Genomic DNA, 52177 nt, shown 5'->3' on the forward strand with positions numbered 1-52177 from the left:
GAAAAATCTTCACAATCGCTTAATACTAAATATATTTTTCGTTGTACGGCACCATCGCAAATTATTGCCTGTCTCATTTTGTCCCAACATGACACTCCCGCACTTCCGATCGCTCATTTAATGGCAAACTTAAAGACACGTATGGGTAAAACCGGCAAGACGTGTCGGACACGCCCAAAATAGGGTCCGTAGACATTACGAAAAAAATAAGTAATATTTTTCTATGAATTCGTATTTTATAAGGATCTCCAAGTTAGGTAATATTTATACCTTAGCTTCTATTTACTCTCACTACTAATTCCGCCAAACTAAGCCGTATAGTTTTCCTTGAAAGTTTGATAAAACTTACTAACATTCTGAATTTTTCAATTTTTTTCAAATTTTAGAGGGCCCCCTCGAGGGACGCTTCGATTTAAGGTCGTTTTGTCACGGTCAGCTAGGCACTACAGTGCCAGTAGATGACGTTAGAGTGCAAATTCCACGTATTTTATTTTTTTAGGAATGAAATCGTGGATATTTTTATAATAATGTACATACCGCCAATAGCGTGAAATTTGTGATATATCGTACCAAGTTTCAGATGTATTTTAATTTAGAAAATACTTTCACTTGATCGCTGCAGTTTCGACTGAATATTTTCGCACACATGCTTGTAATTGTTGTAAACAGAAGTCTTTGTTAATTTCGCTCTCATGATCAAAGAGCAGATTGGCCTAGTTGCATAAGGCTAGAGTTTACCCTACCCTCAGCTTAGGAAGTTCGGGTTCAAACCCGTTGTAAGATTTAATTTTTTTGTTTTTTTTTTATTGTTCTCAGTTAATGATGTTAATATTTTTTGAAATGTGTAGCTAAAAATTTATAAGACCTAATTTAGGCACAAACATTTTTTTAAAATTTAGGTAAATCTGAATATGCACAGCACAACTACAGTAAGTACTATGAGACTTATAATTCCTCACATCCACTCAAGGGTTGCTTGGTAGAGATCCCTTCGAGGGATAAGTTCGCCTTTACAAAGTCAAGGAAACCGAATCACGTACCAGAGTGGAACCCAAGTGGAACCTTTTCATATTCAATTGCGCTGTGATTTCTTTGGCAAGTGTATGGGATGTCAACATGACATTAGTAGCACATAGGTTCCACCCTGGTACGTGACTCAGTTTCCTTGACCGTAACTCAACGATTGTTTATTTATTTTTTATTTACAATACACTTTACATACTATGAGAAATTAGTCATAATCATTATCCCTATACATACCTACATACACAGGCCTCCTCTCACAATGAGGGCTTGGGCGTTATTTTCAACGCAGGCCCAGTGTGAATTGAAATATAGCACACACCATTAATTATATAGCAGGTGTGTGTACGTTTCTTCACGATATTTTCCTTCAACGAAAAAACACGTGAAAATATGAAATTAGACTTGTTTATTTTATTTCAAATTTAATTGGTTGGGTAGTAATCGAAGGCTCTATTGAACAACAAATAAAAAAGTCCATCACTAAGTCAGTTTTTATTTATTTATTACATCAGTCAATTAAATTAGCCCACATACAACCACTGCTGAGTGCCTCTTGCATTTTCACGCACTTTTCCAGTCTTGTGCCAGTCTCGTACACAGCTTACCAGCGACAATGTATGTTATGACAGTGTTTTTCACTCTGTAATTAAATATTTTATTATGAAAATAAAACATATTTTGAAGAAGCATATTTGTCAAATGAACTTTTCTCTGAACTCCAAAATTACCGAGATATGAGGCTCAAAAGTTAGTCCGCTACCAAGGGCTGGGGACTTGGAAAAAAAAACAGTAAAAAAATCTGTCCTAAACACCTACGGTCATGGAAACTGAGACTTTAGGCCTCCCCATATTTTCCCGTGTTGCCAATACTCGCCACGTTTGATAAGCGGGTTGGCGAGCGTAGTAAGTATATGATGTGGGGTTGCTTGGAAAACGCTGCTATCTTCTGATATTATCCCTCAGCCGATTCCTACGGTACCCACGGGGGTGGTGGAAGTTGTATGTTGTACTCAGCCTCTACTGTACTTACTTTTTAATTTCCTTATAATGCGTCTTTTTCGAGACCAGAGTATTGATGCTTTATGTATTTTTTGCAAAGTTCGTGGCTTCATAGTTTCCAATGTGAATTATAATCAGTTCAATACTTGAAAATATAACTGCATTCACATTATAGATTATAGATAATGATAATCCCGCCAGTTTCGAGGACAAATTACGATAATTTAATTTAGGAAAAATTACTCCATTAGTTTACAAATGTCATGACAACCTATGACAACAAACGAACAAAAAATTATGACTTGACGAATTTGACATTTGACTTGATGTTTTTTTATTTTATTTTATGGAAAAAGCCACAAGCCATGCAGCCTTATCTGATTTTATCACTACTAATTTATAATCCGTTAATGCAATTTTCCGTACTTATTTGTTACTACGTTAATGTTATGTGATTTTCTTCTAATTTCTGTCGGAAACCCAAAGAATTGGCAATACATTTGTTCGTTGCACTTCAGTCTTTTGACTGACGGACTTTGTACCTATGGCCAGCAAAAATATTAAAAAAAAGTTAAGCGAGCTTCAAAATGGTAATTATGTGATTCTGATCAGACAAATCAAACGAAATCTGGCAACGTCGCTTAGCATCGAATTGTCAGCGAGTTGACAACGTAGCTGAAACACACACTACTAACCAAGCGTTGGCGTACGATACTGTCGCCGTCCACTCACATATTGACAAAAATAACTAAAATAATCATCTAGATTAAGCTATTAATCAAAAGCTTTCTTTAGGTAAATAAAAAATGCCTCAAATAAAGAACAAAATAAAAGTCAACAGATGTGATTTTAATTTCAAATTATTCTTTCAAGCGCACATGATTGTGTTAATACATTAGTATGGAAATCGTTCCACCTTAATGAAAATTTGCACGTTAAGTTGAATATTTTGCAAACAAATCACTGAATCGTAAAATCGCTTTAGCAACCCCCTAATGATTTTGAAAGACCTATCCAACGATACCCCACACTACAAGTTTGGATGAGAAAAAAAACACCCCCACTTTACGTCTATGGGAGATACACTAAAATAAATATTTTGAAATTTTTATTGTACCATTTTGTCGGCATAGTTTACATACATATTCGTGCAAAATTACAGCTTTCTAGCATTGATAGTCCCTGAGCAAAGCCGGAACCCTAAAAAGTAAAAACGTACTTATAATCAATCTGATAACGTGCAAGTTCGGTGCTACTAATCTCTTAGAAGTCTCGACCAAGACCACCAAACCTTTACAACCTTTGATTTGCTGTTGTTACTAGTGCTGATGAACGTTTGAAACAATTAATTGTTATTTTGCTATCGGCTCGACGGCACCGATAGGCGCGGACGTGCGGAGCTGCCGTAAACCTTCATTTAAATATGCTAATGCGGCATTGTACCATCACTATGTAACCTAGCCGTTGATTAGCGGCGGGATTAGCTCCGGGGCGATGGCGGGCAATTTGCGGGCGGTAATCCCGGCACGTGCCGGGGCCCCGGCGGCCCTGTTGAGCGGGTAGTCCGCCAGCCAACCACCCGGTTACAATACAATACAATAGTTATTTGTTATGCAAGGCTGGAAAGTAACTGTTTGGCACGAGTGCTTATATTGAAAGCCGAGCAAGCGAAGGATTCTAGGATTGAACCACGAGCGAAGCGAGAGGTTCAAAAGAAGAATCCTGAGCGTAGTCGAGGGTTTCAAAGGCACGAGATGCTAAACAACTTTACAGCCGAGTGAAACACACAATTTTTCACCTCACGACAGCGAGAAAAATGTAGATGGAAGAAAATAAATTGAACACTCTTATAAATCAGTTTCAGGTTATGCTAGCTAGCTTATGTCAATGGCTTCTTCTAAATCACAGAATTCTAATCCCATGGAAATATAAAATACATCCACGTTCTTGTCTCCATAAAAAGAAGGAATTTCGAAGTCCAAGTATAAGTTCAGCTTTCTTAAAAAGTAGGTAAGTAGGTAGGTATTACCTATTACTCGTATAAAACTAGATGCAGATAGGGAATATTACTGCAATGTTTTGCCGAATGAATGAATGGATGCAGCACTAGCACGATTTTGAGTGGAATATTTTGCTGTGCAATCAGTGATTTAATGTGAAGATAAAAAAAGGACTTTTGATGTGCGTTTAAATACTATCCTTTCTTTTCTACTGTAGCTATCCAACTAGCTGTCCTTTGTTTTCGTTGTTCGTTAACAAACTTTTACCTATGTATGTTTTTAAGTTTTTTTTTAATTTTATTTGCATATGCCGTTAAAAAAGCTAGCGTGTGTCGGATCAAACGCTCCGGGCTCGTGCTTGTACGATGACGAAGTGAGTACCTGAATTAATTACGTTAATGTTTACGGGTAGATAACTTATAATATACACTGTGATATAAAATTAATTGAGAATATTTATTCCGTCCAGTGGATGGTCAAGCAAGTTTGACCGAACCAAAGAGTATTAGTAACAATATAGAAAGACCGAACATATTTGTTACATTTTTCAGAAAAATGTGTGTGCAGAAATTCCGGGCAAATTTCGGGGCAGATCACTAGTGTATAATATTTATACATATAAATATATTGTCTGATACAATGTAAATTGAAGTGGAAGTAAATGTACTGAACACTGCAGCACTGTGGCGTCTTGGTTAGTTTTAAGCAGTGTCTTGGGCTATAGATATTAAAGGTGAGTTGTCAACTGACGTTAAACCTTAGGGCGGTAGAGGTATCCATAATAGAGTCTGCGACAACTCCTGAATTTGCCAATAAACTAGATAATATTATGAAAATATTTAGGACAGTTTAGCGGAGAAAAAAATGATTCGGTTGAAAATTGAAATTATGGGTATTTAAAAAAAACGCAATGTTTTAACTATCGCGGTCATTACTAATTTTATGATTTAAATCCGGGTTTTGTTCCGCGTACCTTGATTAAATCATAAAAAAAGATAATAAAACACATTTCCAATATGCAATTATTACAAAAATAACTTGGTTAAATAGCTCGCCCCTCGCCGTTCCCGGCGTAAAAGCGCAGTACAAAAAAGGAGCAGTACAAGTCAAGGTCAGGAGACCCACTTGCTCGTTTGCCATCAAGTGGAATAAAAAAAAAAGTACACCGTCTTCATACAAACGGCCGGAACGCGAGTAATACCTACGCGCCACGAATTCTCAGCATACCTCGGCAACCATCAGTCGCGAGGGCTCCGCGGCTACGCACGGACTCACGCGCATTTTTATTACGTACCTTAATATGTCACAACGATACAAACAGTATTGTTCGGTGTACGGATGTTTAAATTCATCTAATATAATATAATAAAAACGTATCTAATGAAGTTATTTATCAGAATGCGATTTTTTTATGCTTTTAAATTCAACAATAAAGCTTTTCGCACATCCCAGAAGAGGCGCAAATACTTCTCCGTTGCTTATTTGTAGATAACAAATATACGTAGTGATGAAGCCAAATAAAACCGTTTAAAACATAATTTGTTTTGTGGTTTATTAAAATAACTTAAAATGCATTTTTGTTAAACATTACTTAGTCCATTCCTTCCATAATTTCCTAAACGCCTAATCCTTTCCCTACTTTAAATTTCATGTGACATTATCAAATCAAGTAGGTACCTTGATACTTATGTGTACATATTAATGCCCTTGACTATATGTATAGATATTTTTGGCTTGGGCTTTGTTTTTATGTATCTGAGAGTTTCGTGTATAGATATTTATGGGCTCCTATTTGCCTACATATATTTGACTGACATTGTACATTTATTTATGGCCATGTATTACATATTTTATCACATATTTTTTTGGCCGGATTACCGTACAGATATTTCTGGCTTATCAACTGTACAGGTATTTTTGACCTTGGGAACGTATATATATTTATGCCCTTGACTGTACATATAACTGATGAGTGACAGTTAGTAAAGTAGGCAACCCTATCGCGCGTTTGTGTACCGAGCCGGCGTAGGTAATTATATCGAGGACGCTGCCGAGACGGGACTCCTACTCTCTACTGCTCCTTTTTAGGGTTCCGGAGCCAAAATGGCAAAAACGGAACATATAGATTCGCCATGTCTGTCTGTCTGTCTGTCCGTCCGTCCGCGGCTTTGCTCAGGGACTATCAATGCTAGAAAGCTGTCATTTTGCACGAATATATATTTTTTTTTTAGGTTACCTCCGATAGACAATACAATACAAAGACTCTTTATAGTACACCAGACATAAAGACAGACAGACGTAAAGTGGGGGTGATTTTCTTTTTCTCATCCAACCCTATAGTGTGGGGTATCATTGGATAGGTCTTTTAAAGCCATTAGGGGCTTGCTAAGACGATTTTTCGATTTATTGATTTTTTTTGCGAAATATTTAACTTTAAAGTGCAAATTTTCATTAAAATCGAGCGACCCTCCCCCTCTAAAATATCAACCGGTGGGTGGAAAAATTTGGAAATATTCAGGATGGTAGTAAGTATATCAAACTTTTAAGGAAAACTATAACGACTAAGTTTGCTTGACAATTATTAGTAGTTTAAGAGTAAATAGCAGCCTAAGGTATAAAATATACGTAAACTTGAAAGATTCCGTATAAAATACGAAATCCTTAGAAAAATATAACATTTTTTTCGTAATGGCTACGGAACCCTATTTCGAGCGTGTCCGATACGCTTTTGCCCGGTTTTTTTAGTAAATACATCATTATTATCTCTTTCTTGTACGTTTTTCTCTATGAGATAACAATAGAGCTATTTGTATATAAGTGACTCTGTTGTATTTGAAGGTAGCTCAAAAATGGTTTTCTGTTCGACACGACATGCATTGCGTAGCTTTGATTTATGGAATAAGTAAAAAGTATGCATACTCCGTAGTTGAGCGGGCTCGGAGACGCGACGTCTCGGAGCAGGAATTTTTTAATTAATTCGGTCGAGACGCGCCGTTTTATCAGCCTGAAGTATTGTTTAGCTGCGGATTAGGCACAGAATAATATCACGCCAGGAGGGTGACGTCATTGCCATGTAAACCTCGTAAGTAACAAAAGTTGCAAAAAACGTTTTATATAGGTTCTATTCATTGATTGAATATAAATAAAATATACACACAGGCCGTTTTTTCATATATTCTCATTGACCTCAATATCAGTAGAAAATATTTACTCCTATAAAAAAACCGGCCATGAGCGTGTTGAATTTTTGCAAGTTGAATATTTTGCAAACAACGATACCCCACACTACAAGGTTGGATGAGAAAAAAAAACACCCCCACTTTACGTCTATGGGAGGTACTTATAAAAAATTTTTTTTTTGATTTTTTATTATACCATTTTTTCGGCATAGCTCACATATATTCGTGCAAAATTACAGCTTTCTCGCATTGGTAGTCCCTGAGCAAAGCCGCACAAACAGACAGAGAAACAGACATGGCGAAACTATAAGGGTTCCATTTTTGCCATTTTCGCTACGGAACCCTAAAAAACCGGCCAAGAGCGTGTCGGACACGCCCGAAATAGGGTTCCGTAGCCATTACAAAAAAATCAAGTAAGTACTTAATATTTTTCTAAGGATTTCGTATTTTGTACGGAATATTCCAAGTTTAGGTATATTTGGTACCTTAGGCTGCTATTTACTCTTACACTACTAATAATTTATCAAGAAAAGCTTAACCGTTATAGTTTTCCTTGTAAGTATGACATACTTACTACCATCCTGAATGTTTTCAAATTTTTCCACCCACCGGTTTAGATTTCGTTCGATTTTAATGAAAATTTGCACTTTTAAGTTGAATATTTTGCAAACAAATAATTGAATCGAAAAATCGTTTGAGCAACCCCGTAATGGTTTTAAAAGACCTATCCAACGATACCCCACACTACAAGATTGGATGAGAATTAAAAAAACACTCCCACTTTACGTCTATGGGAGGTAATTTTTTTTTTTGAATTTTTTAATACACCATTTTGTCGGCATAGTGTACATATATATTCGTGCAAAATTACAGCTTTCTAGCATTGATAGTCCCTGAGCAAAGCCGCGGACGGACAAACAGACAGACATGGCGAAACTATAAGGGTTCCGTTTTTGCCATTTTGAACATACAGAAACGTACCTATGCTAGCTCAATAATTACCTAGTCAATCAGACAAACAATATTCTGAAAAAAAAAACCTTTTAAACAAAGCCTGCATTTCGTATTGTACCCTCGGCCCGCAGCCTTTGCCGTAAGCTTCAACCATTCTTGTGATTATGTTTCACAAACTCTACGGGAAAACCACCCAAACACCCAATAACTGGAACTAGTTCGCACTTAACAACTCAGTCGGGGATAATAATATGTCCACCTGTGCCCCTTCTGCCTCTAGTCCATGTTTGTCTACTAAACCATATTAGGCTAGACGCCCGAGTGCAGGTCACTATCTGAATATGCCAATTTTAATTCTATGCCATTAGGAATAGAGGTGACAGTCGTGTGTATTCGGCATTTCCATGTCCAACAACCTTATTCAATACAAGCTGGAAGCCTTTTTAGTTTTACATTGAAATAAAATAGCGTAACAGGTACCTAACATCGGTAAAAGGAGAACAAAGTAGGCCTCTGAAGTCGACAAGTAAATTCATTACTTAGTGACAAAGTAAAATTGGCCGTGATGGAGTAGGCAGGAACAGCGCGACGCGTCTGCGCCGTCTACTCTCTCCCACTCGTCGGGTAACAGATTAGAAACATTCTTAGTTTGTTCTAGAGTTGCCAGCTCTACGGAGTTGTTGATTTAATTGTAATCTTACTTAATTTATGGGCTGCGTTGTGTGCTCAGTGGGGATTATAATACAAATAGTAATCACATAATTAATGTAGTTGTACATACGTAGTCTTTAACTATAGGTAAATAGTAGGTACTTGAATTTAAAAACGATTAATCTTCTAAAATCATGAATTCTCTATTTTTAAGAGACCTGGCATATGAATGCGTTCGATGACGAGGGGGATCCTCCTTCATCATCATCATTCCAGCCTATATACGTCCCACTGCAGGGCACAGGCCTCCTCTCATAATGAGAGGGCTTGGGCCTTAGTTCCTATACGGACCCAGCGGGGGTCTTCCTCCACTTCCTCGTAAATTGATACAATGTCAAATAGACCAGAACTCTCCGCTATAATGTGGGTCCCACAGATTTAGCAGTTGCCCATAGCAAAGGAGCAAGTAACTAAATTTGAAATCCATACTAATATATTAGATATAAATGCGAAAGTATGTGTGTTTGTATGTTTGTCCGTCTTTTACGTCGAAGCGGAGCGACGGATCGACCCGATTTTTGGCATAGAGATAGTTTATGGGCCAAGAAGTGATAAAGGCTACTTTTACCAGACTGCGAAGAAGGAGGGTTATGTGCTTGACGCGTAAGTATGTATGTATGTCTATTCCTATGTCCTCTCGTAACTACTCAACGGCTGAACCGATTTTGATAAATGATACGTCATTGGGTTCGTGTTGATGACGCGAGTGACACTGGTTGGGTGAAATTGTTGAAAAATCAAAATGGCGGATTTTTGGCGCCAAATTGTAAGTTTTCAAAAAATGATTTATTCGAGCCTATCGAGTGATGTATCAAATGATAACTAATAAGTAGCCCATTCTTAATATATATGGGTTATAAAAGTTTTTTCTAATCTACCATTTTCACAGAACTATTAAAAAAGTGTGAAATAAAACAATAAATTAAAAAATTAAAAAACCCGACTGCCGGTTGGTTTTTTTTTTGTTTTTTATCCCGGAAAAATGCACAGTTCCCGATTAAACAGCGCGCGATAACCCGCGGGCAAAAGGTAGTTTAGTGATATAAACCTCCACATAGAAACGCCGGGCTACATCATCATCATCATCAGCCGGAAGACGTCCACTGCTGAACAAAGGCCTCCCCCGTAGAACGCCACAATGAACGACAACTCGCCACTTGCATCCATCGATTTCCCGCAACTCTCACGATGTCGTCAGTCCACCTGGTGGGAGGCCTGCCAACGCTCCGTCTTCCGGTTCGTGGTCGCCACTCGAGGACTTCCCCCAACGGTTGTCGGGCTACATCAAACGCTAACATTTATCTCACTTTATCCTTGTTACGTAAGCCGAGCTAAAATCAAATCTCAACTCAATTTAAATTTCAATTAGATGGAATCGGATTGTGCGGCAAACAAAACGTGGTGTTTCTTTGCATAATACAATATCGATACAAGGGCGGTTAATCCCACTTCCAATATTGTGATGTTTGCCAGACGTAATGGGCTTTGAATGACGGCCCTCGACCTCTCGATGATCCTTACAATATTACTACTCGTAACTAATATTGTTATGATGAGGTAACAAACAAACTACTTAAATATAATAATATTATTATATGAAACATCCAAGACTCCAGAACAAACATTTATTTTGTACCTATAATTCATAGAAATGTCTGCCCCGACCGGATCGGACCAGGGGTCGTCAACGTCGGTCGGTCCGTCGGTGGTTGGTGGTTGGTGGTCGGTCGGTGGTTTGATGATACACAATAATCTTGTAGTAAAATTTAGAAAAAAAAGATTCCAAAAAACCAATCTTAATTTGATTGCTTCATAACGATATCTCTTGTCCGGGTGAGCGGTTAGTTCCAATGGAATGCCGAAAGTTTCTCGATGAGGGCTACGGTATAGATGTCGTCACTGCTTAAGTGGCTAAATAAGAAACAAACAAGCTGGGATATGTGGTGCATAGGGGAAATTTGTGTCTGTACCGTTGACCAACAGTGGTGTAGCGGTATAGCACGCGGTACGGAATACCGAGGACCTGGGTTCGATTCCCAGTGCTGGTCTTATTTTTCTGGTTTTTCTGTGCATCTATATTTCTGTTTGTATTTTCAAAATTTAGATAGTTAAGCCAGGATTGTTTCCGCAGGAGACTCTTCAATGGTTTATAGTAACTAATTTAAATTACCTACAGGTCTATAGTTTAAAATGACATAACTAAGTACAGTCACCAAACTAAGCTTGTCGCGCCGTTCGGGTTTTAGCTCGTGCGACGTTTCTTATTCAGTGTTCGTAACTCATGAATAAAAACCTGTTACTTGGACGTTCAATTGGTGCAGTACAGAGGAAACAATCCGGCGCCGCGCCCTGAACAATCACCCCTCCCGGGGCACAAACACGCAGGTGATAGCAGCCACTGATTACGAAAGGCGATTTGTATACGCAAATAACAGGGCTGCGGGACCGCAATTATGTGGGAACACACTCGCGGCCGGCGGGGACTAAACGTTTCCATTTGTCGCGGTTGGCACCTCGTATAAACACGCTTTGTCACAGGAGATTTTTTTGGCGGCCCGCTCATAATTTGTCACTTGATAGGACCATTTGTATGTCTTTGTAAGCTAAGCTGGTTCAAAGGGGGTGTATGATACGATACCTTTCGTCAGAGTATAATGAGATTTAAAGTTGAGAAATGGAGACGTGTATATGAGTACCATCAGCCAAATAAGTGGTCTATCAATTTTTAAACAAGTTCCTATCAAATGAATGAATATGTCGCTGAAGTCGAACTTTCAAGTTGACAGACACGTCTATTGGCATTATTGTTTTATGTATGCAAACGATTATCATGAGCATTATAAGGTGTTAGTCGTCGTACTTTGTTGAATACTTGCCGTATAAATTATTATTACGATGTTCTGAGTCGGCAATACTTCTTGAGACCCCACGTCAAATTTATATTTTCACAATTTCAACCGTACGTCAATCAAGTATAGTAATTTGACATTATCCCCAAGAGGCTTTCGTCAACACAGTTGGAGGGATATTAACTTCAATGGCACGTAACTTTCAATTTAGTTACACGTGGAGAGTATACAGTAGGAGCATGTAGCGCAGTCGAATATTTTCAGGTTCTGAATATTAAACTTAGGCGTCTCGCGCAGTGTCGGTTCTTGCAAGCTGGAGTATAACCCTTCTCAAAGCGGTTTAGTTTTTGCAAATAAAGCCCCTGTCTACCGTTAGCCGACGTTTCCTTTCGTTTTTTGGGTTTCTCAAACCTAAGTATTTTCTTTGAAAGAATATTACTTCAATATGTTGAAATGGGTTAGCATAATAATAAATATATATCGCTTTGCACGTAACTTTAACCCCTTGCGTTGTTAATATCTACCGCAATATCTAACAAATTGCTAACTAGCAACGTTTTGAGGATTTGGCTTGTCAGAATCCAATACGAAAAGCCTTGGATGCTTTGAGTCGAGCCTAATTTATGATGGGTAAAAATTTGGTCTGCAACGTGGCTGACAGTAGCTGTAGGTTTTAAAAGCTCTATGAGAGTAAAAGCACTACTTTTGCCTCCCGCGGCCGAGACGCCTCCGGCCGGGAGGCCGCAGGGACCCGTAGCCAATTGGCTCTACGTCTCACTCTTTATGAATCCGGCCACCGGTCCACCACTAAATTAAGGACCTAAAAATGCATGTTTGGCAAATTTGAATCCTATTAAACTTACGGTTTAAAGAGTGACTGAGGAGAACATAACGTATAGCAACGAGTGGCAACAAAAATGAGCCACTATGTACTTACTTCTTCATTTTCTTTTTTCAGTAAAACCACACTCATACTTTCGAAGTTCCACTCAAACTCTACACACTCATTTAATGATCTGTTGGTCTTGATGAAGTGTTTTCATAATTTCACGGAACCATTTTTCCGGCGCCCCAATTTGCGCGGTTGTTTTCATGTGGTTTCCGGTTTATATCCGGCGCGAGGCGGCGCGGTAAACCCGGGTTTACGGGCGGGCTGCGCGTGACCTCGCGGGAGGATGCTCCCGTTTCAAGAAGATACATATACTATTCACAAATCTGAAGGAAGTTTTATATTATGCTTTTGAATTAACCATATATTCGTTGTGACACAGAAGTAAGCTGCAAAGTTTGAATTCTAACACTTACTTATAAAAAATATCAATAAGTACGATGATACATATACAGGCAAAGAAGTGACCGCTTGTTTACGCAATAGGCCAAAACGTAAATACCCTTGTCTTTTTAGTCACGATAAATTATTTAGACAGGTGAAAATAAAACGCTATAGTGACTCAAAGGCTGGCATCTAAAAAACGTTTTGAAGCCTTCACGCGGTCGTAAATGCGAGAATGCCGGACGAGTGACCGGCATTCCAGATACAAAGGGTTGTCGCTCGAGTTGCTCGCGTCGTCAGACACGCGACTTGTAACGCTGCGTTTCCACCTTGTGCGAGAATGTGTCGCTAGGAATGTATTTGTCACAAACCAATAGAAACGCTTTATTAACCTATCCTCGCTCCGCACTGCTCTAGTGGAAACAGCTGAGCTAACTTAGGTGACCTTTTTATTCTGCCGCACGGGATTCTGTACCGTTGAAGGGGATGAGTTTAGAGTTAAGGTGCATAATTTTTTCACAATCACTGTCACCTGTAGCCTGTTGATAAATTGCAGTCCGATGATTATTTTTATAATAAAAATAATGATTGCACAGAAAAATTATTAAAAAAAAAGTATTCGTGAACACCCAACGGACAAACTTGAACTATTACGGAACGAAATGGCAGTATGGCCGTCGCGTCCGCTCGCTCTCCCGGGCGTTTGCGAAGAACTGAATGCCTGGTATAAAAAAATAGCCAAGTGCGTGTCGGGCCACGTTCAGTGTAGGGTTCGGTACTAATATGCTGTAAATATTAAATGTAGATCGACTATCACTCTTTTAACTTGTGCCTAAAGCCTACTAATATTTATGTGATAGTTTTCCTTTTAAATCAGTTAAATGTCTATACCTATAGTCGTTTACCTCACCTACATACTATTTATTATATTGGGCTTTTATCACTCCTGCTGGCTCGCGCTGGGGCACTTCAACTGGTAGAAAATTATTTTCATGGTTATTTGTAGTCGGTTTATTTTTTTTGTTATAATTTTTTTTTCACGCTTTTTAGTGTCAATTATCTAAGTTACAGTCGAGTTCATAAACTTGTTAGCAAACATTTGATCAAAAATATCTGAACACGACTCTATTGTTAACAGCGTAGAAGCTTGTTCAGATATTTTTGATCAAATTTTTGCTCACAAGTTTATGAACTCGACTGTACAATAGTTTGATGTGAATGAACAAAAAATTTACTTTTTACAAAAGATTGCCTTTTCCGATGCAGAGACGTTCGTCATTATTGAGGAGTCCTCCTGGTGCTTCAGCACCCGTCACACTTCACCAATGCTTGTGACGGACGAGCATCAATTGCTTAGCAACAGTAGTGTTGAAGTATAATTGAAATGCAATACGTGAAATATTTGTTATTCAGTAGCTCCGGTAGTCAACTTTTCAAGAGCAAATGGACAAGTTATTGCTAAATATATCCAAATCACCATAGGTGTCCCTACAATATTCGAAGAGTTCCCTCGATTTCAAAGGAAATATCACCAAATCCCGACAATGAATGATCCGACAAGTGAATCCTCGGATCCAGGATTTGGTGACTATATGGACCTAATTGGAGGTATTCCCATACCAATGAAAAATAGAATCAAATCGGTTCATAAATGTCGGAGGTCAGAGGTTTCAAACATAAAAAAATACAACCGAATCGATAACCTCTTCCTTTTTTTGAAGTCAGAAACAACCCTCATCAATCCAAAATCAAGGTAAATGAAATGACATTGTATTTACTGAAGAAGTGTAAAATAACAACAATAAAACATTAAGTAATATTAAGCCCGCGGGTCGCTGCTCTAGAAACTAAGAGCTGGTTCCCACTTGTCGGATGTCGGGCCCGGATTTTAATCGGATGTCCCAGTGGCAGAACATTTTATATGAAGCTATTCACACACAATACGATACAAATATTCTTTATTACACACCTGCTCAACACGGTTTTCTATAGAAATGAGAAATGACTGACATCCGATTCGAAACGCATCCGACATGCGACAAGAAGTGGTAACGGGGTTAATACGGAGACAGCGGACATGGCGACTCTATAAGGATTCCTCGCGGGACCACGGAGCCCTAAAAATTACGTTAATTGATTAAGTAATTTACATTATAATGTAAATGTGTTTCAAATTTAGTCCCGGGTGTGGTATCGATTATGATTAGTGGCATCGAATACCGTATTAAATAGCAAGATAATACATTATTATCATTACAAAGAGAGAGAGAGAGAAATATTTATTTACACATATTCGATACACATAAAAATACATTAGATGGAAAAAATAAAAATAACATCGAATAGTATAAAGTGGACCCCACTCAGCATAATGTTACGGCAAGCCGCAACGCTGTTTTTCAGTGGGACCCATTTAAAAACTAAAACATATAATAGTTATTTATGATACAAGTGCGGAAAGTAGGCAATTCCCAACGAGTGGCGGAGAACTTGAAACACGAGCGAAGCGAGTGTTTTGAGCCGGCACGAGTTGGGAATTTCCTACTTTTGACACGTATATCATACAACGTTTTACAATGCATTAAGCGAGGAAAAAATCGAGGCAGTGACTACATCATTTATTTGCCATACTCCTTTTACTACAGTAGCAGGCAGTAGATATACATACCGATATGCACGCCAAACCAAAATCGTTAACGTATACACTTTATTAAACCATCTTTCATAACGATCATTGACTCAGAAGATTAGAACAGCTGCAGCTACTAATGATAGGTAAAGGAGACTTTGTTTTAGTTTCGTGATTTTTTATGATTAATTATTAGCCCTTTTTGCTTGACATTTTCCACACTTATATTGGCTAGTCCTTATCTCCTGCACGCTCCTATAATGCTAAATATCAGTGCAACCCGTGAATAAATCCGTGTAATAGTTAATTATCATCAAGTATATGTATTATGTATCTAATCTACCAGCTGTTAACAAAAAGTTACCGTAAATCTGAGATTTTTTAGCTTTGGAACTGTAAATTAATCAAAATTGGTTCACTAATTCTAATAGATAAAAGCAAATAAATAAGAATAAGACATACCGGTAATGTTATAATATCCATGTGTGTAGAAGTAGATTATTCTATCAATTTAGGATGTTTATTAACTTAGTTATGTATATTATAGTTCACGTATTTTGTTCAGCGTTGAGTTTGTCACTGACAATATGTACTTCGTGAAGGACGTAAGGCGGCGTAAAGTCAGATATAAATTCATCATTTAAACTCTTCATTTTAATTGACTCATCAAAAATTAATTCACCGGACTGAACTTATGGACATTACTTTGGCGGGGTTTCATGACAGGCGCGAACGGGTAACCATGATTGGTTCGTGCTTCGTCGTGCGCGCGCACTGGAAGCTCATTGGTTAACTTTCGAGTGCGCGCGCTTGACGTCGCACGGTCCGAATTGGACTCAAGAATTTATTTCCTTTTTTTCATAACTTTAGACGGAATTAAAATACGAGTTTACATGAAAAAAAAAAATTAACGTTCTCTTTTCTGTCGCGATTAATCTGTATTATCTTATCAGTAAATATTCAGTTGGTTGCATCAAACGTTTTCTTATTTGTTCAAAGCCTAACTATAACGACTCTTTAGACTTATTTTTTTAACAATAGTTTGGACATAATTTGGCAATTTAAAAAGTTACTTTACCGCACAAGTGCGGTAAGTAAAATCCATACAACTTTACGGCACACTTGTGGATGCGTGCAGGAATCACTAATTTTCTATGGATATGTTGACCCACGTCAAGAGGCACTTTCCGAGCACGTGCATTGTAAACAACATTACAACACACTATGACAACACGAACGCCAGCGGAAGGAAGTTCACAAAGAAACTTTCAACCCGGAAGCATGTACGGCAACATTCGATCAGTTTAACCCGTTTAATACATACTGATGTACTGACTGAGTTTGACCATTTACGAAACAGTTAAACCTTAACAAGTCAGACCAGGATTGTAGTGTAATATTTACAATCATTTCAATAATAATGATATTGGGATGCATTACAATAACTCTCGATAAACTATAAAAACAGTGCAAAAATAAAAGAACATTGCTATTCTTTTTAGGGTTCCGGAGCCAAAATGGCAAAAACGGAACCCTTATAGTTTCGCCATGTCTGTCTGTCTGTCTGTCTGTCCGTCCGTCCGCGGCTTTGCTCAGGGACTATCAAAGCTAGAAAGCTGTAATTTTGCACGGATATATATGCGTAAACTATGCCGACAAAATGAGACATTAAAAAAATCAAAAATTTTTTTTTTAGGGTAGGTATATACCTTCCATAGACGTAAAGTGGGGGTGTTTTTTTTTTCTTATCCAACCCTATAGTGTGGGGTATCGTTGGATAGGTCTTGTAAAACCATTAGGGGCTTGCTAAGACGATTTTTCGATTCAGTGATTTGTTTGTGAAATATTCAACTTTAAAGTGTAAATTTTCATTAAAACCGAGCGTCCCCCCCTCTAAAATCTAAACCGGTGGGTGGAAAATTTTGAAAAAATTCAGGATGGTAGTTAGTATATCAAACTTTCAGGAAAACTATAACGGCTAAGTTTTCTTGAGAATTATTAGTAGTTTAAGGTATAAAATATACCTAAACTTGGAAGATTCCGTATAAAATACGAAATCCTTAGAAAAATATTACTTAATTTTTTCGTAATGGCTACGGAACCCTATTTTGGGCGTGCCCGACATGCTCTTGGCCGGTTTTATTTGTTTTGAAGGTGAAGGAATGATCTTGAGTATTGTCATTCACTGAATTGTTTCATGTTTGACAGAGGTCAGGGGACATTTTCGGTGCCTCACGACTCACAACGTGTCTACAAAAGGATAGTCTTTGATCAGTTTCGCTTCACTTGTATTTTGTGTATCACATTGTTTGGTTGTATTAACTAAAGTGTGTTCTAAATGTGTGATCTTTAACTGTCAGGATTGAAATTAATTTCGTTTAAGCTTTAATTTTGACAGTGAATGTTGAGAGAAAAGGTGGGACTTACATTGTTTTTAACACGCTTATCTCTATCTCTCTATCTTTTAGCTTCACTTGTAAGAGCGGTTAACAACGACCTGAATCCGTGAAAATACGGCCTGGAGCAGTTGTAGAACTATTTGTATGGTTGTTTATGCAGGTGGTAGGACCTTGTGCAAGGTCCGCCCGGATTGCTACCACCATCTTGCTCGCTAATCCTGCCGTGAAGCAGCAGTGCTTGCACTGTTGTGTTTCGGCGTGGAGAGTAAGACAGCCGGTGAAATTACTGGCACTTGAGGTATCCCATCTTAGGCTCTAGGTTGGCAACGCATCTGCAATACCCCTGGGGTTGCAGATGTTTATGGGCGGTGGTGATCTCTTACCATCAGGAGACCCACTTGCTCGTTTGCCATCCAGTCGAATAAAAAAAAAAAAAAAAAAACTAAATTCCATTTCCGTCATCCGATTTCATTATACAAATAATTCTACAGCTACTTCGGTCCGTATTCTTACTAATGGAAGTGCGTAACTGCTCTGACTACGAGTCTATGCATTAACGGAATCTTTGAACTTGATTATTTTTAGGGTTCCGTAGTCAAAATGGCAAAAACGTAACCCTTATCGTTTCGCCAATCGCCATGTCTGTCTTTCTGTCTGTCCGTCCGCGTCTTTGCTAAGGGACTATCGATGCTAGAAAGCTGTAATTTTGCAAGAATATGTGAACTATGCCGACAAAATGGTACAATAAAAAAAATATTTTTTTTAGGGTAGGTCCTGTCTCTCATAGACATAAAGTGGGGGTGATTTTTTTTTTCTCATCCTACCTTGTGTAGTATGGGGTATCGTTGGATAGTTCTTTTCAAACCATTAGGGGGTTGCTAAAACGATTTTTCGATACAGGCGACAGGACGACGAGGCGGAGACGTTAAGTCGTCGGGCTACACCAGACAAACCGCGGGGAAAAACTTTAAACTTTCATAGTAATATATTTGCCGCATATTAATACGTGGCCAAGATGAACCATTACAGTGCTGACCACTGTTTGATATTTTTTATTGTAGCCACCTTTTGCTATTTCCAAGTTCACTTTTTGTATCCAATGACTTGAATTAATTCTAGATTTTGTCAGAAGTTCGTTCTGACTCTTGTCTCGTTCTAGTAGCATAGTGAACATTTTCGTTAAACAACACGGAAAATAAGTCAAGTGTGGGTTTGGCATCCCTTGGGATGCAACACCTTGCAGGTAGTGCAGGTGTACAAGCTTCACCACACATAATCATGGTCATCATCATCACGTAAAAAATTTAGTCAATCCGGTAGGAATATGATGTAGATCAACGCGAGGATACTTTTTCGTGCATTGACAAGGCTAGCATAAGGTTGCCCTCAATACACAGTAACTAAACCTACAGGAATGGATTGGAATAGAATAGAAGATTTATTTGCATAAAATGTGTGATCATCATCCCAGCCTATATAAGTCCCACTGCAGGGCACAGGCCACCCCTCAGAATGAGAGGGCTTGGGCAGTAGTTCCCACGCGGGCCCAGTGCGGATTGGGAACTTCACATACACCATTGAATTGCTTCGCAGGCTGGTGCAGGTTTCCTCGCGATGTTTCCCTTCACCGTTAAGCTCGAGTAGTTACATCAAATGACATTTAATGGTAATGAGACAAAAGGTTGTTTCCTGCTATTTGTATAATTTTCTTATACTAGCATGCAAATAGCAGACTCGGGATGCTGTGGCTGCCGCTGCTGGTGCTGGGCAGCGGAGCGGCGCGGATCGCGGACGTGCTGGGCCAGCTCGCCGACCAGCTCGACGAAGAGTGGCCGGCCTCCGTCACTCTCACAGGTACGGTTAGCATTACACTACGGTATTAGTATCTGATGGTGGGTATGTGCAGGCAGGCTGGGTGCTGGTGTAGTCAGCTAAGCATCAAATCATTCGGATCGGCAAAGGCTTAAAAATGGGGATGGGGTAAGGGAAGCGGCGTACCTACTGTTGTCGCGGTGCGTTAAAAACTTATACATTTGGGACTTGGGACGTTGTAAATAAGCTAAAACGGTTACAAATGTTGTAGGACTTACAATTGTGCCTTCAAGATCCCTTAGAGGGTTAAGTGTAACAGGCTACAAATGTGTGATGAAACTGGTTATAAAACACTGTAATTAACTGCACTGTGAAATTGTTATGATATATGATCTAATAGGTATTGATGTCAAAATAATAAAAATATTTAGCACGTCCTTATAGTACGGCTGCTGATCGCAGAATGCACAGACTACTAAGAGATACTGCAGAATGAATTTTGACATAAAAACAAAGTGCTGAATTTGAAAGTACAGTGGATATTCGAAAATTGAAATTTGAATTTAATTTTTAAAACGAACCAAAACATGAAATGAGGAAGAGGTTAACAATCGACAAGGCTTAATGTGCAGTGGCGACCGGGAACAGTCAGCTGAAAGCTTATATTGAGAATATAGTTATAGTTATTAGCATTTTTTTCTTTCACAGATGGTGACACCTTCGATTACATAGTGGTGGGCGCGGGCGCGGCGGGCTCGGCGGCGGCGGCGCGTCTGGCGCTCGCCGGACACCGAGTGCTGCTGCTGGAGGCCGGCGGGAACCCCAACCTGCTCACCAAGGTACGGCCCGACTGGTTTACCAAACTGATTTGAAATACCAGAATACTAAGTGAGTATAATAAAATATTTCTAGGCGTAATTTCGAATCTCAAATGGAAAAGAGCTTTCCAACTCCGATTCACTAAATAAATAATGAAAAATTTCATTTACAGTTCACCTCATGATCTCTAACCTCGGCCAATATACGTCCCATTGCAGGCCCAGGTGTACAGGCCCCCTCTTAAGCTTAGTACTCTTACAGATTCCCGGAGCGGCGATGGCCCTACTCGGCTCGCCGCTGGACTGGCAGTACCCGACTATCCCCAACAACGTGTCGTGCCTGTCGTCGCCGGGCCGCCAGTGCCGCTTCAGCCGCGGGAAGTGTCTCGGCGGCTCCTCCAGCATCAACTACATGATGTACGTGCGCGGGAACCGCCGCGACTACGACGACCTGCGCGTCCCCGGCTGGGCCTGGACCGACCTCGAACCCTACTTCCTCCGCTACGAGGGCCTCCAGAGCCCGGACCGGCTCCCGCGCTACTCCGCTCCCTACCACAATACCAGCGGGACAATGAAAATAGATTTTTTCGGTGAATCCGGAAACTCTTGGCATTCGAAAATCAAGGAAGGTTTCCAATTCCTAAACATACCGATGAATTATGACATCAATGCCGAGTCGCAGATAGGAGTCACCCAAGTGCTGGGATACGTGTACAAAGGCGAACGCATGAGTACCGCGCGCGGATTCCTGTCGCGCGCGAAAGTGCGGCGCACGCTGCAGGTGGCCAAGCGCGCGCGTTGTACCGGCGTGCTCATGGAGGGGGGGGAGGCGCGCGGCGTCAGCGTCGTGCAGGGGCAGGGCCCGCGGCGTCGCCCGCTGCGGCTGTACGCGCGCCGCGAGGTCGTCCTCTCGGCGGGGACCATCGGCACCGCGCAAATTCTGATGCTCTCCGGCGTCGGCCCAGCGGACCACTTGAAGAGTTTAGGTATCCCAGTGCATGCCGACCTGCCTATCGGTGACAACATCAGCGAACACGTGCTGCCATTGATGCTGATCCTGGTAGACCGTGGCGTCGGCGTGAACGCGCCCAACATATTCACGCTGGGGGCTAAAGGCGTGCAAGGTACGCAGTGGCTGGCCACGCGTGAAGGGCCGCTCGCCTCCAACGGGCTGACTGACCTAGCCGCATTTCTCAACACGCGCTGCTATGACTTCGAGCAGCGCCGGCTGCTGCATAACAGTTCCGACTGTGAACTGCCGTCGCTTCAGCTCATCAACGCGTACATCGACCGCAACTTGCTTCAGGGCATCGAGCCCATCCTGCAGCAAATTTTAGGCCTCAACCCCGAAGTGGTGCAGCAAATAAGCGACGTTAACGTGCATCACGCCCTCATCGTGGCGTCCCCCATCGTGCTGCAGCCGTACTCGCGCGGCACCATCCGCCTAGCGAGCCGGGATCCATTCGCGCCTCCCGCGATTTTCCCCAATTTCTTAAGCGACGATAGGGACATCGAGGAGATGTTGCGGGGTATAACGCTGCTAGAGCACCTGGTGGAGACGCCCGCGTTCAGGGCGCAGGGAGCCCGGCTGCTGCACCTGAGGCTGCCGGGCTGCGGGCCGTACACAGCGCGTGGGGCGGGCCGGGAGCGGTACTGGCGCTGCTACTGCCGGCACATGACGTACTCGGTGTTCCACGCGACGGGCGGCGCGCGGCTGGGCCCGGCGCTGGACGAGCGGCTGCGCGTGCGCGGGCTGCGGCGCCTGCGCGTGGCCGACCTGAGCGCGCTGCCCGCCCTGCCGCGCGGGAACACCGCCGCCGTCGCCATCGCCATCGGAGAACGCGTCGCTGACTTCATTCTGGAAGAGAACGACACTGACGTAGACTGACGACCATTTCGTCACTACTTAGTAAAAAAACTCGCATCTGATTTTTTCCATTTTTCCATTTATACGCATTAAACTAATAAATAGTTATTTTCACACCTCTCCTTCAGAAAAGTAACTTTTCCTCCCTGACGAGAGGGAGCAAAGTGCAACTTTTCTGTTCAAGGCTTTTCTAAGTATTTTATTGCAAATGCCATTGTTTGAAGTTGATAATTGTAAAGCCACGCCATTTTATATGCTGGTTGTTCTTTAATAATATGTAGAATATTATTTTTTTAACTTTCTTAATGCTCGGTGTGAAAAGTTGTATGAGCCACTCGGGAGTAAAATTATTTTCATCTTGGGCGTTAACACTTGAATCCTTCATTACGCTCAGGATTCTACTTTAGAATCCCTCGCTACGCTCAGGGTTCTATGGTAGAATCCTTCGCTACATTCTGGATTCAATGTACGTCCTCGCCGTAAATACACCATTTTGCTCCCTTGTGACACAATAGTTCAAGTGTTAACGCCCAAGATGAAAATAATTTTGCTCCCGAGTGGCTCATACAACTTTTCACACCAAGTATTAAGAAATTTGAAAAAAAAAATATTATTACAGATCAACCAGCATAGATAATAGCGTGGCTTTACAATTATCAACTTCAAAAAAATGGCATTTGTAATAAATTACTTAGAAAAGCTTGGAACAGAAAAGTTGCACTTTGCTCCCTCTCGCCAGGGAGGAAAAGTTACTTTTCTGAAGGAGAGGTGTGAAAAATATATTTCGTATGCTACACAAACTCCAACGTCGATAACTCGACATCATAGTAACAGTAAGAAATCGTTAGTTCAAAAATATCGTATCTAAACAAATCACTACTTTGATAAAATATAAAAATTATGTATTTTTTTTGTTTATTTACTTCGGGCCGATTTTTCAATCCTCAGATAAACTGTCTTATAGTTACCAGACCAATAAAGCTATTCGAAAGTTTCTGTCTCATAACTGGTTGTCTATTTTTCAATTGCCATATATCTCACGAATAACTACCCGAAACTTTATCTCCACTTGAACAACGCCAACTTCAGGGAGGTGAAACAAACAAATACAAAAATACAAATATTTTATTCATATAACATTGTACACGGTAATTATTATTTAAATATACAATAGGATATACTAGGACATATAAACGGGCCTTGAACTAGGATTCCCAGTGTTTCCAGGTTTAAAATAGATCAAAACGATTATCCGAAGATAAAGTCCTATGTTTCCAAACTGTTGAGTTCTCAGTAACAGCCAGTAGAAGATGTAAAGTTGTGTTAATGTCCCGTAGAGTAGAAACTTGGGATCCCGCGAGTTTTCAGGGTAAATTATTCACTTCGAAAAAGGTATGTAGGTGTAGGTGATTGACGTCGTTTATGAAGAGACGTTGTTGTCAAGAGACCACGATCATAAGATCGAGTGTGTCCTCAGAAGGACAGTTTGTTTATGTTCTCAGAAGAACAGTTTGTTTGTTTTCCTCGTGCAAGATCATCGCATCTTCATCTTCAAGCCTCGAAGAATCTTCGTCGTCGTACTCCGGAGAGCGGAGACACGCTTCACTCGAAGTACATCGGAGCTACGACGACGTGTTCACTCCTCGACGGCCGCGCGCAGAAAAGAGCGAAGACGATGCCGCGCGGAGTTTTGTAGAGACGCGAGCGAGAGATCCGAGCGTTGCATAGCTCACGCATCCTCTCGCTCATTTAGAGCGAGAGCGCGGCGAACGTTTCTGTCCTCCGGGAACCTCGCACTAGTTGCGCTTTGTTTATATTGTATATATTAGATCATTTTTGTAAATAAACTCTCTTCTTCTTCTTCTACACGCAATCAATTAGGGTGTTTTACTTACCTGCCACCAAACATCCCTAAAGTGGTGACCCCGTGAAGAACATCAACCTTGTGAAGATGACTCACACCGCAGCTGAAGCCGGCGTACTGAAGCCTCAAGCTCCGCCACCAGCTCATCCACATCCATCAACCGTCGACACGCAATTTCTCATCGACGAGTTAAGAAGAATCCAGCAAGAAATCGTCGAGCTACGCTCCGAAACAGACAGCAGCCATAGCAGTCGCCCTCGCCGCCGTTTCCGGACGAGAAACCGAAGAAGCAAGACCTCGCCCATGCCATACTGCCAACATCACCATCGCGATGGCATGTCCGCGAAGAACTGCACACCACCTTGCAGCTTCAAGCCCATACCAAAGCCGTCGGAAAACCTAACAGCAACGTTGGCTGCAGCGGAATCCGCCGTTTTTGACTCATCACACCGCCTCTTCGTGACCGACAGGAAAACGAAGCTCACCTTTTTGGTCGACACTGGAGCCAACATCTCCGTGCTACCTAAAAGAAAAGGCTCACGTGAACAACCGCTGCCATTTCAACTTTACGCCGCCAACAACACCGTCATACCTACATATGGTGAGAAGACACTCGATCTCGACCTCAGCCTCCGTAGATCGTTCCGATGGAAATTTATCATCGCCGACGTGTCGAAGCCGATTTTGGGTGCCGATTTCCTAAAATTCCACGAATTAATAGTCGACATTAAACACCGCAGACTCATCGACGGCAAGACGCACCTCGCAACAAACGCACAGATCTGCGCTGCGCAAATACCTACCGTTCGCAGCATAGACGTGCAAGATGCGTACCACAACATCCTCGCCGAATTTCCTGGAGCCACTCGACTGACATCGATGAAATTATCGCCGAAACATCCAGTCGAACATTTCATCGAAACCACTGGCCCGCCCCTTCACTGTAGGCCACGCCCCATTGCACCGCATCGTTACGAACTCGTGAAAAAAGAATTCCAGAACATGATGCAACAAGGCCTATGCAGACCAAGCAAAAGCCCTTGGGCATCACCTCTTCACGTCGTGCCGAAGAGAAATGGTGACTTACGCGTGTGTGGCGATTACCGAAGGCTCAACGCCATTACCAAGCCTGATCGGTATCCCATACCGCGCATACGCGATTTCACCTACCAACTCGCCGGGAAGCAAATTTTCTCCACTCTCGACCTCAATCGCGCATATCAGCAACTGCCAGTCAGCGAACAAGACGTGGAGAAGACTGCAATCATCACCCCATTCGGACTCTTCGAATTTCCGCGCATGTGCCCAGGTCTCAAGAACGCCGGCCAGACGTTCCAACGCTTTATTCACGAAGTACTGCGCGAACTTGACTTCGTATTCCCTTTCGTCGACGACCTACTTGTGGCATCAAATGACGAGGAAGAGCACCGAAAACACCTACGCACCGTACTACAGCGACTTGAAGAATACGGCATTACCATCAACCCGTCCAAGTGTGTTTTCGGCCAGCCTACCGTTAAATTCCTCGGTCATCAAGTCTCGGCGGAAGGAATACAACCACCTCAAGACAAGGTACAAGCGATCACCGATTTTCCGAAGCCGCAAACAGTGGAAGAGCTGCGACGTTTTCTCGGTATGATCAATTTTTACCGCGAAAACATCAAAGACGCCGCCACCATTCAAGCGCCGCTAAATAAATACCTACATAACGTCAAGAAACGCGACAAAACGCAGATCGACTGGACCGCCGAAGCAACGCAAGCGTATGAAGCGTGTAAAGACAGCATAAAAACCGCCGCTTTACTCGCTCATCCGTCTCACCATGCGACACTTGCCATATTCTGCGATGCCAGCGACAAAACAGCCGGAGCCGCTCTCAATCAGTACGTAAACAACTCGTGGCAACCCACTCGGATATTTTTCCAAGAAATTTACCGACGCTCAGACACGCTACAGTACCTACGACCGAGAGTTACTCGCTATCTACATGGCTGTCAAGCATTTCCGCAAGATGTTCGAGGGACGCGAAATAATCATTTTCACCGACCACAAGCCGATAACATTCGCCTACACAAAGACAAGTACAAACAGCGAATCACCGAGACGCACCCGCCAGCTACTTTTCATTAGCGAATTTACCACTGACATTCGTCACGTTAGTGGGTCGCAAAACGCTGCCGCGGACGCCTTATCACGCGTCGAAGCAATCACTTGTCCATCACCAATCGACTACAAGCAACTTGCAGAAGCTCAAGAGCGAGACAGCGATACCATACAAGCACTCACTCTACAGAGCAACCTATCCATCAAGCAAGTCACCCTGCCCGCGTCGAACATTAAAATATATTGCGAAACCTCAACTCCACATATACGTCCATACCTACCTGAAGAACACCGTCGCATCGCATTTAACGCAGTACATAACATCAGTCATCCCGGAATCAACACTACACGAAAATTAATTGCGCAACGCTACTTTTGGCCCTCAATGAACGCGGACATCGGCAAGTGGGCAAAAGTATGCGTACAGTGCCAACGCGCTAAAGTGCAGCGCCATACAACGAGTCGACCAGCGATTTTCCCGCCAACCGAGCGATTCGAGCACGTACACGTCGATATCGTTGGCCCGCTACCTACCGCGGCCAGCGGTCATCGCTACCTCGTGACAATGATCGATCGTGCAACAAGATGGCCCGAAGCATACCCACTGTGCGAAATCTCAGCTGAAGACGTCGCCAAAGCCGTCTACGAAGGCTGGATTTCCCGCTTCGGCTGCCCAGCAACAATAACAACCGACCAAGGACGCCAATTCGAAAGCCGAGTATTCGCATCTCTCTCTCGCTTACTCGGCATCGAAAAAACGCGCACAACGCCATACCATGCGCAGTGTAACGGCATCATTGAACGCTGGCACCGATTTTTGAAAGCCGCGTTAAAAGCAAGACTGCAGACCGCAAGAAGCTGGATCGACGAGCTACCTACAGTCCTACTCGGAGTACGCGCCGCGATGCGAAGTGACACCGGTGTAAGCGCAGCCCAACTCACCTACGGATGCAACGTACGCTTACCCGGTGATTTCATATCACCGACCCGCGATGACGTCACACTAGACTCCGCCTACGTCGATCAGCTGCGCGACTCAATACGCAACCTAAGACCGATGCCGAAACAACCACACAGCAACACGAAACCGATATTCGTACACCGTGACCTGCAAACGTGTGAATACGTATACGTACGCATAGACGCCGTAAAGAAGCCGCTACAAGCACCTTACGACGGACCCTACCGCGTGCTGAAACGAGATAGCAAGATATTTACCCTGCAATTACCTAACCGGCAAACAATCATCTCAATAGACCGACTCAAACCTGCCTACACTATCGCCGAGCAAGATATACCTATACCTACAGCTACAACACCGACTATCTGCAACAAGCAAAACACATCGAGCACGAGCGAAAAACAAACAACAAAACTAATAAACGACCTGAAACAACAAAACCAGAACCTGCAACAACAAAACCCAGGAAACGACCACCCAACACCTACAACAACCGCAAGCAGAACCACTCGCCGAGGCCGCACTATCCGCCTGCCGGTACGCTTCGCTTGAAGGGGAACCCTGTAGGTGATTGACGTCGTTTATGAAGAGACGTTGTTGTCAAGAGACCACGATCATAAGATCGAGTGTGTCCTCAGAAGGACAGTTTGTTTATGTTCTCAGAAGAACAGTTGTTTGTTTTCCTCGTGCAAGATCATCGCATCTTCATCTTCAAGCCTCGAAGAATCTTCGTCGTCGTACTCCGGAGAGCGGAGACACGCTTCACTCGAAGTACATCGGAGCTACGACGACATGTTCACTCCTCGGCAGCCGCGCGCAGAAAAGATCGAAGGCGATGCCGCGCCGAGTTTTGTAGTGACGCGAGCGAGAGATCCGAGCGTTGCGTAGCTCACACATCCTCTCGCTCATTTAGAGCGAGAGCGCGGCGAACCGACGTCCCGTTTCTGTCCTCCGGGAACCTCGCACTAGTTGCGCTTTGTTTATTTTGTATATATTGGATCATTTTTGTAAATAAACTCTTCTTCTTCTTCTATACACAATCAATTAGGGTGTTTTACTTACCTGCCACCAAACATCCCTAAAGTTCTATACCGTTTAGCATATTTTTGAATAATGTATTATTTTGCAAAAAGGTGGGTCCGATTTTAACAAGGAACGTTAAAAAATGGAATCGCTGCTGTCTCTTGATAACATAAGACTTTGTTTTATGGAAAAGTCAGATACATTACACGTTCTATATCAAATTAGTACGATATACTACGAAATTGTCGAATTCTGCGTAGTCTTATGTGAATAATACAACGTGAAAACACAAGTACATATTACTTTAATGTCAAATTAGATTTTATAGCAAACTTCAATCAATTAAAGCCATATTTTATATATATTTATTTAAAGAAAACAATCAATATAGTTCTGCTTATAAAATATTTATAACATCTCGTATCACAGCACAATAATTATTAGGAATGTTCAAGTAATCACAATACAGCACATAAGGAAAAACTATATTACTTAGGTATCTACCCACTAAATATTTTTTAACGAAAATAAAAAACTTATTAGTCTTCCGTTTATAACTGAGCACCAAGAAAAAAATACAATTCTAAAACTTTATTACAAGCTTTTATTTAGTTTCGCCTGTCCCATTGTCTGTCTGTATATCTGTCTGTAATCAAATCTTGTAAGTTAAATTAGACCAACTTTCAGTGGTTTGATTGACGTGAAATTTGGTATATTTATGTAAATTGCGCGACAGTATAATAAGCTGGTAGTGACATCCTGGTAGTCCGGCCAGGAATGTCTCCACAGGACGAAACTCTTCAGCGGTTAATGGCATCGACTTGAAATTTGGTAAGTATGCAAATGTAGTTTGGGTGGCAATACATCAAGTACAGCTAACAAAAAGTACAGTCAGCAAAAAAACTTATATTATTATTACGTTTTATTCTGGCGTGTCGTCGGAATCATAAGATATATTAGCATTAGAATCATGGTGGGGCAACGACTTAAAAAATGTATGATATTCTGACGGAATAACATGGGACTGACACATGGAAACCAAATCTTTATATTTAGCCAAAGGCAATTTTAAAGGCCCCGGATAAGCAATTTTATGTTCGATTTGTTGTGCATTTCTCGTGTTACCGCGGAGAATCAGAATATCATACTCATTTTGGGTCAAATCATATTTAAAGAATAATTTATTAGGGTCACTACTATCTGCATGGACCTCTTTTATATTATTCCAGGCTATCTTGGCACCTTTGATGTTTTTGAGCCAAATTTTATTATTGACGTGGCATTTAAAGTCAAAAACATCATTATATTCATACTTAGTCCGAGATAACAATGTAGTTTCGTCCTTTCCTGCTATTTGAACGCGACGTTAAAAGACACCATAAGAAACAAAAAACAGGTCCTGGCAACACTAAGAGATTGCATCATTCGTTGTTTTCGCGCTCAACGCACTTGACACGAAAAAATTTTTAAGCTAATTACTTAATTATTTTGATAGTAAGAAGGTTGAGGAAGGATCATACTTCTAAAGATAATAATGCCAAAAACACCGAGAAAGAATTTGGATAGTAAGATCCAAGAACTGGAGAAGAGATTAGAAAAATATAAGAACCGGGTAATGGCGGCGCCGCCGCAACCGCAACCCCAGTGTTTTAGAGGTGAGTGTTTAGTGTTTACACAATAAACAGTGCTTATCCAAATAGATTTAGACCTTTTTTGGATATATTTTCTAATCTTATCATGATCAGAGAATTTATTTTTTTCTCGAAAGTTTAATATTACACGTAACCTCTCCTTTTATTGGCATTATCGTGTGACGGTTTTGCGCTCTATCCGTAGGATGGAGATGGGTCGAATCTTTACAAAATTGACAAGACTACTTAGCATTATCGTGTGACGATTTTGCGCTCTATCCGTGGGATGGAGATGGGTCAAATCTTAACATGTTGTCAAAAGCCTAACCTAACTTTTTTCCAAAACGACTTCTTATCAGTCTAATAATATTTCAGCTCAGACACCAGAGCTGGAGATTATAGAAACAGACCCAGAGGCCCCAGAGCTAGAGGCTGACCCAGAGGCCCCAGAGCTAGAGGCTGACCCAGAAACTATGGACTCGGAGCCAATTAATGGTGATGAAAACGACTCGGAGGGGCTCGATCCCGAGATGTTACTAGCTCTGGGAGAGCCAACCAGTGGGGAGAGATTATATGGTGAAAAGGTAAATGAACAAATTTATATGACAATCAAGAATATCTTAATAGAGGGCCTCCCCAAACAAAATAAAGAAAAGATTATGGAATCTTTACTGGTCCCAAGCAATTGCAAATTGCTGGATGCCCCAAAATTGAATCTTCAACTTCTGGGACTTCTGAATAACCCATCTAAAACAAGGGATAAATTATTACAAGAGAGGCAGCAAGAGATGGGCTTGGCCCTCGCTAATATCTGCCAAGTGATACAACAATTATCGAGAAAGGACTTCGATAAGATGAATATTGTCAAGAAACTCAGCGACACGTCTCGAGTTCTGAGTAACTTGCATTTTCAATATACTGAAATTCGGAGAAGACTGATAAGCCCTTATTTGGACAAGAATTTAACCGAGAGTTTAAAAGAAAACAAGAGAGACGAATACTTGTATGCAAACCTTGACGATTCACTCAAGTCATTTTCAGCAATCAAAAGAGCATCTAGTGTTCTTAAACCCAAGGGAAACATGCAAGCCAAGACTTTGCAGTCAAAAAACTTTCAAGCTCCTCCACGCCGTCCGATCCCAAACCAGGCCCATCCTCCCAGAGGATCGTTCCGGGGAGGAACCCAGCATCGCTATCAACCCCGTCACCCCTACAAGCCTCAAGAGAACAGACATGCGGGACCATCACTGAGGGGCCGTGCCAAGTATCCCTAGACTCAGAGGTACCTTTTGCTGCTAGACTGTATTATTATAAAGAATGTTGGGCAAAAATTGCGCAAGACCCCACTATTTTAGAATGGATAACAGGGTATAAGATCCCTTTTACATGTTTACCTTTTCAAAATAATTGTCCACAAAATAATAATTTCAATCAATCTGATCAGGAGATATTGACTACTGAGATAGCTAAATTATTAAAACTGGGGGTTATATCTAAATGTAAATCTACTAAGGGACAATTCTTATCTCGTATTTTTACTATTCCTAAGAAAGACGGTACTCATCGATTTATACTCAATTTAAAAGAGCTGAACTTCTATATTGAAGTGTGTCATTTTAAATTAGAAGATATTCGAACTTTATGTAAATTATTAACACAGGGTGACTTCATGTGTACCATAGATTTAAAAAATGCATACTACTTATGTCCAATACATCCATCACACAAAAAGTATTTGAGGTTCCAATTTAATGGTGTGCTATATGAATACAATTGCTTGCCTTTTGGTTTGAGCACTGCGCCATTTGTATTTACTAAGCTGCTAAAGCCAATAATAGGGTATCTCAGGGAAAAAGGGATCCGTTTAGTGATCTATCTTGATGATATGATTTGTCTCGGTTCATCTTACAATGAATGTGTCAACAATATGAAAGTCTTAAATGATAATTTAATGTGTTTAGGTTTTATCATAAATAATGAAAAGAGTAATTTTACTCCATCTAATATCACAGATTTTTTGGGTTTTAAAATAAACTCTATTCGGATGACTTTAGCTCCAACAAATAATAAACGGGAACGACTATTGATAATGATTAGAAAATATTTAAATTTAGGTCATTGCTCAGTTAGAGACTTTGCAAAAATGTTAGGAAATTTAGTTTCAGTATGCATGGCAATATCTTATGGTTTTGTTTATACAAAAAATTTAGAAAGAACCAAATTTATGGCTTTGGAACGGTCGGGGGGTAATTATGACAGCATTATGACAATTAGCCAAGATGCTAAAGCAGATCTCAGGTGGTGGAAGGACAATATTATGACTGGATTGTGTCACATAAAGCAGTACATTTTTGCATTAGAGATTTTCTCAGATGCATCCTTATCTGGTTGGGGTGCAGTTTGCAAGGGAAAGACAGCTAAGGGAAATTGGTCAGTAGGAGAAAAAGAAAATCACATTAATTATCTTGAACTAATGGCAGCATATTTTGCATTACGATGTTTTGCTAGCGATCAGAGCCAGTGTGAGATTTTATTAAGGATAGATAATACTACGGCCATCTCTTATATAAATAGAATGGGTTCGGTTCAATTTCCTCAATTAAATAACCTTGCAAAGCAGATTTGGAAATGGTGTGAAGTAAGAGATCTGTGGATTTATGCTTCTTATATTAAATCCAAAGATAATTTGGAGGCAGATTATGAATCACGGAGTTCAAACTTAGATATAGAATGGGAGTTATCGGAAGAAGTTTTTCAAAAGATAGTGGGAACATTAGGTTATCCTACTATAGACCTGTTTGCTTCTCGGGTAAATAAAAAATGTGATAAATACATTTCCTGGCACAGAGATCCATTTGCCTGGAACATTGATGCCTTTACAGTGCAATGGGGGGAATTTTTTTACGCATTCCCTCCATTCTCATTAATTTTAAAAGTATTACGTAAGATTAAGACTGATAAGGCAACTGGAATTTTAATATTTCCAGTGTGGCCCACTCAAGCTTGGTACCCACTATTAAAATCTCTGACTGTCTCGAAAGTACTTAAATTTGGTCCATCTGAAGATTTATTAATGTCTCCTTGCAGGTCACCACATCCCTTACATGCTCAACTTATCCTGGGGGCCTGTGTATTATCAGGGAATCAATGAAGAGGAGAATGATACCTAATGATGCAATTGATGTTATGATAGCATCCCTAGCAAAGAATAGCCTAAGACAATATGATTCTTGTTTACGTCAGTGGTGGCAATTCTGTAAATCTCATAATGAAGATTTAGTGAGCATTTCTGTACCCAAGATTATATCATATTTAATGTTAATATTTAAGAAGGGAGCTTCATACCAGACTTTGAATTGCCACCGATCAGCTCTATCTTTAATTATAGGTAGTAATTTAGGCAATGATGATAGAATAAAACGCTGGTTTAAGGGAGTTTATAAACTTCGACCATGCATACCTAGATATTCAAGTACATGGGATCCAGCCACTGTTCTGTCTTACCTAAAACATTGGTTTCCTTTAGAGACTCTAGATTTAAGAAAACTGACATTAAAATCTGCTATGTTATTGGCCTTAACCACTGGCCAGAGAGTGCAGACCCTATCTCTTATTAAATTTAATAACATTATACACAGAGAAGAGGGCATTGATATTATTTTAACGGATATTCAAAAGACATCGGCGCCGGGGCGATTTATGAATAAATTGTCTCTACCATTTTTTATCAATAACCCAGATATTTGCCCAGCAAAGACCCTTTTACAGTATTTAAAGGTAACAAATGGATTAAGACGGAACAGTAACTGCGTAAGATTGTTTCTTACGGTAAAAAGTCCTCATAAACCAGCTTCGACACAAACAATAAGTAGATGGCTCAAATCAGTAATGAAAGTCAGTGGTATAGATGTCAATAAGTTTACATCACACTCGACTCGTCACGCCGCGTCATCGCAGGCACACCGGGCAGGTCTTACAACAGACAGTATCCTAAGAGCTGTTGGGTGGTCTAGTAGATCGACTACTTTTGCGAGGCACTATAACAGACCTCTCATTAGCGATGATAATGCGCAAGATCTTTTTGCCAGATCTGTGGTATTGCCTAGCACCTAAGTAATTATTATAATGTTGAGATAGTAATGAAGAATGTGATCTATCAAAGACTGTTTATTACCTAACTAGGTGTTATACTAAAATAAGGTTTAAATTGTAACATGATTATTCTATTTTTTGTTAAATTTTGAAGAAGAGTTTTAGTTTTTTAATTATTGGAGAATAAATATTCAAATTGATCTAGATATCTAAATGTTTATTTTCTTCTCTAAACATCTACATTGTTATCTCGGACTAAGTATGAATATAATGATAGGATTAAACGAACTTACCTGAAGTGAAGTTCTATCCTGATTATATGAAGTACTTAGTCCGAGATAAGGGAGCTTCCCGCCCCCCTCTCGGATAGTTACTTTTGACTATCCCCCCTACTAATCTAAGGGATATGCTATGCTATGATAACTCTAAACGTAATGATGCAATCTCTTAGTGTTGCCAGGACCTGTTTTTTGTTTCTTATGGTGTCTTTTAACGTCGCGTTCAAATAGCAGGAAAGGACGAAACTACATTGTTATCTCGGACTAAGTACTTCATATAATCAGGATAGAACTTCACTTCAGGTAAGTTCGTTTAATCCTATCATTATTTGTCACATTTCGAACTGAATATGGTTCTCCTTCATTTTTAGCCCATCTGGCTAATAGACGCCATTCGTCTGGAGTATAGATGGCTTTGGGTTGAGAAGTACGCTCTATCACAGAATGGACACTATCGCCTTCATTTTGCGTATGGCCCTTTTGTAAAAAGCGATGTGTTATCGAAACATTAAACTTTTTTGCCGCAAATACATATAAGGAATATACGATGCGATTACGATTCTGGCCAGCACAATTGTCTGACCAAAAACGGAACTCTTTGACTCCTTCTTCTACATAAGCTTGTATAAAATTTAACAAGCAACTACTAACCTCGTTAGCTCCACGTTTTGCAACAGTTTCGTCCCACATGTAACAAACTGCCTTCTTTTTACCCATATCAAATACAGTGAAATTAAAACATGACAGTTTTCTCTTATAGTAAAAGACATTGATATCTCCATGTGGACACGAGAGAACCTTCTGAAAATCAAACACAGCAGTCACAACTTTTCCGTTAGATTCTACAGCTGTTTTTTTATCTTGACTTTTCATATTTCTCGCAATTTTTTTATTTCTTTCATGTTGTTCGAAAGCTACTTTTTCTTGTTCTGTAGCATTTTTTTTCTGTCGAAATATATGACACTCATCGCATTGGTCCTTTTTAGGAATGTGAAATCCTAAGTTAAAGTTTGAGTTTACGATATCACGATATTGTCGTTCTTTAGAAGCCTTGCATGTATATTTATCAGCGTCAAACCATTCAAGGTACAGTTTATGCATCTTGGCGATACTCAGTTCTCCTGGTAAATAGAGCTTTTGACTGCTCTTGCGAGTGTAATGTGATTCAACAGGAGTGAATGCACGCACATGATCACATACACTTTGTATCATGGAATCCGTCAATATAGTTTTGTGGTTGTCATGGCGGCCTCGTTGGTCTTCTTCTATAATTGTACTTCCATCATACTTTTTCCATGCCGTCTTCAAAATTCTGGTAGTAACTGCAAGTGTGTTGATAAACATTGTTTGACATACTTCTATCTTTTCACAGTGAGATTGCACATTCACATTCGAATCAGAAGTCAATGGGAGATAGTACTTGTAAGTAAATTTCCTGTTATTTGGAGTATCTTTATTAAGACATCTTTTCTTTTTCATTTTGTCGGAGTACTTAATGATGAAATTCCACTGCTTTGCTCTATCTCCAAGCTGCCAAAATTTTGAGAAGCAATCTATTCTTTGCTGATGAGATATTTTATCCGCACACTTGGATCGGCATTTGCATGTTGGTCCCAATATTTTTTCATTCATTACTTTGCCACTTTTAGTTACATATTTTTGACCTAAGTTCTTAAGGCATTTACGTTTGACATCCGACCATTCCTTTTGGTTTCTTTGGCGTTTTTTAGTTGTTCTAGGGCTAATATTGCATGCGGCTGGTGAGCTGGGGCTATCTACTAAGGAAGGCGAAAAAGCAGAAAAATTGATGTCGTGATGAGGACAAAATTCGTCGTTACAGGTGGAATGAACATTCAGAGGTGGTGGTATTGGTGTTGGAATTGACAATTCCCTGTTACAGGGAGTAGATTGAGAGTCATAAACCAACTCTTCAACTTCCACCATGGGTGAACACTCAAAACTAGGGGGCACCTCCAAAGAAAACGGCGTAAGTTCGTTACAATCAACTTCCTGGATAGATCCTGAGCTTTCGTTGCATTCATCATCAATATTTTCCCATATTCCACTTAACTGTAAACTTATTTCTTCAGCGCCAGGAGGCAATGGTGAACATTTTCCATGTTCTTCTACAATTGCAACTGAAAATATATAAAAATATATATAGATAGCAAAATTAACAAAATAAATCTTATTAGTTTTTAACAGTAGGCTTTTTTATACAGTTAAGATCATAAAAAGTAGTATTTTATTAATAAATGTTGGATATTTTGAGACGAATAACGTCTTAACTAATATTTTGTCCCAATAAAAAGTTCTAAATCAACATAGGACATAAAAATTAAAGTATCATTTCCACAGAATAACGTCCTACATAGACATAGAACGCTTAAAATTTTAGTATAAGTCACAGAAAAACGTCGCATTTTAATATGGGTAAGGCCGCGAATTTTAACCAATGTGACATAGAAATAACATAAAAAAAATACGTGGCGTTACCATAAAACGTAACGCAATTTTTATAAAGCCTAGATCAAACTGGTAAAAATTCCCATTAGATAACGTATGTATGAAAAAAAAATACATGTCATATAATAAAGTGAAGTTTTTAGTTTTACTAGAACTTTCTGACGATACTGATCTTAAATCTGTCCTATATGAGATCTATAGAGCTAAACATGAGAATGTGGAAGTAGAAGTACCCTCTAGTTGACGAACATCTTTCCAAAAGTGTATCTTTACATGCCTCTCTAACACTGACAATAAGGTGCACATTTATAAGCATAACGAATTTGGATGTGTTTTTTTTTTATTCGACTGGATGGCAAACGATCAAATGAGTAAGAGATCACCACCGCCCATAAAAATCTGCAACGCCAGGGGTATTGCAGACGCGTTGCCAACCTAGAGGCCTATGATGGGATACCTCACGTGCCAGTAATTTCACCGGCTGTCTTACTCACCACGCTGAAACACAACAGTGCAAGCACTGCTGCTTCACGGCAGGATTAGCGAGGAAGATGGTAGTAGCAATCCGGGCGGACCTTGCACAAGGTCCTACCACCTAGTTGTGAGCATGCTTGTGACTTCGACTGTACAAGCTATTAAATACCTCAAAGAAATGGCCAAAACCCTAAATCACAGGTTTTACCAATTTAGGAAGTAGTATCTTAGTTAAGTGGACAATGTAAAAAGATGTTTTTGGAAATAAATTATTATGATTATTAAGTTTAGGTAACAAATGAACTAATGAATCTCTCCGTTTGTCTCTCACTTTAAATACGCTATGCATGTAGCAGGACGTGAACACAGAACTCGCCACAATTCTCTTGTGCCGATCCCTGCACCTACAGATTAAAATTTATTTAACTTCAAAATATCCATCTAACTAACTTACTATGCGTGCAGTCATTGGAAACCTAATAATAAACTGGTGTAAGTTAGAATTTTTCTGTGTGAACTTCCCTTTACCACATTTTTTCGTTACGTTATGTACAAAATACGTAGCATTTTGTAAAAATGTAACGTAATCGTAACGAAAGTGTAACGTATTTTATACAAAAAATCGTTTATCATGGTGAATAACGACATTTTGAACATAATAACACATGCCACTTACATGGAAAAGATTACCCTATAGTATGAAAAAACAACCAGTTAAAAATAATCACTACTTACCCTTAAAATCGAACAAGCACTTTCGACGTTTTTTCGAAAAAAAACCGCCGCGTCACTTTTGATGGCTGTTTGTCAACAAACTGATGAGATTTATTTATCTCATCGATGTTGCCCTATTAGAGTATTAGTTGCCAGTGTACAAAAACAATTTTTTACCGGGAATTGGCGTTAAAGGTAGCTTAATTAAGCGTCACCTAAGTATTCGTAACGAAACGTGGTTTTTTGGCACGTGAAAAGAAATAAATATAAAACATGAAAATTATTTGATTATCATGATTCCGCAATCGGTAGGACTATCGTTATATCATAAAATTTTGTTTAAACAAAATCATGATCATGAGAAGTTAAATAGCATGAAAATAATAAGGTATTAAGTACTCATGGTCAAAAAAATAGTCAATTTTCGTTACGTTTTGGACGGTAATATATTTTTATTATTTTTTAAAAGGGTTTAAATCAATTATCTCATTTGCGACCTTGAGAGTTGATATCGTGTCATATAATAAAAAAAAATAAACCTCTAGGTGTTATCAGTTTTTTTTATCAGCGTTCCAAATTTGAAACGTCCAAATTGGTCAAAATTCGCGGCCTTACCCATATAGTACTTCAAAAAATTAAAATTACGTATTCATTTCATAGTTGAATAAAATATAACATAACAAAAACATGAAAAAAAAACCATATTTTTTCATGAAAAACAAACATTCTTAATGTTCCATCAAATAAAGTCTTATATAATTATCGGTCGCCATTAAGCTATGATTCGCAACAGCACTACGAAAATAACTACTTGTTTTTATTTTTTATTATAATCATGTTTCTTATGAAATATATTAACTTAAAAAAGACACTTACCAGCATTTAAGCTTGCCCTCGCGGTAACTGAAGATGTTGTTGAAAGTGTAACTCTGGATTCAGGCAAGTTTATATCATTTTGAAGCATATTGAGAATTTTACGAGACCTCGACATTTTAAAGCTATGTTAATTGTAATGCTAGATGCAATATTTGAGATTTCAACCATTGAACGTAACTATTATTGGGCAAAGCGTAAGCATACAACCAATTTCCAAGCGACAAAAGCTGAACTGACGATCGGACGCAGGCGCGCGCGCCGCCCGCGCACCCCGCGGGGTCGTAGCTAAATGTCGGACGTTATTTTTCGGAGTGATCATCAGAAAGGACGTTATTCGATTTTATATCTCCGGAACCAAATAAGATATGAAAATTTTAAAAACACGTACATATAAAGCATGGTTTCTACACCAAAATTACGTATTTATCTCATTTTTGTTCTAAAGTCACATTGAACTTTATTCTTCGGATACGTCGAAACAGTTTATCTTAATTATTCACACTGCAGAATTTAAAACAAATTAGGTTCATAATAACTAGTAAATTACACTATTAGTGATATTACTTTAAGTTAGCTACACTACAGAGTTCTAGCCCACTGGACTTGTTTTCTACTTTTTAGTATATTTGAATGCAGTCGGGTTTTTAAATTTATTGTTTTTAATGTATGAATGTTTCTTTATGAGTGTTTTTAATATATGAAAACAGATCTTCATATGTCTTATAGTTTCAGACTTTCCCATAATGACCGATCTAAATGAGCCTCCATCGAAAAAAAGATGAATGGCCCTGGTTTACCTACCTTTGTGAATTCGGTTGAGAAAAATATAAAATAATATGGACTGACTTGTGGTAAGAGATCCCGTCGGCCTTTCTGGCGTTTCGGGTGTTATTTACACATTTTTTGAACACGCGAGACGGGATTTTTTTGCATAATTTCTGTTCGAATATCTCGTGTCACGGACGTCAACAAACTAAAGTGCGGTTGTTCACCAAATCGCGTTGTGAACCGTTTTCGTGCGCCGTTTTACTCTATGAAACAAAGACGTTTTTTTTATTCGACTGGTTGGCAAACAAGCAAGTGGGTCTCCTGATGGTAAGAGATCACCACCGCCCATAGATACCTGCAACACCAGGGGGATTGCTGATGCGTTGCCAACCTAGAGCCTAAGATGGGATACCTCAAGTGCCACTAATTTCGCCGGCTGTCTTACTCTCCACTTAGTCTATAGACAGATGTCGATGTGTAGGTGTCACGTTGGCGTCACGTGGGCGGCGGTGATCACTTACCATCAGGTGATCCGCATGCTCGTTTGCCAGCTATTTGAGATAAAAAAACACAATGTAATTTTTAGGAATTAAGAGCGAATTACCGTTAGGACCTAATGGTATTACGCGAACTCCTCATACATGTGCGAATCCGACTCACCAGTTATTACTAGTCAATAATCTTCGGTTGGTCTCTGTCACTAATTAGCTGCCGTTATTTCTGCTTACCACTGGATGACAGACGAAATGCTTCCATCTTACATAGTATCTGCTTTAAAAACACCTCAAATACATGGAAAGTTAGAACAATTCAAGACTACCCGAGCGTAAGGCAAGTGATCAAGTGGGTGTAAAGAAAAGTCGGTTAAGCGAAAAATTATGTATTAAACTCGTACTTAGAGTCACTGGTTTAAAACAAACTGGCAAATAAGAAAGGCCATTAGTGCAGTCACTAAGACCCGTTAAGCTGTTCTCGAGCGGAGCCGCCGGCGAGAGCTCGGGCCGTTTGCTCGGCGACATAAATATTCAGCTGCTGTGACGTCAGGAACCCTTTCGGGGCTAAGTAAAGGTATAAGGAGATAAAAGTGCATAGATGACGTATTCAACCGGTTTGCCGCGGCACACCAGTATGCCGCGTGCACTTTCAGGTGTGCCGCGATTGCCGCGAAGTGTATGCTGCATTGAAATCATGAATAACTATTTTAATGAGAAAATAGTAAGAAAACAACTGTCGTATGACTTGTGCGATTCGAGTTGTCAGGTTGTTATGCTAATGGAGCGGAAGGAATGGCCGGGTGGGTGGAACGTTCTACGCGCCAGTCTGACTCAAGTCTGTACTGGTGTGCCGTGAACCTATGATGAACGAAAAGTGTGCCGTTAAAACCAAAAGGTTGAAAACGCCTGGTATAGATATAGATCAAGAGGGTTTCGCGCTTGGCCAATATTAAGGACGATCCTGTACATTTACGATTCTTAGGGGCTGTTACACCATCCATTGATTAGTGTTAACAGACGGTTAAATGTGATGCCGTCTCCGTCTATTCGAACAAAACAAATAGAGACGGCATCAAATTATCTATTTATGTAGTCTTATGTATAGTATTAAAACTGTGTAGTATATCTTTGTAGCGGTCCGAGGGTCACCAACGGTGCTGGCTGAAAATCAGCGCTGGGGTGTTTATTATTAACGCTTCAGCATTATGCTGAGCCAGTGTCCTATTCACAACCGCAATGACACATACTTTCCTACGTGTTGTCTATTTGTACTTAATACTATTGTTGTGTCTTGTGTTGTGAATAAATGTATTTTCTTTCTTTCTTTCTTTCTTTTTATTTAACCGTCTGTTAACACTAATCAATGGATGGTGAAACAGCCCCTTAATATTATTATACAGAAATAACAAATTCATATAGAGCTAGCAACGTTGCATCTTTGTTAGTTTTTCTCGATTATTCCATAAAAATTGAATGGAAATGAAAAATGTAGTGTATAAGAATTGTTCTTAATATATAAGTTAATGTGTCTACTGCAATAATTATTCGTGATAAATTTTTATTTTCTTTAAAACGAACATATTTTAATATATATTAACGGTTTTTAAATAAAAAGTTGGAAAACCCTCGACTTTGTTACTTCAAAGATATCAATATCTCAAAAACGGCGGCTAGAAAACCTGCTTTCAAATAAAAAAAAACTGCATTCAAATTGATCCACCCGTTTAAGAGCTATGGAGCCACAGACAGAAAGACAGACACTCATACCCTCTTTTTGCGTCGGGGGTTAAAAATAAAAATCTATCGTGAATAATTTATTGCAGTAGATACATTAACTACTTTGTTGGTTTCAATAAGCCAGGGTCCAGTCCAACTGATGCAGTAGCCAGAAAAGTTGTATTTCTTGGCTCTTAACTGAGAAACTTAATGATTAACCGCCTGAGGACTACGTATTAAAGAACCAGTTTGCTTTTAATACAATTGTAGAGCAAACAACAAAGAACAAGAAATTAAAACCATTGTTTATCTCAGAAGCCGTGAAATGCGAAAACAATTAACGATTAAGAGTCCGCAGCAAGTAGCGCTCAACTCCGCGTTGAGATCACGCGCTAACGCTTTAAAATGTTGTTGTTTCACCTAGAGTAAGACAGGGCGCTAGAAAGAAAGCAAGAGCGCGCTAGCGGGAAGGCGGAGCTAGAGACATGTCACAGTAACAATATTGCAGTAAAATATCTTCATACAATGGTGAAATTATTGCAGTATCTAAGTAGAATATAACAGTAGAACATCTCCAGACCAAGATTATAATATATACAGCGCGGGAGGGCAGCTACCGGCTAGGATATTATTTGGCGTTCCAAAAACGTAAATGTACATTACACTACACATTACGCTGTAAAACTTTTTTACTGCCCATGGTGAGTACACAATTTTACGTCTTCACCTTGCCAGAAAGTGGGTTTTACCATACGCATAGCGGGCGGTAAAACTCACATTATGGCCAGGTGTGGCGTAATAGTACATTATGTCTTAAGGGCGGTTAATAAGAAATTACGAACGAGAGTATTAGAAGCTCAAAGTCAAAGACTGAGGACTAGGTCGATGTTCATAATTATAGTACCGCCCGTGCGACTTACAATGTTTTCATCACATTTGCGAGTAAAATTGTATATGTGTAAAAGAAAAATATTATTGTTACAAAAATTGCCGATACCGCTGGTGCAGTTCTTGGCAGCGCCAGCTACCAGCCGCCCTCCGCCTCCCGCAGCATGTGCCTGACATGCGTGCACGAGGTCCTCCTGCTAGTCGTGCAGAACCTGCGCGCGCAGCAGTATTAGTACGCGCAACAACTCATAACGCCAAAAAAAGGCCCTTAGGTTTTATTAAGGACTGCAACCAAGTTAGCCTGCAGCTTACGACACTGTTTACGAGCAAGTGTGATGAAATAGTATATTGTACAACAAAAGCATAAAACGAGCAATTTTACCCGAGACGTTCATATAGCCACCCGAGCCACGGCGAGGGTGGATAGAAACGTCGAGGGGAAAATGGGCTCAATGCTAGAGTTTTACACTCTGCTTTTCACTTCGCTTGCGAAGAAATGAAATAGCAATAGTAAAAATAAATGTTCACTTATTTTGTACCTTTTATTTTTCATGCTTTACTATATTAGTTTTATTGATTTATTTTCATCGATTTGATTGATTTTTAGGTGTAAAAAAATAAAAAATATGTAGAAACTCTTTTGTTTGTGGTTTCACACCTTGATTGCCTTGACCTTAGACGAAGATTCTACTTTATGCACTAGAGCATAAAAAGTTATTGTATGTTGCCTAGATGCAGCATGAACACGCACTTTACGAGCATGAGAAGTGAAATAGTCGATTGTACAACAAGAGCATAAAACGAGCCATTTTACGACGTTTACGATTTTAAGACGTTCGTTCCGGTACGGCGAGGGTGGATAGACACGTCGAGGGAAAAATGGGTTTAATGCTCGAGTTTTACACTGCTTTTTACTTCGATTAATTCGAGGAAATAGCAACAGTGGAAACAATGGTTCACTTACTATGTTTCTTTTATTTTTCATGAATTACTATATACATAATTCTATTTTTTATTTTATTGATTTATTTTGATTGATTTGGTTAATTTTTAGTTTTATATAAATAAATAAAAAAGTTAAAAACTTTCTGTTTGTGGCTGGTTGACACCTGATTAGCTTGGTCTTAGACAAAGATTTTATTTTATGCACTAGAGCATAAAAAGTCATTTTATGTCGCTTAATCTCAGCATAAAAACGAACTTTACGAGCATGAGAAGTGAAAAGTATAATATCTATAGACTACAACATCAACTTGATTGGACACATTGAAGATTGGGTGTATTGAATAAAATAAAAAAAGTCATACAATATTGTGTTTTATTTTTTAATACATACAAGTATGAAAATTCGCTTATTTTTAAGAACTCTCTCGTATCGGTAACTTTCTAGGTAGACGCGGATCTATAATTTCAGGTAGTATGCATTCCATGTAAAATTTTCTCAATTTATTTAATATGCTCTCCCAGAATCCTGTATCCTTTTCGATTTTTTCGAATAATATGCCTTTTGGAGTCCACACCACGAAGATACAGTATCTTTTTTTTGTAATATTTAACTGACCTTGTACTTGATAAAAGTAGTTGTGATTTTGCTTCAGTTTTATTTTCTGAGGATCACTTTCGTCCAACACACAGAAAGTAATTTTTTTCTTTAAAATAGCTTCTGTTGGCGTCATATTTGCCGCCGAAGCTGGGCATTTGATCTCCACAATTGTTTCTTCGTCTATGACTCCGTCGGGACTCGCGCCTAAATACTGGTGTTCCTCGAGGATGTATAACCCACAAGGTGATACTTGCACTCCTAGTGCAGCTTCAGTCTCTTTTAAAGCGATGGGCTCATTCTCATTGCCGTATCTAGTAGCATCGCTACCTTTAAAATTGCTATATAAGAGTGTTTTTATAATATTTTTACACGACGTGGCAGCTCTTCTCTTACATATTTGACCAAACACTGACGCAGTAAGGCGTATTTTTCGTTGTTTGATCCATTCAGGGTTCGTTGCCTGCCCAACGGTATCTTTTTGGATATTTTCAAGTTCTATTTTACTTTTTGAAAAGTCTGCTAAGAGTGCTTGTTTTCTTTTTTCGTAGTGCTCAACTTCCATATCTGGTTCTTTTTCGATATCACCGTAATGTTCATCGGGTCCTGCGATACGTTTTCTTCGTTTTGATTTTTTGTCTTGGCTTGATTTTCTTTTCGCCTTTTCTGCCTGCCTCTTCTCATACTTCTGCGTGTAAGTCCCCAGTTCTTCATTTTTTGTTAATACTTTACTCATGGTTGCTACAAGACTCCCGGTGTTTCTTTTTGTAGCAGCTGCGTAGCAACGGGACTCATAAGATCCACGAAGGGAGTAATTTATTCGTTTGCCTCCTATAAATTTTGCGATTAGTGCATTAAACTGCTCAACAATATTGTTTGTTTGCCCCATAAGGAGACTTTCGGCATTGTTTAAAATAGGACTTATAGCGGTGTATATGTCATACCACAAGCCACAATCTTTCATTTGGCCTATGAAGTTTTCTTCGCCTGGTTTCGGGCCATTACAAAAATATGTTTTGCAGTTGGCATGCTCACCAAAAACGTGGCAAGGCCCGTTTCGTAGGTCTTTTTTTAATTCATTTACTTTCTCAGTAAAAGTTTTCCCTTCCATTTTCGAAGAAAAGTCTATTGCTCCTTTAATTGCCTTTCGTAGTCGCAATATGTTATCATTTAGGCATTTCCTCATGATAATAGGGACAGGTCCTTGTTTATTTTCAGTTTTTTTTGTCAAATTTCTCAATTTAGTGCAATAATTTCGTAATAAATGATTACTGCATTCTATTTTGTGTATAGCAGTGGAGTGGCCATATGGCAATGCTTCGTTTAAAGCACTCATGACACTGCTATCGCCATCACCAATAAGTTTGGTGTATTTCAAGCCATGCATATTTATGCTGCATTTAAAACCTTCTACTACACCGTCGGCTTCCATTGCTGTGGAGCTACCAGACCAGTTTTTAAAACATTTATGTTTCTTGACCTCAATCTTTTTATTACTTGCAACAGCGCATACAGAGCAATAAGAATTCCGTATTCCTAAAAAGAGAACCTTTTTAGTTTCATACCCAATAATGCACGCTACCCCGGATAATGAATTATAATTGCTGGTACGATATGATCTTTTTCCCCACGATGCGTCCGCTACTACTGTGATGTAGGGAACGCCATCAGCGTCTACGTTTCCTTTTTCAATTGCCATTTGTTTTTCTTCGAGTCCTGCCTCAAACATGCTCTTCAAAGAGATATCTTTTAAAACATCCCCAAGCAACAAATTCTCTTTCCCAAATGTTTTCTCCGCTATACATGGCATATCTAAATGAGCGCAAAGCTCATCTAATTGGGAAAAGCCACTACCCGAACATACGACTGCTTGAACAACATTTTTATTAATTTTAGACTCTAGTTTTTCATTATTAAATGCTTCTTTTTTGCCACACATTTTGCATTTGAAAAGAAAAGTTGACTGGAATCCGATTCTCGACTCCTTCACAAAATCCATATCTTTAAAGCTGCAATTAAATGGACTATGATCCACAGCCTTCATTTGTTCAAATAAATATTGAACATTGAAAATTCGTCGACCTGTCATTTTACGTACGACTTCCTCATTGCTATCATGATCAAGTTCAATTTGTAATGATGGTGTCGAGGACGGAGTACTCGGACTCAAATTTCTGAAAGGAAAAAAAAGTTACGTTATATTTATACCATGCAAGGTTAAATCAGAGTATACGGTGAAATAAAAATATTTGATACTGCATTATGAGGCGTACACTACTACAGAAAACTTCTAACGCCGGTGACGCTATGCAAAAAATACGTTTCGATTTTCGGTGCCATATTGTGCGCGCGACTACATTTTTAATACAAGCTTTTTGCTGACTGTACTTGCATTTTCATCCAAACTACTTTTCCGTACCAAATGTGGAAGAAGTGGGTCAAATTCAACTCGCAAGATTTTACCTGCACATACATTCATAGGTACATACATTGCAACTATTGCAAGGTAAAAGCTTGTAAAAATAATAATAAAAACACCAACCTGCTAAAATTTTGAAATTGAGGCGGAGGATCGGTATTGTTATCACTATCAGACTGCTCACTGGCATGCTCTCCGGTGCCAAGCGTACTGCACATGTAAAAAATACATACATAGTGAAATGACGTCAGTCGCCATTAGTCAAAGTAATAACAGAGACTACCAGAGGTAATACTTCGTTCGTAATACCTTACTTATCGCCCTTAATGAACAATGGGATATTATAGTGCTATGACCTGTATAAGTGAAATAACAGAAGTGCGGTGTACATCGATCAAGATAATAAACTGAAATCATCTTTAATAGCCGTGTCAATATAGGTACGAGTAGGTACTAGTCTCAGTGCAGTTGCAGTCAAGAGCGAAAATAAAACTACAAGTGAAAAACGTAAGTAGCTGTGAAATAAGTTTTTGGTAAAAAAAAAAATCTGTTCAAGCTTTTTTTTTTGCTGACTGTACTTTTGTCGACTTTACTAGCATTGTTACCTATTAAACTACATCATACGAAATTTCAAGTCGATGCCATTAACCGTTGAAGAATTCCGTCCTGCGGAGACGATCCTGGCCGGACTACCAGGATGTCAGCTACCAGATTATTGTATTGTCACGCAATTCACATAAGTATACCAAATTTCAAGTCAATTCGACCACTGAAACTGAGTCAAATTCAACTCGCAGGATTTGAGCCTCACATACATACATACGAGTACATAGGTACATACATTGCAAGTTAAATAAAAGATTGTAAACTAGTAAAATAATAATAAAAACACTAACCTGCTTAAATTTAGAGGTTGAGGTGGAGGATCGGTATTGTTATCACTATCAGACTGCTCACTGGCATGCTCTCCGGTGCCAAGCGTACTGCACATGTGAAAAATACATACATGGTGAAATGACGTCAGTCGCCATTAGTCAAAGTAATAACAGAGACTACCAGAGGTAATACTTCGTTCGTAATACCTTACTTACCGCCCTAATACACAATGTGCTATTACAGTGCTATGACCTGTATAAGTGAAATAACAAGTTTGTGTGGTGTACCTACGTCGTACAAAAATAATAAATAAAGGTACGAGTACGAAAATTCATTTTTAATACAAGCTTTTTTGCTGACTGTACTTTTTGTCGACTTTACTAGCATTGTTACCCAAACTACATTTATTTTGTACCTATACCAAAAACAAGTCGATAACATTGTAACAGTTGAAGAGTTCCGTCCTTCGGAGACGATTCTGGCCGGACTACCAGGATGTCAGCTACCAGATTATTGTATTGTCACGCAATTTACATAATTATGCAAAATTTCAAGTCAATCCGACTGCTAGAAGTTGGTCGAATGCAAGATTTGATTACAGACAAATATCGGGACAGGTGAAACTAAATAAAAGCTTGTAATAGAGGACAAGGAAGAAAAATCTTACGCTACTGTCCTAGTTATAACTTACCTATTAGGATTAATGTTTTCTTTTTTATGACGAGCCGGTCCTTTTTTTTCCTACGAGCCGATAACCATAATCTTGTCTTCGATGATCTTTTCACTTCTGGAAACAAGAACATTAATAATTATTTTTTATGGGAGCGCCATAGTTCGCATAGGTACTCTTTTCTCTTTTCTAGTAAAACCATAATTATTTTTGTCCAAATCATCGTTTGTCAGTATGCGAGCCGATATATGGACCCATTTTTTTATAAGTACTTGGTAATATTGACTAAAATGCATCTAGGTAGGTACTTACCCTGTTTATCCATTTTTGTAACATAAAAATGCAAAGTCCATATAAGAAAGCCAAGGTCGTCGAACAGTATGTGCACACACACCACCAGTATCACCAAGAAATATCAAATCCGTTATCAGTCCAAGTCGTAAGTAGTTAGATCGCGTTTATGATACGAAGAGAATTCACCAAAATAATATTACGTAACTCTCGCGCACAGCTGACGAGTCACTACTAACGAGCGACGCACGCACACGCAGGGCCAGCGTAAACCAAGGACAAAGGGCGGCGCGTACCGCCCTCCCCCCGTACCGTTCCCCCGCGCTAGAGTGATTCGCTGCAGATTCGCATAAAAAATGTATAGTTTTTTTACTGATTTTCGTAGTTTCGTTCTCATTTGAAAACCACAAAATCATTTCGGAAAAAATGCTTTTTCTTATGAAACTACATATAGTTTAGTCGATGCCGGAAATAGGTTTTGACTTCAATCTGAACTATATTTTGGCCGTAGTATTTAACCGAACTGCACAGGGTTTTTGGCTCTTAAAATGCAAAACTTGTACTCGTTCTATTTTCTTTGTAATACCATTTCAAGAGTCATAAACTAATTTCAGGCCTAGATATGCCTTATCTCATTGTATTTACAAAAAATCATGATGATGCTACTTGTTATTTTAAAATAAGGACGTAACTACGATTTGTATGGAGAATCAAGCTTGCTGCGGACTCTTAAGCCAATATTGCTGAATTCCGATCTAAAGGTACAGAAAGTTTAAGTTTTTTTCTCTTTGTATCTGTTTTCTGTATCGCTTACCATGTCTAGTGTACAATAAAGAGTCTTAGTATTGTATTGATATAAAGTTGCACTGCCGAACCAGTGGTAGAACTAACTAATACTCGTAGGTATAGCTTTAGATAGCTCAACACTAGCTTGACCATCGTGGGGAATTTGATTATTTTGAAATTGCGCTAAATGTGGGCAAGGTAATCAATTTTAATTTTTAAGCTTTTATTAGTTTCACCCGTCCTTTGTCTGTCTGTCTGTCTGTAATCAAATCTTGCAATTGGACCAGCTTCGAGTGGACGGATTGACTTAAAATTTGCCATAACTATATAATTGCGTGACAATAACAATAATCTGGTAGTGACATCCTGGTAGTCCAGCCAGGATCGTCTCCGCAGGACGGAACTCTTCAATGGTTAATGGCATCGACTTGAAATTTGGTATGCAAATGTAGTTTGGGTGACAATGTAAGTTGACAAAAAGTACAGTCACCAAAAAAAAGCTTGTATTAATAAATTAACTTGCAAGTTAAGTTTGATGCGCTTGCCGGTTTCCGATTGAGCTGAAAGTTTGCATGAATATAAATCGATGACAATGTAATATTATTATGACATGGAGCTGATCTGATGATGAACTGGAAGGTGGCCATAAGAACTACGTAATGATACGAACACCCCTCGAGTTGGGTTCATTTGATTCGTTTTGACGAGTACTTTGTGCAGCATTCAACGCTTTGCTTCTGAGATTCGATAGCGCGGCAGGCGTTTCGTTTTGAGCTCATTCACGTTTCAGACTTTTGAGAGTTGTACCTGAGTGATTAATTTCTGAAATTTGCTGAAGGCTCTTGAACAAATACCAGAGCAGCTATTCTCAAGATTCACAATGAATGTTAAGCTCCCTAACGTTCGTTTCGGCTCCAATCGGCCCAAGTTTAATGAGTTTCTAAAGCGAGGCCACGAATACCGTAAAAATTTAACTTACAAATCAAAGTATCTTGATCCACACAATCAAAAGCTTTCGAAAGATCGCAGAATACACCTATAACGCCATTTGGCGTTTCCTCCTAAGCTTGCAATAATGAATTTACAAAACACTTTTACATAGTTTATAGGTATCTACATAAATTAAATGAATTATATAAAAAACTAGGAAGTGTATATCAATACCTATATATCATGTTCGTGGTTACTGGTGCCTGATTGCATCGGTCTTTGTTGAAGATTTTACTTCAAGCACTAGGTAGAGCATAAAAAGTAATTTTATGTAGCCTTCATCCTTTACCTAAGTAAAAATATAATTTAAGATATAGTTTGTAGCAACACTTATAGAGATTTCACCATTTTCTATTAGCATTTCGCATGATGAGATCAAAAAAATCGGTCTCCAAGTTACTCTGTTCGTGGGCACGAACCGGCTAATGTAACGAGTATCAACGTTCATTTTATTCGCTCCTTAGCCGATTTCCGTATCACTCAAACATGCTGGCGATATCCAAATAACTCGCGTCAAAACAGACGGCGCGGCGCTCGCTAATGCGGTGCCGGAAGCTTCCATTTCACGCCTTCGCTGATGAGACGACTCCGGGACTCACGGGTTATTTCGTAGAGCCGTCAGGCATTTTATAAATAATTCATTAAATATGAAAGTACCCACAAAACAGAGCCTATTTTCCATTAATTTATAATAAGAGAAATATATTGCTATTGCAGTCCAGTTCAGCGCCGATGTCGCTGCTTTTTGGTCGTTTGCTGTTAACCGCACAGGTTTTTTGTATTGTCATGTCCATGAAATGTTATCCTTTTTTGAACCACAATCTCTGCTTGGAAAAATAAATAGAGATAGATAATTAATTATCTTTTGAAAAAATGCACTGTAAATACATACATGTCAGGGTATACATACATACCAAATTCGAAAAACAATTAAATATCAACCAAAAATAAAATTACAACGTCAAATTACCTAGTATGAAATTTAAAATAATAATAACAATTAGAGAGCAGTTAAAACAAGGAAATAAAATTAAAATTATAATTTAAATGTCAAATTTAGGAAGCAGAAACAGTTTATAAACAGTTAAATAAGAGCAATTAACATGTCAATGAGTCAAATCAAATTCGTTCAGAAAATGTGAAAAATGACAAATAAAAATAGAACAAAAACAAAGGGATACTAAACAACGTACAGACCATAAAAATTAGGTACGTATATAAAAATACTAACATAAAATTCCACTGTATTCTTTTACAGCTGTTTTATGGGCACTTGTCCCACCGTCGACGATGAGCGAGTGTAGCGAGTAGAGCGAAGAGTAACTTGTTTAGTTTTACATGTTTAGTTTTGTAAACAAGGAACTCCATACATCCCTTATTATCATTCTTTTCTTGTAATTTTTCTTTAATTTTATGCTTTAGTTTTTAAGTATTTTACTTTCAAAAAATGACTTTCTGCTAGTTTCTTGCGGTGCATTCTTCTTGGCAATGATGGCCTTTCCGAAAGCGCTGGTAGTTTAAAAAAATGACGTGTAAAAGTGCCATTGCGCATTCAGTGCAGCATCAAGGTTAGGTTACTGAATAAATGATTTGAATTTGAATGTGAACTAGAAACGAGTGGACGAGCAGCGAGAATTAAGTGTAGTTTTGTCGCTCAGCGAGTAGCGAGTGTACGAGTGCGACAGGCGATTACTCGCTCCACTCGCTCGCATCAGGGTAACCGCCAAAGCTAGCATCGCTT

At 39.5% G+C, this 52177-nt stretch overlaps 3 protein-coding genes across 4 annotated transcripts; 2 read left to right on the forward strand and 1 right to left on the reverse strand.

Annotated features, from left to right (window-relative positions):
* The first annotated feature begins 17926 nt into the window (after nt 1-17926).
* LOC141436958 (ecdysone oxidase-like) lies at nt 17927-23439 on the forward strand. The gene is made up of 4 exons (XM_074100107.1): nt 17927-18036; nt 19752-19873; nt 20540-20670; nt 20912-23439. The coding sequence occupies exons 2-4, from the start codon at nt 19759-19761 to the stop codon at nt 22535-22537; spliced, it is 1872 nt and encodes a 623-aa protein (XP_073956208.1). The 5' UTR covers nt 17927-18036; nt 19752-19758; the 3' UTR covers nt 22538-23439.
* A 6334-nt stretch (nt 23440-29773) lies between these two features.
* LOC141436970 (uncharacterized) lies at nt 29774-34791 on the forward strand. Of its 2 annotated transcripts, XM_074100122.1 has the most exons (3): nt 29774-30122; nt 30474-31380; nt 33186-34791. In XM_074100122.1, exons 1-2 carry the CDS (start codon nt 30002-30004, stop codon nt 31370-31372), a joined length of 1020 nt encoding a protein of 339 aa, XP_073956223.1. In that variant the 5' UTR covers nt 29774-30001; the 3' UTR covers nt 31373-31380; nt 33186-34791. The 2 variants fall into 2 exon arrangements, with proteins under 2 accessions (XP_073956223.1, XP_073956222.1); XM_074100121.1 differs by having other exon boundaries at nt 30474-34791.
* LOC141437244 (uncharacterized) lies at nt 34763-35812 on the reverse strand. The gene has a single exon (XM_074100498.1). The coding sequence runs from the start codon at nt 35810-35812 to the stop codon at nt 34763-34765; it is 1050 nt and encodes a 349-aa protein (XP_073956599.1).
* Between the last annotated feature and the right edge of the window lie 16365 nt (nt 35813-52177).

This window comes from Choristoneura fumiferana, chromosome 17, assembly GCF_025370935.1.
Source record: "Choristoneura fumiferana chromosome 17, NRCan_CFum_1, whole genome shotgun sequence".
Lineage (NCBI taxonomy): Eukaryota > Metazoa > Arthropoda > Insecta > Lepidoptera > Tortricidae > Choristoneura > Choristoneura fumiferana.

Excerpts from the sequence above, each read along its gene's own strand:
- LOC141436958 (XM_074100107.1), top strand. The coding sequence starts at position 19,759 with ATGCTGTGGCTGCCGCTGCTGGTGCTGGGCAGCGGAGCGGCGCGGATC. Across the intron at positions 19,874-20,539 it reads GGCCTCCGTCACTCTCACAG|ATGGTGACACCTTCGATTAC; the intron begins GTACGGTTAGCA and ends TTTCTTTCACAG. Across the intron at positions 20,671-20,911 it reads ACCCCAACCTGCTCACCAAG|ATTCCCGGAGCGGCGATGGC; the intron begins GTACGGCCCGAC and ends GTACTCTTACAG.
- LOC141436970 (XM_074100121.1), top strand. The coding sequence starts at position 30,002 with ATGCCAAAAACACCGAGAAAGAATTTGGATAGTAAGATCCAAGAACTG. Across the intron at positions 30,123-30,473 it reads GCAACCCCAGTGTTTTAGAG|CTCAGACACCAGAGCTGGAG; the intron begins GTGAGTGTTTAG and ends ATAATATTTCAG.
- LOC141437244 (XM_074100498.1), bottom strand. The coding sequence starts at position 35,812 with ATGTTTATCAACACACTTGCAGTTACTACCAGAATTTTGAAGACGGCA.